This window comes from Mesoplodon bidens (assembly GCF_964165515.1).
Source record: "Mesoplodon bidens genome assembly, chromosome: 4".
Classification (NCBI taxonomy): Eukaryota; Metazoa; Chordata; class Mammalia; order Artiodactyla; family Ziphiidae; genus Mesoplodon; species Mesoplodon bidens.
Window position 1 is genome coordinate 41,228,860 of NC_138160.1, and position 72,089 is coordinate 41,300,948.

Genomic DNA, 72,089 nt, shown 5'->3' on the forward strand with positions numbered 1-72,089 from the left:
CAGTTTTCTCCAACTGTAAAATGGGTATAAGAACAGTTTTAACTTCACAGGATTGTTTTGTGGATTAAATTAGCCAATGTGTGTAAAATGTCTGGTGTGTATTTCTTCTCCATTCAACAATTTATTAAAAGCATGTACTGTAGACTAGGCAGCTAGGTCTGGTTGTGCAGGACTGTAATTATCTGTTACCTGAGAAGTAATTGTACAGATGATGTGATTTGAAAATCCAGAAAGGATATTTTGCTGCTGCTACCCACCACACTCCCAAAACCACCCAGTATATCTCCCATCTATTGATTAATTTTAAAATACCCTTCCTGATGGCAAGACTTTTAAACCACAATACAAAGTAGGTTTTAAGATGCAGAGTATGGGAAAAGTAACATAATAGCTTAAATTTACAGTAGAAGACTAAAAGACTAAACTCTGATACTGTCCTAAGAATGTATGTCGAAAACGGTGAGAAAAAAGTGATAAGGCACTGAGCACCAGAAATGGAGTGAGAGAACCAGGCAGGAACACAGGCTCTAGAAAGATGAGCCTGGAGGGAACCTTCAACTCCCTTATCTTGCACTGAACTAATTCCTCTTGACCTAAAAGTTCTGATGAGCAGTGCTTTTTTTGGGATAACAAGGAGACGTTCTACCACTGAACTACTGTTTTCTTTTTATGGGCTAAGTGATAAAATCCACATAGCATACTTAGCATAGTGCCTGTCATATAATATGTGGTCAATAAATGTTGTCTATGGCTATCTATGCTTCAGGCTGTACCAAACTCCGGCTGGCTCACGGGAATCCTATCCCATTCTCTCCCAGGGATGTGCCACAATTGTCAAGACACACTCTGAAGGAGATCTCTGCCTGGGAAAGAGATGATACTTATAAAGGAATAACAACAACATTAATAATGTTAATAAAAAGTGTTCAGAGTGTGCCAGATACTATGTTATCACATTCCACTCAATACTTAGTACATGAAATATTTAGTCTTTGGATCGTCTCTTTCATTAACAATTATTACTACCCAATTTGGCTAAGGACATAATTATCAATGAAAGATAAGATGTTCTAAAAATTTGTCAAATTTAAAAATTAACTCAATAATAGAAAGAGTTAATATGGAAGAAATGTTTCATTTCATCAACATTACCATGAACAGCTGCACAGGAGACCGTTGTAATGAAGAGAGTAAGCTTCCATACTCTCCCTTTTTCCTCTTTATTTCCTTCTGTCCCTCTTGAAAGCACTAGTTATTGACCATAAAATTCATGTTGCTTCTCAGAAAGTCAAGTAGACATTTTCAGATATTTTGTAGCTCTCCTCTTACTTCTCATGAGTTTCAACCCCAAGATTTGAAAGCTATCTAATTGCATGCTTGATATTTTTAAGATTAAACACTCTATAATAAGATGAAAGGAGAATTTTTCAAATGGCTAAAGGATAGAAATTCGAGTCAAAAAAAACGTGTGTAAGAAAAAATATGAAGGAAAAAGCAGTCAGCTGCTTCCTCTGTTGGTGCCAGTTCAGGACTGGATTTTTCTTTAAGGAGGAACTCAGCAAAATGAAGATGAACACACAGAAGCATACTTCAAATTATCACCATTACACCAGTTATTTAATGCACCTATACAAAGTTAGCCTAAAATCATATGTGATTTCTCAGTCAAAAGGTTTTCTCCATTTTTAGTGCCAAAATTTTGTTAAAAATTATATTCCTCTTTTAAATCATTTTATAGTAGAAGCATATTAATGCTTTATGTACAATTGGATGAAATTTTTTCAGTGACTACATATTCTAATAAAAGAAACATAGAATAAATGAAAGACAAAATCATTTTTTATTCTGGTTTTAATTGATAAGAGAGAGACAAGAAAACCATAGCAGTGGAGAGACTTTTCTCCTTTGATAAATTACCTGCTTCTGGTAAAATCATGGGTTTTTAAATTTTTCTTCTAAATATTTTTCACAATGAACTTGTTTTTATTTATCAGATATTTATTTTCATTTACTATTTTGAGTAGAGGAAAAGAATATCTGACTTTAAAATAAGAATGAATTACTCAAAAACAACCACTGACCAGGAGACATCAGCACACAGCAGAGGATTTATATAAAATAGACTTTTGCTGCCCTCTTTTGGAATAAATAAGTGAACAATGTCAATTTGAGTCTATGCATTTTACTATTGTCTGTTTTCTACCACTGCCACGTTGCTTAGGAAACAAAGAGCCAGGACTCAATTATCAAATGTCCTGTTATTAAAAAATTGGAGATTTATTTTAATTTTATGGATGCAAAAATGTTATTTAGCAGAGGATTATTTAACAGCATACTGAATAAAAGTGTAATTGTTTTGAATACAACAAATCCAGATTAGATGATAACTGCACAAGCTAAAATAGTAATCTTATAATCAATATTTGGGGTTTCACGTAGCCTTATGAATAGTTATAATAACTTAAGTGTTAATTTCTAGTGTAAAATTAAAAAGTAAAAAATTTAATTAGAAAAACATTAGAAAAGTTTTTAGTCTAGCATAATTAAGGAGAAGCACTGAGTATATCTTAGTTTCTAATACATTGATACCCATTTTGTCAATAATATTGAAACTTGCTGGTTACACTACTATCATGCAAAGGTAGTACTCAAATCTTTGATGAGCCTGTAGAGATTTTAAAAATTAGATAAGTTCAGACAAAGCTTAGGTGTGATCCTACTATTCATCACCCTTCCCTTCTTTCACCAGAAAAACTACCAATAAAAATGTATGATCTCAAATATTAAACTTCAATAATAACTGTAAATTATATCTGACACCAAACTGAACAAAACAAAATCAACAAAATTAAATATATGCATGTGCTTTTGTTGAGATGGACCAACAAAACATCAAGTACAGTGTGTGTCAAAAGTCATAAGAACGTTGAAATCTGGTTATGTTCTTTGGCAGCGTGAGCCCCTTGGGAGGGATGCACCTTGAAAATAGGACAAAACAAACATGATAAAATTACTGCATGTAATAATTCTAGGTAGGAAAAGCCTAATATTTCAGCATCCTATAATATAACACCAACACACAGAATGCAAAACAAAAGCAAACAAAATCATTTAGTGGACTTGGGACAAGACAAACATGTGGCCAAAATCCTCATGATAAAGAATTATTGTTTTCTTGAGAAAAACTTATTTTCGAGCATATAAAAACGTGGAGTTTTAGAAAATCTTATTCCTTAAAATTAAATTCTTCCACTACAGTGTACAAATTACTGATAGCAGTTTCGCGTGTGGATAAAACCTTGCTATAATCATTCCATCTAAAGAGAAAATTAGAAAATTCTTGGCTACGATATAACACATCAAGAGCTAGGGTCAACAGTTTCAGATGTTAGCCGGGATTAGTGCATTTTAGTATACTAATTTATTTTATGTACCTAAATTTTAATCAATAAAATATGTAATATATGGAATCATAATTAGTAATCTTCATTTCCTTTCAGGTATTTTTGCAACCCTACTCACAATTATTCCATATTTACATGCCTAAATCAAAATACTTATTAACTGAATTAATATTTTATAATTATAAACATGTATCACCATTCAATCCCCCATCTTATTTGAAAATTGCATATATTTCACTTCAGTTATTACTATTCAAAAGTGACAAGATATTTCAACACGGATGACAAAAAAAATCATCTACCGATTGACAAATATTACATTATTAGAAGTAAGTAAAACTTCTGGATAACCTTTGGGCTAGAAGGCCCCCTGGATATGAGGTATAAATGAAGCTAAACTGTAGGAGTCAAAACATCCAGGTGCAACTAACCATATTGGATATTGTAGAGTAAGCCTAGATCTATAGATAAGTAATTTGTTTGATTTGGGATAAGAAAATTAAATAGACTTTGTCTAGACAGAATGACCTCACTGCATACATTTGTTCCCACAGAAGCCAGAATCTAATGAAAATTCCAAATTACTTTATTAAATAAATGTCTTTAGCTATGCATGTATGTTGTTTTCTAGTGAGGCCCTGGCAATTCTACTGTGGCAGTAGCAAATTTTATACTGCATTAAAAATTGTAGAAAAGTCCTGACATGAACATAACAAATTGACCACACTCTTATTTATTACTTTTTTGTACTTACTGATTCCTGTTTAAATTCACTGTTATCAATGAATGATCATGCAGTCCCATAAGATTCTGCAGACTAAATTTGGTGATTTCAGGACATATTGTATAATTGTTAAATAAGAATTGGCAAAAGCAAGAACATAAGGAGAATCCTAATTTGCTTTTATTGTCTATTTCTAAAATGGTGTGTGAATGCCTGCCTGCGTGAGTGTGTGCACATGTGTGTGTTACTTCGTTTTAAATTTCATTTAGTTTTTTTGGTTGTTCTTTTGATTGCTGTTTGCTAAGTTGGGGAAATGGAATATTTAATTGAAGAAATATAGAAGAAGAGGTATGGATGGAGCTTTACAGTTAGGATTGAAACCCTTTCTTGATTGGCTTAAATTATTACTAACATAGCTGTCAGGAGAAGTTAGCAGTGGGAGGTATGTTGGCATCAAAGCTATATTTGGGCTACTCATATTATCTTTTTATATAACCAATATTTACTGATTCATGTCAAAATGGGGGGATGGGATGCTTACAAATCGTGCTGACAATTATTTGAGCTACTTTAAAATACAAACAAGCACAGCAATGAACAAATGGTCATGGTGAATAATTTAAGGACGAAACAATGATTAATGTTACTGTTGGAAGACTGAAAAAGATGTGCTGGTGTAAGTAAATGTCCTGTGATTTTACAGATTGTATAGATTAGCAGGTATCATGTTTATGAAGTGATTGCAGATTCTTAGAGCAACAGTAAATCAGTATCCATTGCTTCACAGTTTGTAAACTAAGGACAAAGGGTGAAATATAGCTGGTGAGATATAAGTACGTAGAAGGTGCCTTCATTTACAAAAAAAATTTCTGCTGATTTTGCTATTTCCAGCAGAGCTGAAAAATCTGTGGGTGGTCAGCATTTCAACATTCCTCAATACTATAGCTACTTAGTCTTTTTCCTTTCTTTCTTTCTTTTTTTTTTTTTTTTTTTTTTTGTTATTGGCTGCTGCCTACAATCAATTCCTATTGCCACTGGCAAATAAACTTCCAACACATCCGTCTTTCAAGGCTTGGCATAAAAACCCAAATCTGACTTGGCACAGAGTGATTTACCAAATCCTGTTCTTTGCTGGGTGTAGGGGGAGAAGTGCAGAGACAAGCACAGGGGACCAGAGGCAGGCGGGGGATGAGGCAGGAGAAGGCTGTCTCTTACAAGTTCATGTGCATGGTGCCACAGGAAATATCATGATCTACCCAAAGGAAAATATGTGAACAAATGAAATGGGATAAATATTATATACCTTGATTCCCACACCAATCCATACAGGAGGCTGCCACAATTTAACTCCTTTTCTGTGAGAGCTTGGGTTCCCTGTCTTGGGGCATCAGATTGATTACAGGAGTTCATGATGGAAGGTAGGGTTTTAGTGGGAAGAATGAGTGTTTAAAAGAGAGGGTATAATGCATGGAGGGCAGCAGCCATAGAGAAGAAGGTAGTAAAAGTCAAAAGGTGCTCATGGAGCCCACCATGTGAAGGAGTTAAGGCAAGAGTCCTCCTGGTCCCAGCATGTATCACTGGTGTCTTTGAGTCAGTCTTAACATTTAAATGCAGTTCGTGCACCTATCTTGATGTGGGCTGAGTTTCTTGGGTTTGTACTGCATGTCTAATTTCTGATGTTCTGAGCACTCAGTTACTTGGGTTACGTTTGAGAATATTGGACACTACCATTTTCTTGATGTACTCTTCTGTTTTCCATCTAGATGGAGGCAGTTTCTTGAATGACATGGTCTCCAAGAGAGGTCTTAAATGGGAAGTCCCCACTGCCTTAATGATGAATATTGTATAGCATGGACACTGGAGTCCATTGAGTGTGACTTTGTCATATTTATCATCAAATAATAATCAATTAACCTCTATTACTTATTAGTAGTTAATTATTAATTTTAATAGAAAAATGAAACACTATTAACGGTGACCAAGAATGCAATATTAATTATTGGTATGAAAAACACCAATAACTAATCATTATTAGCTACTTAATGTGAAATATGTTTAATATAATTGCTGACAAATGTTTCCTGGAACAATCATGCTGTCTTTGATTTCTTTACAGCAAAAATTACTTCCTTATGGCATAGTATACCTTCATAAAATTATCATTTTATTCTGAGGGAAAACTGTCCTAATCATCAAATAGTAATTAATCAGTCACTTTTTCACTGAGTGTACACTGTGTGTGCCCTGAGTTTACTTACTAGATTAGTGCTAGATTTTGGTCGACTTAAAGATTTTAGGCAGATTTTTATCTACAAAAAGACTGGTTGAAGCCCTCTTTGATTCAGAATTGCTGAGAATGGGAACTTCGATAACAATTTCCAGCTCCATAAAGTTATGAGGTGACCTGACCCATTTATTCGTCACGAGTTGAGGAATTACTCTTTTCTAATGGACTTGAATTCATGTAATAACACTGCTTGAGCAATCAGTAATGCTTTTATTCTAAATTGAACAATATTTATTAAGAACGTTCTATGTACCAGACACTGTATTAGATCCTGGATGTATAAGGACAAATCATGGAGCTTGATCTGGAGACAGAGGTCTGATGTTTAGCAGCAGATATTTTAAAGTAATTTTTTGAAATTAAGTATAAAGTACATATAAAAAATGTGAAACTCATATGTATAGCTCAATTAATTTTTACAAAGTGAACCTACTCATATAACCAGCACTGGGAACACAAAATGGATCACTACCAACATCAGACGCACCTTTCATGTTCCCTTTCACTCACTGTACCTTCAAGGGTGAATCCTATTCTGACTTTTCACACCCTAGGTTGATTTCACCTCATTTTAAACTTTTTGTAACTGAAATCATATATGTTTTTTTAACATCTTGTTTTTAAGATTCATCACGTTCTTGCGTGTAGTTGTAATTCAGTCATTCTTACTGCTGTATAGTATTTCACTAAATGAATACACCATAGTTTATTTATACACTTTACTATAGACAGAAATTTGGGTTGTTTCAATTTTGGGGTTATTATGATTATAAGGCTATGAACATTTTTGCTTGTGTCTTTTGAGAACATTATTATATATATTGGATATACATCTAAAAGTAGATTTACTAGATCATAAAGTCCACATATGTTTAGCTTTAGTAAATATCGCCAAACACTTTTCCAAAGTGATTGTATCAATTTACAATCCCACCGCTAGTTTATGGGAGTTGCACTAACTTCAGATCCTCAGTAATTGTTATTATTGATCATTTCCATTTTAGGCATTCTGGTATACAGTGGCATCTTAACCGAGGTTTTAATTTGCATTTTCCAGGTGATTGATGAGGTTGAACACTTTTTAATACGTTAATGGGTCATCTGGTTAGCCCCTTTTATAATACCTGTTCAAGTCCTTTGCCCATGTTTTTTCCTACTTTCTTCTCTGGCTTTATTCCTACTGATTTTTAGGAGTTCCTTATATTTTGTGGTTATGAGTTTTCCATCAAATATGTACTTTAGATACACCCTTAAACTCGGTTACTTGCTTTTTCACTCTCTTAATGGTGCCTTGTGATGAAAAATTATTAATTAAGAAATTCTTAATTTTATGATAGTTCGATTTTTCAAGCCTTCCTTTATGGTTAGCACTCTTTGAGTTTTATTTAATAAATATTTGTCTATACCCTAGGTCATGAAGATATTTTATTTATCTTCTAAAAGCTTTATTTAAAAATTTTTTATATTTATATCTGGAATGGATTTTGAATATAGTTTAAGGTCAGGTTTCATTTACTTATTATGGATAGTAAATCAGCAAATACCATTTGTTGAAAATACTATTCTTTCTCCTTTGCCCTGCAGTGTCACCTTTGGCATAAACTAGATGCCCAATTCCGTGGGTGTGTTTCTACACTCCATAATTGTTCCATTTGTCTATTCATTTAACCTTAGATCAATACCTCACTGTCTTAATCGCTATAAATTTGTAACAGCTTTTGATGTCTGCTGGTGTCAAGTATAGGAATTCAAGGTTTGTTAGTCTTCAAGATTTTCTCAGCAATTCTTGGCATATTATATAGCAGAGATTTCTTTGTAATACTCTGAGAGCAGAGTAGAGGGACTAATGAACTACCTTTAGGTAACATGAAGGTGACACAGAGGTGATATCTGAGATGGGACTTGAAGGCTGAGTAACATTTTGATAGGTGTGGATATATTTTTTAAAGTACAAATGCATGATTATGAATTTGAAGCAACTCAGGATTCAGAGAGAACTTCCATTCATTTTCAAATAACATTCCCTAACAGATTTTGCCCTGTAGGTCTCTTCTAATATTACTCAAACTAAAAAACTAGAATAAAAATGATCATTACAAATATGCAAAATGATACATCCTGCAAATGTTGAAGAGAAAATATTTCCTCTACCTTCTCCATTCTTCCTTGGAACTGATAGCCATTGAACATTCAGATTCACTAACTTCCTAAAACTGAGATAATCCAGAAAAATGTGGATGAAACAACAGTTTCTTAGGGACTAAGAGAACACATTTTATCCAGTCCTATACTTTCCTTGATTTGCTTAGAAATAAAGGAGGTGATTGATCACTGAGTGTAAAAGGTGCAGAGCCTAGATAGTTAGTGTTTGTTCCTACATACACAAAGAGTTTAACAAATGCATGTGAGATTACAAAAGCATCAAATCTGAGTTTTCACCTTATTTGTAGATGGGATGATAAATCAGGAGAGGTGTGATAAAGCCAAAAACAAAAGCTTTACTGGAAAATATGCTGTAAATATTATCTCATTGCCAAGACCTGCCTTATAATATTAACCAGTCTTCTCATATAGGTTCTATATGGAAAGAGTCATTAGATTTTGATTTGGGCTCTGAGTACAGCACCAACTGTCCTTTCAGATTATATGCCCAGGCCCTGATTTTCATCATAGCTCTTGTCCAAGACAGGTTCTAAGATTTGATGGGAAGATGATCAGTATATAATCTACCATTCAGTAGACACATTTCAATTATCTACAACTCTGGGATTGGAGGGTCACTCGAATACACATCAAATCCTGTACAATTTAGAAACTCTCAGAAAGTCTATTAAGAGCTTTGGAGAGGAAAGTTCAGATGTACGCATAAGTCTGAAAGCTGAAGTTGTTTGTAATACCAACACTATTTACAGAATGTATTAAACTTTTGTAAATTAAGTTTTAATTTTCTTCACCAACCTAATCATAAATTATACAATTCATTTATCTAAAGTTATTCCACTTTAAATATACTATCAAATGAGGGACTGGGGAAAGTGACTTAATATACTATATAATTAAAAATTGGAACAAGGTTGTTATAAACTTTTTATAAGTAAGAAGATGAAAACTTTCCATGTTATTTATTTACAAGAAGGCTCTTCAAATAGATAAATCACACAGCTTAGATAACAGGTGTGTTCACATGCAACAATAACACGTAGAACTGGTATTAACATTTTTGAGCGTAGGAATAGAAGTGTACTTTATTTATCACAAATTTAATCATCTTTAGAATTTGAATCCCATTTCCATGATAAAAATATTAATAAACAAGCATAAAATAGGTTCAAAGCCTAGAAAAGATATACATAAATAAGGAAAAGGTTGTCAGAATTATTTTCTACGTTGTGAAAATCCAGTATTTTAATGCTTTACTATAATCTTGCTGAAATGTCTTTCAAAAAGTTGATTGGTGGGTGTGAAGCAGTAATAATATCCCATTTACACTGTCCAATTAGAAGTTTAAATTTCCACATTGCAGATATATTTTAAAAGTAAAAGCATGCACACACACACACACACACACATATACTGCACTCTGCTAGAATTAGTAAGTAAATAGATTTACAGATATCCGTATGCTGAATAAGGTACACATAATTTCTAGAGATCAGAAAAATTATTTATATGGGCCCTGACTGTATAAAGCAGAAGTTTAAGGCCTGGGATTTTGAATATTCTTTTGTCATGGACTCACTTCATAGATATTATCCTAGCTGTGGTATTAAGCATTGAAGTATTTAGAAATGAATATAGCATCGTCTCTAACTTCAAAAACTCTCAAGTGAGTAAGCAAGAAAGATAAATAGAGATAAATCACCAGGCCAAGTGACAAGTGATTTAATGGAATATAAACCAAGTTTTGCAACGACAAAGATAGAACTACTAATTAAACTTGGAGAGGGAACACTTCACAGAAATGTCATGTGAGCCATAAAGGGTGAGTAGTATTTGCAAAATAAAAAAAGAGGTGATAATTCCTGGTTCATAACAGAGGTTTGAGGATATAAGTTTGCTGCACTTACCTCCCAATATCTTATCCAAATGACAGTAAAATTATTTTTTTAAATCAGCAGACCAGAAATTTTTACATATTTCTGAATGATGGAAAGTTACTCCACTTATATTTCAGAGCAACATAGAATAAAGGAAACAACATTAGGGACTATGCTTGGCAAAAGATTTCTCCATAAGTAGGTTCTACCCTGGACTGACCTAGAAAATATCCACATCTTGGGTTGGCAAGCATGGTGCAAAAAGTTGGTTGTCAGGCATCAGTGATGGTGGTTAATTAGAGAAGTGTTTAGAGAAGAGCTAGGTTGGATACTCTTCCTCTTCTGCTGACAGATAAATTGACTGCAGTATTTGTTCTTATTGGGAAATAGGAAGCAGGGATCTCTTTGGATAAGTGGCTGATGAGAGAGACAGAGTAGAGCCTAAGACAACTTTAGACTTCTACAATGTACCCAGGGGAACAAAAGGAAAAACATATCCAATTAGGAGTGGGAAACTCTTAGGTACTCTAACCCCAGAGCGAAGTCTTCCTTATTTTGAACTAGACTGCCTCTGTTTTATCATCAACAGTAACCATCCATGTCATAGATTCTACCTCCTCTTTGGAAGAATGGTATTTTTAGTAAGCAGATCTCCCAACTGCTACTAAGGCTAATTAGCAAAGCCCTCCTACATTATTTTCTTTTAGATTAAAAATAAGAAAAATAAATAAAGGAAAAGGAAAGAATTTTTAAAGGAAAAAATAAGACAATAAATTTACAAATCACATATGAGAAAAAATTGATAATGAAAGAAATTAACAACAAAAACTGCTGACACCAGAAGAAACAGATTTAATGCAAGAAGGAAACAATTAAAGATATTTTCAACTGATATCCTCAAAGAGTTGTAAAAGGATAATGTATACAAAAAGAATAATAAGCTCTATGGGAAAGAAAGCAATCAGAGAAAAAAATCAGAAAAAAGGAAGCATTCCTAGATAATTTAAAAAGCGCTTGCCATTTTTTTAAAAGTTGAATTGTAGCTTGTTCACTATTGGAAAATCCCTCTCAGAAAGTAAATCTAATTCTTGTTAAATGCCACTAAAAAGTTAGTGATGGGATTTTTTTTTAGACATAAACTCTCAAGAGACAATAAAAGAAAATATCAACAAAAAATATTAGAAGTTGGAAAAGTCTATAAATGGGTTGTGACAGATTTAAAAGATCTGATCCCTAAGCAAGCAATATGGGGAGCCCAGAAGTAACCGTTTTGTACTCCAGAACCCCCCCAGAAGCTTAAGAATGGGTAGCAGAGTGGGGTTGAAGGTGAGGCTGACATATGAGTATATGTTGTATATCTATTTAAAGAGCAGGTAATAGCTCAGATTTTCAATCCCATGCAGCTGTGAGATTGTCTTTACCTACTCAAAGTCTGAAAGTTTACTTCCTAGAGAGGGTGAAGCAGAGGAATTCTGAACTAGTGATACAGGGGCAACTGGTATCACTGCCCCAGGCAGCAGAGATGTTAACAATTGTCACTGATTATTTTCACCAAATTCCCTGGGCATATATTTCTTACTGAGGGAATTCTGAGTCTGGTCAGATAAGGACAATCCCAGAAAATGAGACTTTCCAGACTGCTACCAGATGGGTCAAATAGTGGCAATTGTCTCTGTATGGGGTTTTGAGGAGACCAAATCCATTTTGCCCTCTCCAGTGGCAGATAGGCTAAACGTAAGGGTTCCCAGTCAAACAAACAGAATGGGATACCTACTTTAACTGGTATGCAGACGCCTCTAAAAGGCTTCAACATTACAAAATAGATTCAATGAAAGATTCATTGCAAAAGGCTAATGAAAAATTAAAGATGCAAAAGGTACCCAAAACAAAAACTATAAGATTGACATGATTCCTACGACTCCCCTCTATCCTCATTTGCCTGACTACTCACAGCCTACTAATCCTCCATCTGAATTGCTTTTCCACTCTGAAGAGACCACGAGGAATGGTTATTGCCTTATTTGTCTCGTTGTATGCCCTGAGAACTTGTGTGGCTTTCTGTCTGCCAGGGCAGGCAAGTTGTAAGTTCTTGCATATTCAGGCAGCTCAGCTCTGGTTGGGGACACAAACATATGGTTACACAGAAACGTGGGTTTCACACCATTTGCAGCTAGGGCCCTAGGGACTATTGCCAGCTCTCAGGGGAATTCTCTTTCTTACTTTTGGCTATCTTTGGGAGTGCCTCCGGATCTTGGGAGGATAGTATCTTTTGCACCCTCTTTGGGGATGCCTCTCTTATCCATGGTGTCATTTAATACTGCCTACTTTAATGCAATCCAGTTCTCCTCCCTTGACAGTCATTTCTCAAACAACCTGCACTTAAGCAAGGTCACAAGACTAGGTCCAGGCAATAAGCTGTGGGTGGAAGTGACTTTGAATTCCAGGCTAAAGCATAGAAAAGCAGAGGCGAGACCATCAGCTGATTCTTCTGATATACATATATCTACAATGTGTCATCAAAACATTTAATGGTATTTTTATGCCAACATTTAACAGAGGAGCAAATGATCAGTATTTTTAACTTTCTAAATCATTTCTTATGTGGGAAATATTTCCTGCATAAAGAAAAGAATGCAGAATAAGAGTGATATTTGTCATGCTGAATAGCATTATAGGTCTTTTCTCTGGGCAGATTCCAAGTCTGGACTAGGACTTGTTTGGTGTCAGTGGCAAAGTGAAAGCAGAACATAAGCCTGTAACTTTCTGCACAGGGTTTCCAAAGCCTGCCACCTCGCCCCAGTGTGTGGGAATACGCTCCGTTTCTCTTCAATTACGCTCAAGGGCTCAAGGGGGTAGCATAATGGGAAGGTGAGAGTCAAAGGCCATGAGTTGGGGAAGTGATCCCTGGCCATCAGCTATTTTACTATCAATTCTAGTTTCCTTAAGGGGTTTAACTGTCACTCTGTTCAAAGGTTTAAGTACTTACGAAAGCCTTGGGCAGCAAAAAGGTAGTCGATTTTCCACTATAATATTATAATAGCACTTGTGCTGTACTAATTTGTACTCACATAAATTTCTGGGTCTAGTGGGATATAATTTCCAGTGCGGCAACTTTACAGTGACTGTTCCTAGCCTTACCAGACTTTTGACATGTGAGATTCAATGTTTAGAAATGGTCTTTTCCTCACCCATCACAGTGAAGGCCTTATTTTTTTTTTCTTTTCATTTTAAATAAAAGCAGGTAGAATACAGTTGCATTTCTGAAATGTTTTAACACTGCTTAAGAGAACTGGTGAATAATGAAGGTCTATTATCTTCATAATAAATCACAGGTCCTAAGATGCTGTGAAAGTTTATATATTCTGTAATTTTCTTTTTTGCTCTAAAAGTTATTCATTCTGAGTTTTCATTAAAATATAAGAATGTCTTTATGAATTGACTGAATAAAATATACCTATCTAAATATCTGCATTTGCATTCATGGAGTTTTATTACTGAAATACAAATTATTATATACTTAAAGCTTATAAGCAATAGGCATTATTAACAATAGGCATTATTATATACTTAAAGCTTATAAACAATAAATATAGATGAACACATCTATATATCCCTGATAAATATCAAAGTTAAAAAGGAAAACAGATATTTCTGGAATTAAATGTAGCTCATCTTAAAACAAAGGTGAAATATAATGCCACTTGGGAAAATTTAGCTTTCTCTAATAATTGGTGTAATCTGCATGAATAAAGCACTGTGATATTATAAAACTGTCTGATAGTCTATTATATATGTATGGTTTATAGTCACAGAAATGTTTGCAAGGCAAAACAAGAAACAAAAAGCATGTAAGAAATAATGATGTCATAAGAAGCTATAGCTTTCAGTTATAATATGAATAAATTCTGGGATCTAATGCACAGTGTGGTAATAGTTAATAATACTGCATTGTATACATGAAATTTGCTGAGAGTAAATCTTAAATGTTTTCACCACACACACATTCACAAATGGTAACTATGTGAGGTGATGAATGTGTTAATTAGTTTGATTGTGGTAATTATTTCACAGGGTATACGTATATTAAATCATCACTGTTTGTACACCTTAAAAGAATCCCGTTGTATAACCTAAACATATATGCTTTTTATTTGTCAATCATACCTTAATAAAGCTGAAAAAAACCATAATAAAAGAAGCTATATATAATAAACATTCATGAAGGTTCCTGTGTGTTTTGAAAAGTAAGACCTCCATATTAAAAAAAAACTTAGTTATTTACCCTGATTTGATAGCTACTAGAATAAAAAAAAAAAGCATACTAACTTTCCTTTGTCTAACTTTAGTCAACAATGCCTTCATTCTAATATACTTTTACAAGACCATATTTAAAAAAAACAAAAACTAGTTATCCTAAATATCCACATTTCATTTACGTAAGAGTGCAAATCTATGGAATAGGTAGGTGGGGTTTTTTGTCAAAACTTTTATTTCATAAACTTTTCCAAAATGCTTATCTATTTAGATCAGACTACTTGAAAGGACAGTCTCTGGGCAAGCTTTGTAAAGGCATTTACTAAAAGTAAATATATGTGAATAAATGCATACCACAACTATGCTTATCCAATCAGGGAAGTTGAAAGAAGGACTAAAAAGTGAACTGTGCCTCATAGAAAGTACAGAAATTATTATAGCTACTTTTTCGAGCACTTAATTAGTTCCCAGAAACCAGGCAAAGCCCTTTATTTTTATTTTTTGAATTTTATTTTATTTATTTTTTTATACAAGTTCTTAGTCATCAGTATTATCCACATCAGTGTATACATGTCAATCCCAATTGCCCAATTCATCACACCATCACCCACCCCCTGGCCACTTTCCCACCTTGGTGTCCATACATTTGTTCTCTACATCTTTGTCTCAATTTCTGCCCTGTAAACCAGTTCATCTGTACCATTTTACTACGTTCCACATATATGCATTAATATATGATATTTGTTGTTCTCTTGCTGACTTACTTCACTCTGTATGACAGCCTCTAGGTCCATCCACGTCTTTATAAATGACCCAGTTTCGTTCCTTTTTATGGCTGAGTAATATTCCATTGTATATATGTACCACTTCTTCTTAAACCATTCGTCTGTTGATGGGCATTTAGGTTGTTACCATAACCTGGCTATTGTAAATAGTGCTGCAATAAACATTGGGGTGCATGACTCTTTTTGAATTATGGTTTTCTTTGGGTATATGCCCAGAGAAATTGTAGAATTGCTGGGTCATATGTAATTCTATGTTTAGTTTTTTAAGGAACCTCCATAGTGTTCTCCATAGTGGCTGTATCAACTTACATTCCCACCAACAGTGCAAGAGGGTTCAGTTTTCTCCACACCCACTCCAGCATTTCTTGTTTGTACATTTTCTGATGATGCCCATTCTAACTGGTGTGAGGGGATACCTCATTGTATTTTGATTTGCATTTCTCTAATAATTAGTGATGTTGAGCAGCTTTTCATGGGCTTCTTGGCTATCTGTATGTCCTGTTTGGAGAAATGTCTGTTTAGGTCTTCTGCCTATTTTTTGATTGGGTTGTTTGCTTTTTTAATATTAAGCTGCATGAGCTGTTTATATATTTTGGAGATTAATCCTTTGTCCGTTGATTCATTTGCAAATATTTTCTCCCACTTTAAGGGTTGTCTTTTCGTCTTATTTATGGTTTCCTTTGCTTTGCAAAAGCTTTTAAGTTTCATTAGGTCCCATTTGTTTATTTTTGTTTTTATTTCCATTACTCTAGGAGATGGGTTAAAAAAGATCTTGCTGTGATTTATATTAAAGACTGTTCTACCTATGTTTTGCTCTAAGAGTTTTATAGTGTCCAGTCTTACGTTTAGGTCTCTAATCCATTTTGAGTTTATTTTTGTGTATGGTGTTAGGGACTGTTCTAATTTCATTCTTTTACATGTAGCTGTCCAGTTTTCCCATCACCACTTATTGAAGAGACTGTCTTTTCTCCATTGTATATCTTTGCCTCCTTTCTCATAGATTAGTTGACCATAGGAGCATGGGTTTATCTCTGGGCTTTCTATCCTGTTCCATTGATCTATATTTCTGTTTTTGTGCCAGTACCATACTGTCTTGATTATTGTAGCTTTGTAGTATAGCCTGAAGTCAGGGAGTCTGATTCCTCCAGCTCCGTTTTTTTCCATCAAGATTGCTTTGGCTATTTGGGGTCTTTTGTGTCTCCATAAAAATTTTAAGATTTTTTGTTCTAGTTTTGTAGAAAATGCCGTTGGTAATTTGATAGGGATTGCATTGAATCTGTACATTGCTTTGGGTAGTATAGTCATTTTCACAATATTGATTCTTCCAATCCAAGAACATATATCTCTCCATCTGTTGGTATCAACTTTAATTTCTTTCATCAGTGTCTTATAGTTTTCTGCGTACAGGTGTTTTGTCTCCCTAGGTAGGTTTATTCCTATGTATTTTATTCTTTTTGTTGCAGTGGTAAATGGGAGTGTTTCCTTAATTTCTCTTTCAGATTTTTCATCATTAGTGTATAGGAATGCAAGAGACTTCTGTGGATTAATTTTCTATCCTACAAATTTACCAAATTCATTGATTAGCTCTCATAGTTTTCTGGTGGCATCTTTAGGATTCTCTATGTATAGTATCATGTCATCTGCAAACAGTGGCAGTTTTATTTCTTCTTTTCCAATTTGTATTCCTTTTATTTATTTTTCTTCTCTGATTACCATGCCTAGGACTTCCAAAACTATGTTGAATTATAGTGGTGAGAGTGGACATCCTTGTCTTGTTCCTGATCTTAGAGGAAATGCTTTCAGTTTTTCACCATTGAGAAGATACTTGCTGTGGGTTTGTAGTATATGGCCCTTATTATGTTGAGGTAGGTTCCCTCTATGCCCACTTACTGGAGAGTTTTTATCATAAATGGGTGTTGAATTTTGTCAAAAGCTTTTTCTGCATCTATCAATATGATCATATGGTTTTTATTCTTCAATTTGTTAATATGGTGTATCACATTGATTATGTATATTGAAGAATCATTGCATCCCTGGGATAAATCCCACTTGATCATGGTGTATGATCATTTTAATGTGATGTTGGATTCTGTTTGCTAGCATTTTGTTGAGGATTTTTGCATCTATATTCATCAGTGATATTGGTCTGTAATTTTCTTTTTTTGTAGTATCTTTGTCCGGTTTTGGTATCAGGGTGATCGTGGCCTCATAGGATGAGTCTGGGAGTGTTCCTTCCTCTGCAATTTTTTGGAAGAGTTTGAGAAGGATGGCTGTTAGCTCTTCTCTAAATGTTTGATAGAATTCACCTGTGAAGTCATCTGGTCCTGGACTTTTGTTTGCTGGAAGATTTTTAATCACAGTTTCAATTTCATTACTTGTGTTTGGTCTGTTCATATTTTCTATTTCTTCCTGGTTCAGTCTTGGAAGATTATACCTTTCTAAGAATTTGTCCATTTCTTCCAGGTTGTCCATTTTCTTGGTATAGAGTTGCTTGTAGTAGTCTCTTAGGATGCTTTGTATTTCTGCAGTGTCTGTTGTAACTTCTCCCTTTTCATTTCTAATTTTATTGATTTGAGTCCTCTCCCTCTTTTTCTTGATGAGTCTGGCTAATGGTTTATCAATTTTATCTTCTCAAAGAACCAGCTTTTAATTTTATTTATCTTTGCTATGGTTTTCTTTGTTTCTATTTCACTTATTTCTGCTCTGTTATGATTTCCTTCCTTCTGCTAATTTTGGGTTTTGTTTGTTCTTCTTTCTCTAGTTCCTTTAGGTGTAAGGTTAGATTGTTTATTTGAGAAGTTCTGGTTTCTTGAGGTAGGCTTGTATTGCTATGAACTTCCCTCTTAGAACTGCTCTTGCTGCATCCCATATGTTTTGGATCATCGTGTTTTCATTGTCATTTGTCTCTAGGTATTTTTTGATTTCCTCTTTGATTTCTTCAGTGATCTCTTGGTTATTTAGTAACGTATTGTTTAGCCTCCGTGTGTGTGTGTTTTATGTTTTTTTCCCTGTAATTGATTTCTAATCTCATAGTGTCATTCAGAAAAGATGCTTGATATGATTTCAATTTTCTTAAATTTACTTAAGCTTGATTTGTGACCCAAGATGTTATCTATCCTGGAGAATGTTCCATGCACACTTGAGAAGAAAGTGTAATCTGCTGTTTTTGGATGGAATGTCCTATAAATATCAAATAAATCTATCTGGTCTATTGTGTCATTTAAAGTTTTTGTTTCCTTATTACTTTTCTGTTCGTATGATCTGTCCATTGGTGTAAGTGAGATGTTAAAGTCCCCCACTATTATTGTGTTACTATCAATTTCCTCTTTTATAGCTGTTAGCAGTTGCCTTATGTACTGAAGTGCTCCTATGTTGGGTGCATATATATTTATAACTGTTCTATCTTCTTCTTGGATTGATCCCTTGATCATTATGTAGTGTCCTTCCTTGTCTCTTGTAACATACTTTATTTTAAAGTCTATTTTATCTGATATGAGTATTGCTACTCCAGCTTTCTTTTGATTTCCATTTGCATGTAATATCTTTTTCCATCCCCTCATTTTCAGTCTGTATGTGTCCCTAGGTCTGAAGTGGGTCTCTTGTAGACAGCATATATATGGGTCTTGTTTTTGTGTCCATTCAGCGAGCCTGTGTCTTTTGGTTGGAGCATTTAATCCATTCACGTTTAAGGTAATTATCAATATGTATGTTCCTATTACCATTTTCTTAATTGTTATGGGTTTGTTTTTGTAGGTCCTTTTCTTCTTTTGTGTTTCCCACGTAGAGAAGTCCCTTTAGCATTTGTTGTAGAGCTGGTTTGGTGGTGCTGAATTCTCTTAACTTTTGATTGTCTGTAAAGCTTTTGATGTCTCTGTCAAATCTGAATGAGATCCTTGCCGGGTAGAGTAATCTTGGTTGTAGGTTCTTCCCTTTCACCACTTTAAATATATCATGCCACTCCCTTTTGGCTTGTAGAGTTTCTGCTGAGAAATCAGCTGTTAACCTTATGGGAGTTCCCTTGTATTTCATTTATCATTTTTCCCTTGTTGCTTTCAATAATTTTTCTTTGTCTTTAATTTTTGTCAATTTGATTATGATGTGTCTCGTTGTTTCTTCTTGGGCTTATCCTTCCTGGGACTCTCTGCACTTCCTGTACTTGGGTGACTATTTCCTTTCCCATGTTAGGGAAGTTTTTGACTAAAATATCTTCAAAGATTTTCTTGGGTCTTTCTCTCTTCTCCTTCTGGGACCCTTATGATGCGAATGTTGTTGCATTTAATGTTGTCCCAGAGGTCTCTTAGGCTGTATTCATTTCTTTTCATTCTTTTTTCTTTATTCTGTTCTGCAGCAGTGAATTCCTCCATTCTGTCTTCCAGGTTACTTATCCGTTCTTCTGCCTCAGTTATTCTGCTATTGATTCCTTCTAGTGTATTTTTCATTTCAGTTATTGTATTGTTCATCTCTGATTTTTTGTTCTTTAATTCTTCTAGGTGTTTGTTCTTTAATTCTTCTAGGTCTTTGTTCAACATTTCTTGCATCTTCTCGATCTTTGCCTCCATTCTTTTTTTGAGGTCCTGGATCATCTTCACTCTTATTATTTTGAATTCTTTTTTCTGGAAGGTTGCTTATCTCCACTTCATTTAGTTGTTTTTCTGGGGTTTTATCTTGTTCCTTCATCTGGTACATAGCCCTCTGCCTTTTTATCTTATCTTTCTGTGAATGTGGTTTTTGTTCCACAGGCTGCAGGATTGTAGTTCTTCTTGCTTCTGCTGTCTGCCCTCTGGTGGATGAGGCTATCTAAGAGGCTTGTGCCAGTGTCCTGATGGCAGGGACTGGTGGTGGGTAGAGCTGGGTGTTGCTCTGGTGGGCAGAGCTCAGTAAAACTTTAATCCACTTGTCTGCTGATGGGTGGGGCTGGGTTCCCTCCCTGTTGGTTGTTTGGTCTGAGGCGACCCAACACTGGAACCTTCCCTGGCTCTTTGGTGGGGCTAATGGCGGACTGTGGTAGGGCTGACACCAAGGAGTACTTCCCAGAACATCTGCTGCCAGTGTCCTTGTCCTCACAGTGAGCCACAGCCAACCCCCGCCTCTGCAGGAGACCCTCCAACACTGTCATGTAGGTCTGGTTCAGTTTCCTATGAGGTCACTGCTCCTTCCCCTGGGTCCTGGTGCACACACTACTTAGTGTGTGCCCTCCACGTGTGGAGTCTCTATTTCCCCCAGTCCTAAGTCCTGCAATCAAATCCCACTAGGCTTCAAAGTCTGATTCTCTAGGGATTCGTCCTCCCATTTCCGGACCCCCAGGTTGGGAAGGCTGACGTGGGGCTCAGAACCTTCACTCTAGTGGGTGGACTTCTGTGGTATAAGTGTTCTCCAGTCTGTGAGTCACCCACCCAGCAGTTATGGGATTTGATTTTATTGCGATTGTGTCCCTCCTAGCATCTCATTGTGGCTTCTCCTTTGTCTTTGGATGTGGGGTATCTTTTTTGGTGAGTTCCAGTGTCTTCCTGTTGATGACTGTTCAGCAGTTAGTTGTGACTCCATTGCTCTCACAAGAGGGAGTCCAAAGCTGTTTACATAAACCATCTCATTTAATCCTTACCTGATAATAACATACTATTAATCATATTTTACAGCTGATATTTATTAAGCATGATACATTTTTATTAACATCTTTTACTTATTTCTCAAAATCATACTATGGAACAGGTTCAATCACTTCATGAGGAATCAGAGAGCCATTTAGCCATGTTCACTTACCCATGACTGCTGCTCTCCAAAAGAAGAACTTTGCTCCAACATTTCACGTTGTTATTGCCAACAAAGAAAAAATGATCTGAAAGCTGAAACCCTGGTGACCAAACAGGTCCTTGTACTTACTCACCACTTTGAATTTAGTGGTAATTCAATTTCTGGTTCTAATTCCCACAAGACTGAAATTTTATTTTATTATTTTGAGTCTGAAGACTATATGATAATATAAAAAAATTCATTAGTAAATAAGCAGAAAAGTACATATTTTTCATGCTCTGATTCTAATGATCTCCAGGGAAATATACTAATTAAGGGCAGAGCGGCATGGGGATCCAAGGCCTGGGCCAGAGTCAGGATCCCAGTCCTCCTACTTTCCCCATGTGACCTTGGGAGTAAGTTGCTTTACTGAACTTTAGTATCTATATCATAGGACTTCTGTAAGGAATAAGGGATTAATCCATTCAAAGAACTTGGAATGGTGCTTAACCCAAGTGGGCCCTCAGTAATTCTTCATGAGCATTGTGCAAGCAGGTAGACATGTGCCCAGCTTCTGGTCTCAAAAATATTGGGTTGGCCAACGAGTTCATTTGGGTTTTTCCATAAGATGTTATGGAACTTTCCAAACTTTCTGGTCAACCCAGTATTAGCAGGAATGATTGACTTATGAAACAACTTTTTTCTTTTAAACAATGTGATTAAATTTTAGTGCTTCAAAAGACACCATAAAGAAAATACGGGCTTCCCTGGTGGTGCAGTGGTTAAGAATCTGCCTGCCAATGCAGGGGACCAGGGTTTGAACTCTGGTCTGGGAAGATCCCACATGCCTCGGAGCAACTAAGCCCATGAGCTACAGCTACGGAGCCCGCTTACCACAACTACTGAAGCTCATGTGCCTAGAGCCCATGCTCCACAACAAGAGAAGCCACTGAAAATGAGAAGCCTGTGAACCACAACAAAGATTTACCGCTGCTCACCACAACTGGAGAAAGCCCACGGGCAGCAACAAAGACCCAACACAGCCAAAAGTAAATAATTAATTAATTAATTTTTATAAAAAGATAATAAAAATATAATCCACAGACTGGGGAAAAATATTTCAAATTATATATCTGATGAATAATTTGTATTTGGAATATATAAAGAATCCTTGCAATTCTATAATAAGACAAACTCAAGACAAATAACTCAAGACAAGCAACTCAAAAAATGAGCAAATGATATAAACAGCCATTTTACCAAGAATGCCTAAGAAGAACATTAAAATCATGTTCAACAACATTAGTCATTAGGGAAATGCATATTTAAAACACAATGAGACCACTTCACACCCACTAGGATGGTTATACTGAAAAGACAAACAATAGCAAATGTCGAGGATACAAAGAAACTGGAACCCTCCTGCCTTGCTTGTGGGAATGTAAAATGATACAGCCACTGTGCAAAATAGTTTGACAGTTTCTTACAAAGTTAAATATAAATTTACCACACAACTCAGCACTTCCACTCCTAGGTATCCACCCAAAGATTTTATGTGAATATTCATAGCAGCATTTTCACAATAGCCCCAAAGTAAAATCAAACGTCCATTATCTGGTGAATTTATAAACAAAATGTGGTATATTTATACAATGGGACACTCTACAACAATAAAAATGAATAGATTACTGATACTTACTAGAGTGTAAGTGAACATGCAAAAAATGCTAAGTGAAAGAAGACAGATGCAAAAGGCTTCATATTGTATGGTTTCATGTATATGAAATGCAGGGGGGAAAAGAGTCAAATCTATGGAGACAGAAAGAGATCAATCTAGGCCTGGGTGTGGGAGCAGAAATTGACAGATGAGACAAAGGAACTTTATGGGGTGATAGAAATGTTCTAAACTGGGTGATGGTGAGAGTTGTACAACTCTATAATCTACTAAAATCATTGAACTATATACTTACAATGGGTGAATTTTACAGAATGTAAAAAAAAAAATCTGTAAGAAATGTGGTAAGTGCAAAGTTATACAAGGATGTTATGAAAACACTGACGCATATCATCTCACTGTATCCGGCTTCTGCACCAGATGGTGCCTGAAGTGACTATGAGTGAACAAAAATCAGCAGCTGAATTGGAAGAAGGAAATCTAGGCAAGGAGGCAGGCTGAGCCATGGCACGAGGGTGAGAAATGCACATGCTGAGACACATAGAGGAGATTGGAGGAATTGCCAGGGCATTGTGTGAACGCTGCCTATTGGGACTTTGCATCAGTTTGTTAGGTGAATGGAGGGATGAGGAAGAGTTATTTTTCTCTGTCTTATATTCCATTTTGAAAGTAGATATATTAATAATGGGATGAAAAAAAGAAGACTGCTTTCAGATGGCCTCATGTTAGAAAGCTTAGTACTACCCAGCTTAGGGTACTGAGGAGTCACAGGCATGCTGTTTGTAGCCGTGATACTTGTGGAATCCTAATCACAAATTAATAAAGAGCCAAGGCCCTCTCCTTGGCTTTTATGACTTTATTTTCTGTGTTGCAAGAATAACCCAATCAAAATGGCCTTATTTATATACTAAAGAGTGAGAAATGACTAGCAACATGTTGACAGTATAGGAATTAAGTTCTTGGTTTTTAATAGGAGTTTGGAATCTCTCAAGGAATACATTAATGGTCTTTCAAATAATACTGTCTTGATGCATATATCACCTGAAATAATAATTCAAAAATATTTAGAGATATGCCAAAAAGAACTTTCTATGGAGAAGCCTAGAGCACATTTTCCTTGGATCTAACCTGCCCTGCAATGTTTTGATCACTATTATTTCACCAAAAACCTCATGAGAACTGGCAGACCACCAAGAACCTTGGAGAATATTTGTTTTTACTTTTGTTGCTAACTGTGTGTCTAGTTCACCAGACTATATCTGTCAAACAAATACGGTCCACTCAATGAAGTGGGTTTTTATTAGAAACATGCTTAAATTAGAATGTATAGGAAATATCCTGCCTTCTTTTTAATAAGATATAAGTATTTTGAAAAGGTATAAGACAACTGAAAAATTTATTTCAATAATACAGTAAACAAGTCTCAGGCATCTTTTGTGTCACTTCTCAAGCCTTAGTTTAGGCTCCAGTATGGTAAATTAAAAAGATCTAGGGCTTCCCTGGTGGCACAGTGGTTGAGAGTCCACCTGCTGATGCAGGGGACACGGGTTCCTGCCCCGGTCCGGGAAGATCCCACATGCCGCGGAGGGGCTAGGCCCATGAGCCATGGCCGCTGAGCCTGCGCATCCGGAGCCTGTGCGTCCAGAGCCTGTGCTCCGCAACAGGAGAGGCCACAACAGTGAGAGGCCCGCGTACCACACACACACACACACACAAAAAAAAAGAGGAGGGGGTCAAGGGATAGGCAGACTGACACTAAACTATGGCAACATGTGATAAGGCACTCAGTGCTTTAGACACATTTTAGAGTATCACGGATTACATGGACTAATTTTGCTTAGAGAGGTCAAAGAAAGTATCTAGGGATATATGCTACCTGAGTTGGGCCTTGAGTAATTAAGTCCCTAGGAGTGGGGAATAAAAATGAATACACATGCCTGCAATCATTTCTATATTTGGCAGAAAAATCAGGCTCAAGAAGCAACAGGGGTATCCCTTCCCTAAAACTGCTTTTGAAGACTATACGTGCTGTAGAAGACTCTGCCAGTCCCACCCTTCCCCTTGGTACGCAGCAAGCCCTCTGCTTCTTGCTGCACCCACTGGACTCTTGTCTGAAGGCTTTCTCTAGGCTCAGGGGCATATTAGGCCTGCAAGCAGAACAGGCTGGAATGTTGAGTCTTAGCCCAGCAACAGCCCTCAACCCTGAGCTTCATTCCACTTGGCTTCCAGAGGTCCCTGGGGAACAGAGGCTGACTTACCCACAGCACCTGTGCATTAATGGAGTCTATATATTAACTCCTTCCTCTTCCTGTCCCACTTCCCCACTCTCCCACCGGTACTTCCTTTCATCACCACCTATGAGTTACCCATCACTGTGTAACAACTAGCCTAAAATATAGTGGCTTGAAATGACACCCATTTTATTTCACTCACTATTTTGTAAATCAAGAATTCAAGCAGATCCCATTGGGTGATTCTTCTGTTCAGCACTGACTGAGGACAGGAGGTAGTATAGTCAATTGGTGGACTGCCTGCTCTATAGGGTACAGGACTGTTCCACTTTCATGCTAGATGACTTAGCAAGAATGGCTAAAAGGCTGCACTCAGCTGGGACCATCAATCAAAATATCTAATTTTGGCCTCTCCAGCACGGTGGTCTCAGGGTAGTCTGGCTTCTTACCTGTCATTGTAGGACCTCCAGAGGGAGTGCTCTGAATGTCGGCTAGTGGAAACTGCCATTCTCTTAAGGCCCAGAAATTGCACAGTTACATCTGCAGTACTGATTGGACACAGAAAACACCCTGACAGAGAAAACACTATAGACCCCACCTAGGAATGACAGGAATAGCAGAGTCAAGATCACCTCTAGAGAAATCAACCTAAAACACGTGTTTCAGATTAAGCACCGTAATGAAGCACTATACCTCAGGGGCCACAATTCACCTAGCTATTAGAAAAGCATGTGGGGAGGCATGGAGACAGAAATTCCAGCCCTTCCTGAGGAGTCCAGCTCAGTGGGGGACACCCTGCTCCTATATAACCCCACCCAACTCTCGAGAAGAGCAAGCACACCTGTTTCCTAGTACACCCATTTGCATACTAGTGCTTCCCCAGCCACGGCCGGGGATGTCCTGATGTCACTTCTCTCATTAGCCTACTGGTGGCTCTGAGAAACTCAATTCCCACTCCTAACGCAACTCTAAAGCTGGCATTGTCACCTCATTTGAGGAGGCCCTTTAGTACTGCTGGTGATTGCTGTTGATGTGGGTGATCTGGGGTGTGTGGAAGGGGACAGAGTGCAGGCACCAGTGTTCACAGCTCATCCAGGCAGAGCTCAGCTGAGTATGGTCATTGAGGATGGGTAATAATGTTTTAGCTTAATTTTTCTTTTCTTTTTCTCTACTTCCTGTGTTTTTATGTGAACAAAGAGTGATTTCCCACAAAGGGATCTAATGGCTGGCAAAGACTGACATGCTATATCATTTTAGGGGTATTGTATATATCACCTGAGCAAAACTTGTCAGTAGTTTCAAGCCAGATTCTTTTTTTTTATTCCCTACATAACATTTTATTTATTTATTTTTTAACATCCTTATTGGAGTATAATTGCTTTACGATGGTGTGTTAGTTTCTGTTTTATAATAAAGTGGATCACCTATACCTATCCATATATCCCCATATCTCCTCATCCCCTCCCTCTTGCGTCTCCCTCTCACCCTCTCTCTCCCACCCCTCTAGGTGGTCACAAAGCATCGAGCTGATCTCCCTGTGCTATATGGCTGCTTCCCACTAGCTTTCTATTTTACATTTGGTAGTGTATATATGTCCATGCCACTCTCTCCCTTCGTCGCAGCTTACCCTTCCCCCTCCCTGTGTCCTCAAGTCCATTCTCTACGTCTGCATCTTTATTCCTGTCCTGCCCTTAGGTTATTCAGAACCATTTTTTTTTTTAGATTCCACATATATATATTAGCATATGGTATTTGTTTTTCTCTTTCTGACTTACTGAACTCTGTATGACAGTCTCTAGGTCCATCCACCTCACTACAAATAACTCAGTTTCATTTCCTTTTATCGCTGAGTAATATTCCATTGTATATATATGGCACATCTTCTTTATCCATTCATCTGTTGATGGACACTTAGGTTGCTTCCATGTCTTGGCTATTGTAAATAGAGCTGCAATGAACATTGTGGTACATGACTCTTTTTGAATTATGGTTTTCTCAGGGTATATGCCCAGTAGTGGGATTGCTGGGTCATATGGTAGTTCTATTTTTAGTTTTTTAATGAACCTCCATACTGTCCTCCATAGTGGCTGTATCAATTTACATTCACACCAATAGTGCAAGAGGGTTCCCTTTTCTCCACACCCTCTCCAGCATGTATTGTTTGTAGATATTTTGATGATGGCCATTCTGACTAGTATGAGGTGATACCTCGTTGTAGTTTTGATTTGCATTTCTCTAATGATTAGTGATGTTCAGCAACCTTTCATGTGTTTGTTGGCAATCTGTATATCTTCTTTGGAGAAATGTCTATTTAGGTCTTCTGCCCATTTTTCTATTGGGTTGTTTGTGTTTTTGATATTGGCTGCATGAGCTGCTTATATATTTTGGAAATTAATCCTTTGTCAGTTGCTTTGTTTGCAAATATTTTCTCCCATTCTGAGGGTTGTCTTTTTGTCTTCTTTATGGTTTCCTTTGCTGTGCAAAAGTTTTTAAGTTTCATTAGGTCCCATTTGTTTATTTTTGTTTTTATTTCCATTTCTCTAGGAGATGGGTCAAAAAGGATCTTGCTGTGATTTATTTCATAGAGTGTTCTGCCTATGTTTTCCTCTAAGAGTTTTATAGTATCTGGCCTTACATTTAGGTCTTTAATCCATTTTGAGTTTATTTTTGTGTATGGTGTTAGGGAGTGTTCTAATTTCATTCTTTTACATGTTGCTGTCCAGTTTTCCCAGCACCACTTATTGAAGAGGCTGTCTTTTCTCCATTGTATATTCTTGCCTCCTTTATCAAAGATAAGGTGACCATACGTGTGTGGGTTTATCTCTGGGCTTTCTATCCTGTTCCATTGATCTATCTTTCTGTTTTTGTGCCAGTACCATACTGTCTTGATTACTGTTCAAGCTAGATTCTTAAGACCTAGAAATTCTGTATTCTGTTTCCAAGTTATTTGCTAAATGAGTGGCCTCTGAAAGAAATAAGCCTTACATGATTTAGTTTCTCCTAACTGACACATTGCAGTAATAATCCTTCTCTGACTCACTTCACAGGGTGTGAAAGCATTAAATAGAGAAAGAGACGTACAAGTGATATGAAAACCAGAATAAACCAAAATCTTGATTAAATGTCTCAGTTCCTTGATAGCAAAGATTGTTACTATGCCTGGGTCACACTAAACATGTAATAATTACTGAAATGAATAAAAGCATTATCGTTAGTTCTGCAAACAATAGTAGTTTGTAAATTATACAGAAAAGATGCTTTGATCCCACAGAATAAGAACCAGCAAATAATTAGAACCAGTCAGTAATTAACCTCTAGCAAGAAGTATTATGAATTGTCCCAAACCCACAAGTTCAAGGAAACTGCAACTTTTGCAACTTTGAAAAATACAAAGAATCCTGGCCTAGTGCAATTCTAAGAAGAAAAATTTTGGTTGCATTGGAAAGAGAAAATAGTGAGGAGACAGAATTTTTCTATGAACCAGATGGATTATTTTTTAGCTCTTAGGAAATATTGTAACCAGCCACCATAAAAGCCTCCAGCTGAGATGTTTAAAGGTGAGCAGTTCCAGCCTTCAACCAGGCAGTCTGGGGGAGTGGTGAGTCGCTGTGCAAAAGAACAGGGAGTCATGTGGTCCAACTGTAAAATAGAAAAATTGCATGTAATTATTTTACAAGCAGAGTGCGACGATGTGAAAGGAAGAACTAATGATGGTGCTCTCAGCTTGTTAGAGGCTTTTCCTTCTGGGGAGCTCAAGGTTACAAGAAGTATTGCTCACTGGAATTTTTTTCTTCCTTTTCCCTGAATACAAAATGTTACAATAAACCCTGCACCAAGGGGGTTAATGCTGCAAAGGATGTTTTTAAATAATTTCTGTGACTAAAGCCGGAGATACAAGCCTGGCAATAATTCTCCCTGACTTCAAGCATCCTGTATTGATTGATTAATTATTCCACCAATGAACTAACAGGTATTGACCTTATCTGGTTGAGTAGCATTTAGCCAAAAGTCAGTAATCTAAATCGATCACTTAATGGAACATCAAAGCTCAGCATTCTGACAGGTTTATGTCATTCAGCAAAAATCTGTCTATGTTTTGCTGATACCTTGACCTTTTGTATCAAGCAGTCTTTACAGAAAACGAAAAGCAATGAGAAAATTAAATCTTGGAAATAATGCTTTGTTATGTAAAAGGAAGTTCTTCTTGGACTATTACAAATAGCTTCTAAGATTCCATTGAGGGGTTTCTTTGCAAACTGAAAAGAAGTTTTCTGCATGCTTGCAATTCATGATATTCTGCTAAAGCAAGAAATTATCAAAACAATGAATCCTGGACTAATTAACACTTCAGCAGATAACACTGAACAAACTGGATTCTCTAGGGAGGGATCCATATAAGGAGGACTTGGGCCAATGATTCAGAATGGGCAGGACTAGCTGCTGTCTTTGCCCATTCTAAGTTCCAGAATCCTGATTCAAATATTGAGACAAATCCATTGATCCAATCCAATAACTATCTACCTATCTCAAAAACTGGAAGAGTTTTTCACAACAGAAGGCTCAGCTGACAATACCTAAGCCCACCTTTACAGTGATCATTACATACTTTGGTATCAGATTTACGGACAGTGAATATGAAAAATACACAGTAGATTCTTACTATCTATCTCCTCCTCATTAAGGAATCAGTGATGAAACGCTTAACAAACATGGCTCAAGCAATGGTCTCTAGAGTAGTCCCTCCAGAATACTCTTCTGTGGCTCCAGTACGACTGTTGTCCCATGAGGTCTGGCTGCATAAGGATGCTCACTTCTTACTTGAGAACTCTTATTTTTACGTTTTAATTATTTCTCATGCACTTGACTCAAGTACAGTTACCGAGGACAAAGGCTTGCCTTCTAGGAAGATTCTGCTACCTTCCATCATGTGAGGATGGTGGTTCTACCCGTGCAGTGCTGTGTCACAGTGCAATATGCTCTCTCTCTGTATCTCTGCTCCTAAAGGCTGCTTTTGGTCTGGAGGATGCACCTTCTAATACGCTAGAGTGCTAAGTGGTAAGTCTATTCAGTTTAAAGCTCTTTTAGTTTGAAGCAGCTATTTCTGCTTGGAGCCTTACTTAAAATGCTTCTAAGAATTGCCAAGCACCATTTCAGTTCATCACATGCAGTGCTCTCCATTTGAAGACAAGCCATGAGCTGTGTCCCCCTTACATTTTGATAAGCTTGTACACTCCATGTCACTCTAAAATCTAGGTCTATGTCTATGACTTGTTTATTAATTAAAACTAAAATTTATCTTTACCAACAATGCTTTCCAATAAATGTTGAGTATTTTCCACAACTAATCTAATAATCACTGTTTAGAATAAAAATGGTAAACAGATTTCAGCCTGGATTCTACTCCTTCTTTGCTTATTAATTATTTCTGTGGCTCTGGGTAAGTCACGTGTCATCAGTTTCCTTACCTGCAAAATATGGGTGTTGATCTTGGAGAAACTTAAGATCAGCTCTATCACTTACATTCTGTTATGCTCTACTGAGTATCAGTTATTTCAGAATATGTTGACAGGAAAGCTCACACACACAAAAAATAATAACAATATGCTGGGGTAACTTTTCCTCCAAGCTAAAATGAAATCAGAAAAGGCATGAAATAGGAAAAATACATTAACCTTAAATGACCACATGGGGCAATTTGACTGATTAGTAGATAAAGTTCAATGCTTTTGAACTGAAAGTTGGTTTCATTAAGAACCTGACGGGCTTCCCTGGTGGCGCAGTGGTTGAGAGTCTGCCTGCCGATGCAGGGGACACATCGGTTCGTGCCCCGGTCCGGGAAGATCCCACATGCCGTGGAGTGGCTGGGCCCGTGAGCCATGGCCGCTGAGCCTGCACATCCGGAGCCTGTGCTCCACAACGGGAGAGGCCACAGCAGTGAGAGGCCCGCGTATCGCAAAAAAAAAAAAAAAAAAAAAGAACCTGACCTAACAGGCACAGCTCATATGGTATTACAGTCACCAAACAAAAAAATGCTGTAAAACATTTAGGATCTCTGAGGAAGGAAGGAGAACTCAGACTCTCATCTGGGCCTTCTGTGCTCTTGTGGTTCATTAACAATAATGAGAAAATCTTAAGAAAATCTTAAATGGATAGTTTTCACATTAGAATTATTTTCCCTTTAACTATAGAGTGATTAAATTCAATCAAGGTGGCTAGAAAAAAATGTACATCTTTTATTATGATTCTGTAGAATGCATGATGTATTTTGTCTAAAAATAGTCCTTACTTTTGGTCAAAACATACATATTAATACTGACTGTGACTGACATATTAGTCACTTGTTTAGATTTTGTGTTCATTTTGTATAAACTGTAGAATTTTGTCTCCTTATACATTGTGCTCCATGATATAAACTAGTCAACTGAATTTACATTAATGCTTATTTATCTTCATAATATGCACATAGATCCTATATACGAAGTAGAAGATACATCGTCCTTCTGGAATAAAAATAAGATTTACTTTTCCAAAAGCACTAACCTTTGGGTTTCATAATTTGAAGAAGGATACACATATCTTCTTGGTAGAAAAAGTTAGCAGAATAAACAGCCATACAATTGGACAGAACTTATTCCAGGCAGCTTGGGAAACAAGTGTATAAAACATTGGTGAGTATAACTAAATTAGGCAAACTAATACCAACTGTTAAATTTCTAGAAGTCCAAGTCATTGAGAGAATGAGGAACCAGGAATCTAGATATATGAAGTCCAGTGATTAAAATACAGACTCTGATTCATATAAGAGGCCTTACTCACTCTACTGCAGTTCAGGGTTCCCAAATGTTTTGGCCTCAGGACACTTTTATACTCTTAACAACTATTGAGGACCTCAAAGAGCTTTGGTTTATGTGGGTTCTACCAACTGATATTTAACCACATTAAAAATTAATTTATTTTTAAAAGACAATAACAAACATTTTACATGTAAAACAAATAACAGTTTTAAGAAAAATAGCTACACTTTTCAAAAAAATTAATGGAAAGAATGACATGTTTTACTTTATTTTTTTCAAATTTAACATGCGTCTTATATGAAGGTAGCTAGACTCTCACATCTGCACTTATATTTAATCTGTTGCAATATGTTATTTTGGTTGAAGTAATAAAGAAAATCAGACCTCACACAGATCTGTTGTTGTAAAAATATTTTAATAAATTTTTCATATAACTGTGGATATTCTTTTTGCTACTACAACAAAACTCATTAAGTGGTAGTTTCCTAAAAATCAGTTGCAATGCAGAATCTATAACCATATCAAGGAATTTTTGCATCTTAATTCATTGAAATTCTTTATTCTATCTTTTGTATGCAATTTTTTATTATGTATGCCATTTTGTATGGAATTTTCACCCATAAGTGATTTTTAATAGATTTTATTTGGGGGGAGAGTTTTAGGTTCACAGCAGAATTGAGCAGAAAGTACAGAGAGTCCCTATATACCACCTGCTCCCACACATGCATACCTTCCCCCAACAATCAATATCCTGCACCACAATGGTACATTCATTACAATCGATGAACCTACATTGACACATCATTATCACCCAAAGTCCATTGTTTACATTAGGGTTCATTCTTGGTGTTGTACATTGTATGGATTTTGACAAATGTATAATGACATGTAGCTATTATTATAGTGTCATACAGAATAATTTTACTGTCCTAAAAGTTCTCTGTGCTTCACCTATTTATCCCTACCTCCCTCCAACCCCTGACAAACACTGATCTTTTTACTGTCTCCATAGTTTTATCTTTTCCAGAATGTCATAAAGTCGGAATTACATAGTATGTAGCTTTTTCAGGTTGGTTTCTTTCATTTAGTAATATGCATTTAAGATTCCTTCATGTCTTCTCATGGCTTCATAGATCATTTCTTTCTAGCGATGAATAATATTCCATCATCTAGATGTACCACAGTTTATCCATTCAGCTACTGAAGGACATCTTGGTTGCTTTCATATTTTGACAATTGAATAAAGCTTATATAAACACACATGTGCAGGTTTTTGTGTGGATATAAGTTTTCAACTCCTTTGGGTAAATACTAAAAGGCACGACTGCTGGATCATATGGTAAGAGTATGTCTAGTTTTGTAAAAAATCTGCCAACCTGTCTTCCAAACTGGCTGCACCATTTTGCATTTCCACAGCAATGAATGAGAGTTCCTGTTGCTCCCCATCCTCACCAGAATTTGGTGCTGTCAGTATTTTGGATTTTCACCATTCTAATAGGTGTGTAGTAGTATCTCATTGTTTTAATTTGCAGTTCCTCAATGACATATGATTTTGAGCATCTTTCTATATGCTCAAATTTTATCACTGGCTACATATACTTCCAGTTGGTTTTTTTTGACTGGATCATTTCATTCACTTTTCAGAAAGTATGTCTCAAATACCAAAATCTGAATAACTATAAGTTTGTCATCCATTCTTTAAAGAAAAAAATGGTGCTTTTTTGGGGGGAAAGGGCATCTAATTAAGCTCCTTTCTATTTTCAAATAACTGCACAAATGTTTTTCTTTGAGACAGCCATCATACTTCCATATCACCACAAATGATACCTTCTTCTCATTGTATTGCACAGAATATTAAGAAGACATATACTCAATGGTCAAGATTCAATAAAATTAATTTTTATGCTTCATAATTTGTAAGTTGAATTAGCTTTTTTTTAAAACTGTGAGTGCATGGCAGTGAAAAATACGAGGACTATAGTATAATTTCATGTAAGTGGTTTGATTTTGTGCTAAGGGGCCATTAGTTTTACCCACCCTCAATCTTGCACCATGCCACAGTGAAAGGCAAACAATGACTTAGTATTATTACATAAACAGTTTTGAACTTTGGACTCCTTAGGAGGGTCTTAAGGATCCCCAGGATTTCATGAACCAGCCTTAAAATCTGTGGCGGCTGTGCAGTTTTACCCACCAGTTACAGAAGTCTTGAGGAATTGTGGAAACTTGTACACCCCCATTCTAGACAAAGGCACACATGCAAAAAAGCTTTACACATGATTTTAGGAGTTCATAGACAACCAAGAGGCCACCCCTGGATAACCAGACAATAGGTAATGAACTCTACTTAAGAGCCATGGGCTTTACTAGTTACCCATGTACAATTTTCTACCACAAAATTCTGAGAAGGCTTAATGTTTAAGTGTCTATTTTCAAATAAAAATACACCATGTTTGCTACACACAATGTCATAAATAATTTAGAATAGAGTCACTTAAATAATAACAATGATGTTTCTATAACCAAGGTTTAGAAATGTGATTTCTGAGAATCCCTAGCTCTGTCCCTTTAATGTCTTCCCTATTAAGGAAACTAAAATAAATTATCTATAAAGATTGTTTAAATTTTGATGTAGTTGACCTTAAACGAACTGGTTAGATGTTTACTTTCTGATTATTTCAGTTTTGTTTTGTTTTTCCCACCATTTGAACCTCTTGCTGCCAATGAACTCAGGAGAGTATCCCCTTTAATAGCCAGCCTCAAGTCAGTTTCAAAGGTATTCACAGAAGAGTAGCCATGCTGATGCTATACCCCTGGACCAGTGATATAGGAGACCATTACTGGTATCTGCAATTTTTAAAAACTATCAGTTTGGCACTATTTTACTCACACAAATAGAAACATACACCTTAATAGAAGCATTTTCTGGGAAAAGAGAAAGTAGCCTTTTAGTACCTCATTGCCTATAAGCTGGGCTTTATGTACAGAAAGTTATTTTACATGGATAATAAACCTAACAAAAAACAGTTACTTCTGGCAGCTAATTTACCTTTATAGTTTATAGAGGTGTCTTCTTCATAATGGTACCTTCTGATTCTACTTTCCCTGAGTTCAGCAATCAGTGTATATTACTGCCGGTTTCCACAGAAATGAGACAACTAACGGTTTTTAAATCTTCATTCGTGGACTAGTTTTAGAAATAATGTAGAGTTTGGAATGACTTCTTACTAAAGACATCATGATTGAAACAGATGCCAAAAATTTTAACCCTTCAAATGATGTTTAAAGTTTTCCTGGTGTAGTTTTTGCTAACAATAGACCCACATATTTAAACACAATGATCTATAGATCCAACACTAAGGGGATTAAGTGACCCTCCCCTAAAGGGGTTTTGAATGAATTGTATAATATGGAAGCAGCTGTTGAGCAGTCGTGAAATTTGAGTTGTTAGTACACATTGGCTACAATTTGTCAGGAGCTTATTGTTCTTATCAATATTAAGGAATATCCAGATTTTCCTTAAAAAAATTTTTTTGACGTTTAGAAAAACTTTCTACACCCCTCCAAAAATTGAGAAAGAAATGCTAATCAGGTTAATATTGTTAAATTACTCAGCATTAAAATGCATTCATGTTCTTAAGTAGTGATGCCAATTGTTGGTCCTTGATAAGTAATTGCTTATTATGCTGTCTTTGAACTTTCTGTATTTGTAATATAAATTTAATGTGTGTACCTTTTTTAGTAGTCATTTTCTTTATGCATGCTATTGTGGATAATGCATTTGTAATCCATTTGTAGTACTTATCAATTAATTTAGTAATTAAAATACAATTACTAAAAGCAACACAAATCAGAGTTCCATTAATTAGTGTGGCTCATTAAAGCTGGGATCTTTTTCCAGCTCTGTAACTCCCCTCAAACCATTTGCCGGGTTCTAATTTTGTTTTGTTAGCATTGTGGAGATTACAGCTATAATGTTAGGCTTCCTGTCACCTCTCCCATTAATAAGATACAAAGCACTAAACTTCATCTCAAACTGTCCAAGGGAATATGGGATAAAGTATTATCTGGTCTTAAAGAGCACTAGAAAGGTGAAAGAGTACTAGGTTTCTGAGTCTTTGAACTCCATATCCATTTTGACTTGAGTTAACAATCAAGCTTCATATTCTTCCTTTTTTCTTAAGCACACTGTGTTACCTTTCCCATTTCTGAACCAAATCTGCTGGGGGCCCTCTAATATGGTGGCACCTCACACTTCGTGGCAGGATATAACTTACATCATCATCAAGGGTGCTTTATCTGTGACATTAAAGTTAATTGAAACCTCACTTACCCTCAGAGCAGATTATGCCTCCATTTGCAGGTTTGGTCTTAAGCATAGAGTTTGCATGACTGTTATGTGCCTCGGTGGGGTACTTGTCCCACATTTGTTGATGTCTGAAGTCTGCCATAGCTGGAGCTCACTTTTATCTAGCATTTCAAAGGCAAGTTAAAAAAACCCAGCAGAGCCCAGCTGAAATATTTTCTCTCAATACAGCCAAGCTGCAGGCATAAAACACAATAGCAAAATATACAATGGAACAAAGTAAAAGGCCTTTATAACAGATCTTTGTCATGCCACAGTGCGTACTTCATAACATCAGCTACTGTTTTTCTCAATTGACATCATATAGGTCTCAGTTAATGAAAAGAGACATGGAGCATATTGCATCAAATAGATGCTGGACAGGAAACAGAAAATGGATCATGAATCCAGGCCCCCTAGCTAAAGCAGTCAAACCTCTGAATAGCGAAACGAGTAATGTGTTTTAGCTGTTCTCCCTTCCAGCCATAAACTCAAGAGCAACATTGAAAGTATTTTTTTTTTCTAGGTTGCTCACCAACCCCCTAGCCACCACACCTCACCGTGAAAGCCAGTCAGCAAGGATGAAAAACATTTCCTTTTAAATGAATCATGGCAATCCAATAAAGATGCAACATGCAGATTATGTTCAAATCAATGACAGAACCATAGCCAGTATCAGCAGGCCTCAAGGAACAAAAATTGCTCACAGTCAGGGGGTGTCTGTCCAATAATGAGCTGTGGGGTTAAACACAGAGTCCATGCTATGCTCTGGGCACAATCTCTTGAGCGTCTACTGTTCTGGCTTTTTTAAGCAACACTGGACTGTTGTAGTATTGTCCTCCTTTGTACCTCCCCAGATGGGCCATGATGGCTTAGCTTAGCTTTCCAAAGAGGGCCTTCAGTGACCCAGTTACATCCAAGAAACAGGCAAGCAACGGTAATGCTAATATCTAGAAATAAATGTTCACGTAAATAGGGGACAGGATGGATTTAAGAGAGTCAGTTACTATGCATGATTATTCAAGAAACCTGAAAAATGAATACAAAGAAGATTCTTAAGTGTTCAGTGAACTTGCCAACAACTGCCTGTCAACTGTTTTTTGATTGCTGGAGATATTTTCTATTTGAAAAGCAAAGGGAATAAACACATATTGCTATGTGTCTACCACACTTTCATTTTTTAAAAGTATTTAGTAGCAACAACCAATTTGCAGACCTCTCTAATCTCCTTATACCTCTCTTCCCTGATACTCGCTATTGTTCTTTTCATGTAACACTGGAAGTTCATTTTCACATTGGCACAAGGAAAGCATGATGACACTGAGTTCAATAGGCTAAGGTATGAATGAAAAGAGAAAAAGGTAATCAAGGATCAAACAGCAAAAACACAGAATATGTTTCAGAGACCCAGGTTTTCACTCCAGAGTAATACCAATGAGGTATAAGACTTCAGACAGGCCATTCACTCTCCCAGAGCTTTAGTTTCTTCATCAGCCACATCTTCTCAGCTTTAAATTTTCATTTTAAGATCTAAGAGTGTGCTTCCAATTAAGAGAAAAGCAACTCAGAGTCTTTCACATTTAATCAAAAGAAAGTTGATGGCCTTCAGTCTCTTTCAAGAGCATTTCATGTACTACATAGAGATTTGACAACAGTTGATCTACCATAGGCAATTTTTCTTCTTTCATATTAAAGAAACTATTAATATGAGTCACCTTATTTAATCCATTACCTGCTAATAGCCCCCTCTAGGATTAGCCCAAAGGTCTAAAATAATAACTAATAATCATCTGCTCATTAAAAAACTATCTCCTTCGAGGACACTTCTACTTCCTCTAAATTCAACAGCCCATTGTATTTCACATTCATATTCTCAGGGTTTACTGATCTCTGAGATCAGTCAGAGCATATGGCACAGTTATCCTCTCTGGGAGGAGAGAATCAATTTATTCCAAACAGAAAGAATTTATCAGATCTAGACAGATTTCTAAAACACCTGTAAGGTAATTTGGAATCATAGCAGTAATAAAATAACAAACAAATTTCCCTCTCCTGAAAATGATAAATTACTGTATTTCACTGAGCAGACTTCTCTTTATCTGATTTGTTTTAAAAATGATAAATATGCCTCCATAAATCTGAAGGCAACCCAGGAGTCACCATCTAGCTAATTGAATCAGAGCTTATATGATTCAAAGAGATAAGAACACATTAAACAAATGAGGATATTTCACATTGCAAAGGTGGATATAAAATTCACCTTTGAAGAATACAAGGTGAAACATAAATATTAAAAACAGATGAAATTTCAGAACTGAAGTATAATTAGTGGGAGCTGCCTCCATTCATAAATGGAGGCAGCTTGAAATCTCAATTTTACTTTTGCAAATATTCTGACCAGTCTTATTATGATTTCCTTGTACATTTACTCATTGATTACCCAGTTCCTTGCAGTTTATAATGAAATCTTTTGTCAGTAAATTTTCCTTCCTGTTCATGACCTTAGTGTTTCCATTATCAATAATTAAATATTCTGTGGTTTTGGTTTTCGTCTTTTCAGGAGAAAAATCTTCTTTCCGATACACATTTCTTTTGCAATTCTTGCTGTCAGCATTTAGCTTGCTTCCTGTCTCATTTTGCTCTTCTCTTGGGCTCTGCCTTCTTCCACCTTCCGGCTACCCTCTAACTGAGACCTCTGCTTCATTTCCTTTTAATTCTTTGTCATTATTTTTGATTTTCTACTTTCTCTTCAATGCTTCTCAAAGTAAGGCTCTAGCTCCTTCTCTGACTACTTCTGGGCAAATGTTTGGCTTTGGAACTCTGCTTCAGGGTCATTATTTCTGCCACACAGCAGGAGGATATCTGAAAACTCATGGTGACTTAAAGGAGAAGAGCTTGGTCTCCCTAGACAAGTAAAGAATGAGTTTCCCGTTGATTTTTATGAACTACGACACTAATACCATTTAGAATCAGGAATCCTTACACAGTCTCTTAAGATAGAAAAATAAAATCTGTCTTTGACATGAGAGTGGTAGGTAATTGTTTCATTTCATAACCGGAGACCTTTCAAAACACAAAAAAATTCTTTCTTTTCAGATGGCTTAAGTGAATACTAGATGAAATCAGTGAATCCTTTCCAGTTTATAAACATATGCATATATCTCTTTATTTTAATGTAAGTAAGAGAAAGACAAGAAAAAATAATGGGGTGAAGAAGTGCATGTCTGGACAAACTAAGGCATATGGGATACTGGAAAGGGGAGTTAGCCAGAGAAGGCTTTTGAGATCACAATACTCCCCAGATCAAAATCTCCAAGGCCTTCCTATCATATTTTAAATAAAATACAAACTTCTTGATATCATCTACAAGACCCTACCTTGTCTGGTCCTTGACAATATCTCCAGCCTTACACTTTATCACTCTCTCCACCCCCTAACCCAAACCCTGCCCCCAAATGATCCACAGGAGCTTCATATGGATTCTCTCAGTTTCTGGAGCAAAACAAGCTCATTTCCACCTCAGTATGGTAGTACTTCTTGTTCCTCTTTCTGGAATACTCTACCTCCAAATCTACTCAAGGGTCACTCTCTCACTCCTGCTGGTATATGACTTCCCCAGAGACACCTTCCCCAATTCTTCTGTTAAAAAAAAGATCACTTTTGGGCTTCCGTGGTGGCGCAGTGGTTGAGAGTCCGCCTGCCGATGCAGGGGATGCGGGTTCGTGCCCCGGTCTGGGAAGATCCCACATGCAACGGAGCGGCTGGGCCCGTGAGCCATGGCTGCTGAGCCTGTGCGTCCGGAGCCTGTGCTCCGCAACGGGAGAGGCCACAACAGTGAGAGGCCTGCGTACTGAAAAAAAAAAAAGATCACTTTCCCTTACCGTTATTCCCTAGATTCTTTTATGCTATATATTTTTTCTAAAACACTATGGAAAATAGTGCCTAGCACAAAATAATAAAAAAGTATTTGTTAAATAAATGAATGGAACTATTAAGTTTAAGAGTAAAATGAAATAATGTATGAAGAGTACTTAGTACAGTGCCTGCCACCTAATAAGTGTTCAAAAATTATTTTCTACTATTATAACTTATTATTTCTACCTTTTCCCACCAGATTATCAAGTTCCTCAGAGCAATGACCATGTCTTTTTTTTCCCCTTACGACTCTATTCTCAGGACCTAGGACAGTTCCCGGCTCATAAGAAGTGACCACTGAATCTTTTTCTTTGAATGGATGGAAGAAAGAATATTATATGCTGGGCAACACTTTCTAACGTAGTTAACTAATCAAACCAACAGTAATTCTCCCAACTCAATAACCTAAAGTATTAAGTTAAGCAAACATTTAAATTCCCTTTGTTCAATTATATTTATTGAGAACCTACTATACACAAAACTTGATGCTAAATGCAGCAGAAGAAGCAAAGATAAACAACAATATATATGGAATCTAAAAAAAAAATTGTTCTGATGAACGTAGGGGCAAGACAGGAATAAAGACGCAGACATAGAGAATAGACTTGAGGACACGGGGAGGGGGATGGGTAAGCTAGGACGAAGTGAGAGAGTGTCATGGACATATATATACTACCAGATGTAAAATAGATAGCTAGTGGGGGGCAGCTGCATGGTGCAGGGAGATCAGCTAGGTGCTTTGTGACCACCTAGAGGGGTGGGATAGGGAAGGTGGGAGGGAGACGCAGGAGGGCTATACGTATATGTATACATATAGCTAATTCACTTTGTTATACAGCAGAAGCTAACACAACATTGTAAAGCAATTATACTCCAATAAAGATGTTAAAAAAAAAAAAGATGCAGCCCCCACGAAGCTAAAGATAAGACTAAGAACAACTTACTTGATGTGGAAATGAGGGAGTTCAGTTAGACAATGATGTCACAACTTTAAATTTGGATACCTTGGAAAATTATGTATCAATAATTGAATGGAGAAAGAAAAATGAAGCAAGTGAATATTGAGCTATAATGTAAATAAGGGAGAAATGATTCACAGTCCATAGATCACATTTAATCTCATGTTTTTTTTTAATCTCAGGTTTTAATGGAGACATATCTACAGTTTTAACAATTTCTTGATGAATTACTACCACATAGCAAGGAAAATATACTCATGGCATTTTCTCTAAACTATTGTCTCTAAGAGGGTAACACTTTCATGAAAGTCTTATAAATAATTAAGTTTAAGTACAAATTGCCAGATAATAAAAAAATTGAGAGATAAAATATTTTCACTAAAAAATCTAAAGCTACAATTCACAATGTAAGAGACACAAATATATGAAAAATAATGATGATTTTTAGGGCACCAGGAATAAAATCTTCATACAGATATTATAACCTACTTAAAGCCAGAGAGAAGAATTTTAAAACATTTTGTATGTTTCATTTTTAAAAGGTTGCCACATCAGTTTATAGCACAATAATGAATCCTAGTTCTCAAAATGTATGTGCTGAACTCCTGGTTTTGAAGCAGGCTACAGCTGCAAAATTATATCAGAAGCATGCACAAAATTTCCCTTCAACTACAATAAAAACAAATAATTTTTGTCTTATACTCATCAATCTTTTCTAAATGTGCAAAAGCTTGAGGGAGCCTTTTCACAATAATTATCAACTCTTAAACACAAGAATCATTTTCTCATAAAATCAAGATAAATTAACTTTTAAACTGCTTTTATAAAATATGCCTCCCAGCTGATTACTACAATAGTTTCTTTTCAACTAGTTCTCTTTGAATTATTATATTAAATTATGTTCACTTGGTAAATATAATGTAACTTTTAAATGTATTCACTGGACCTAAATTAAAGAAAAGCTTCTTTAATTAGCTTGGAATTGGTATCTTTCTGCAGACAAGCAGCTAACTTGCAGCACTCCACTCCCTATAGTTCTAGTTTAGTAATGATTTAAAGTCGTTAATATAAAACAGCTCTTTAAAAAAAAAAAAAGAATTGCATACTTCTGCTTCTATAGAGTTCACTTACTTTATGGATGGCTCTTACATCTGATATTATGCTCCTGTAATCAATTCCACCAAAAATGTATTAGATAAACTAAAAAGAGAGAAAACATCTTATTCTAGTGTGATTAGGCCCATGTTTCACGCTAACTTTAAAGTATACAAAAGTCTTACTCCTTTGTCATGCTGATCATGATAGTGAAACAAGCAGAGTGCAGGTTACGGCGGCGGGGGTGGGGTGGGGGGGTGCTGTTCAGATGCACAAGGGCTGCCACGTACTGCTAGTTTCATTCTCACAGAGTATACCACTAGTTAAAGTACTTGAACTTGAATAAATCATTTCTCTTTTCATTATCTGAACTTCACCAAGACTTCACTGTACTAAAATAAAGAGGAAGGTATCTTAATGGGAATAATTCATTTTTATATGTAAATTGAACTTTTTTATTGAAGTATAGTTGATTTACAATGTTGTGTTCATTTCTGCTGTACAGCAAAGCGATTCAGTTATACATACATATATATATATATATGTATATATATATATATATATATATATACACACACACACATTTTTTTCATATCCTTTTTCACTACGTTTTATCACAGGATATTGAATATAGTTCCCTGGGCTATACAGTAGGACCTTGTTGTTTATCCATTCTATATATAATAGTTTGCATCTGATTCACCTTTTTTTAAAAGAAACAAAACTCCTGCAGACCCACTTAAGGAACCAATACTCATATTAATAAAAATTAAAGATTTACAAATATGCCAGCTGGTGAAAATAATTGGCATGTCCCAAACGAGAGAATCACCTTCTAAACAGATACGGCTGATATGTGCAAATACAGGCTAGTCCCTCATGGTGGACCATGTCATTAACCTGCAATTCCTCTTTGACAATGGTCCTTCTGGCCTCATAAATGACATAGAACAGAAAGAACTTGAGTATAAATACTGTACATATTAGCATATATTTTATGACTCATTTGAAGATTTATATTGTCAGAATACTAAAACACTTCATTTAACGTTATGTATTAATGAGATTACTGTATGATCTTATTATTTCTCAAAAAAATTTTTTTACTTGAATGTCACAAAGAATTAAAGAAAATGAATTTACAATGATTCAAATCCCAGAATTCTATCTATGGAAAATATTTCAATAATGAAGTGTACCAATATGTTAAGTAAGTATGACATGGACCTGTGATCAAAATGCATCTCTAATTCTCTCTCCAAGCATCACTTTCAACTTTTCTACTCTTCCTCTGTCCCTGTATGAAAACTTGTGAAGGTCTGTGAATCTTCCACTCAGTCTCAGGTAACAGACAATTCTACAGTCGCTATGGATTGCCAGCAGCCTCAAGTCAAAATTTAGGTTTTTCACTTCTCTGCAATAATGAAAAATCTAATCTCAATCTAAACCTTCTCTTCTGCTGAGGTTTGAAACCTGAAGTGGGAAAAGAATGCTTGCTTGTCTTCTCTCATCTCCCTGCTTGCTGTCTCCCCCTGCCTCTAAATGCTCTTGCATTCTCCCTAGAATGAACAGTAGGAAAATTGGGAAAGATAAGGATAGAACAGGTCTTGCTGAGCTTGATAAGTTCTTCCCTTCTGGTTCTGAAGATGTTACAGCTGAGTATATTTAATGGGGTGCTCTTGAGTCTCCTTGGAGATTCCTCTCTGCATTTCCCTGGACTAAGATAGATGTTTTCTCAGATCCCGGGCATCCAGGAAATCCAGCCTCTTTCTGCTGAGACTTTCTTGCTTTTTGCAGACTTTATGGAAGAGAATCCAAGTTGATCCCTTTCTGGCTACCTCTGCAGTGTGGTCCACATCTGTATGGGAAATACTCATGCATCGTTTGACACAACAAACTCTTGGACTGTTCTCAACACTACATCACTGACTGTCCTGGCTCTTCCAACAAAGCAGCTAAGTCAACCCTGCCCTTGCTTTTGGGTTTTTCAAGAAGATAGCATCCTCTCTGCCTCCCAGTGCTCCCCAAGAGGCCTCTGAAAGCCCTTCTCACTGCAGTGGGAGTTAATGTAACTCCACCCTACCCTTTCCCAAAGATGGGTCAGGAGGCTCACAGTAGCACAACTATTCTCACCAAAAAAATCTACTTATCAGTCTCCCTTTCAATCCTGTTTGACCCTCTTTTTAAATTTTTTGATCTTGTAAAGAGTTTAAGAGTGATGGAACAGAGTCTTTCTCCTTTCCTGTTGTAAACTCTGCATATTGGGCCAGCAGGGGTGGGGAGGAGATCTTGTCTCACAATACTTTGGTTTCTTAACATGTGTCACACTGTCACCTCAAATGAAACTGAAGCTAGTGCATATTGTGAGTTATGGTAATAGCTTACTTACTCCACATATGGGCAAATGGAAAAAAATAAGCAAGAAAATAATGAACTCTGATATCTGTATATAAATTGTTTTTACTCCTGAGCTTTTGTGCTATCTTAGCTTTTTAACATGAAATAAGTCTCCATGGTATTAACACCTCTGTACAGTCCATATAACATTGAATCAATTTTTCAGCTCTTTCCTTAGTGATTTGCATTAGAAGGGAAAGGATATTAAGCTTTCTGACATCTAAGCTTTGGGGCTGCCACTGAGGTTATTTTCATTTATGTATCAAGTAACAGCAACAATGCTGTGTTGCCAATTAAATGGCTTTGATTCCCCATTTAGTGTGAATTCAAAGCTCAAATACAGATATAACCAGGCATGATAGAGCTGAAACCCAACAGGGGTCCTGCGAATCATGGGATTTAGCTTAAATAGCTATGTTTTGAACTCTCCCTTCATTTTATTCAGCAATTAGTGACCATTAAAACCAAGAATCAAAATGTGCTAATACCAGGGAGTACAGGAGAATAAATGGAGATGTCACCAACATTTATTACAGCCTGGAATTATTTACTTGTTTGATTAATTGTTTATTTCCTGCCTAGATCACCAAAATGTATATGCAAAGAGGGCAGACACCTTGTCTTTCTTATTCATCATGTATTTCCAAGTAATTAGAAGAATAATGTCTAGCACAGAGTAGGCATGTGGTAAATATTTCATTTGATTGAAATGGGTTGAAGAATGAATAAATTAATGAAAAATAATTTTTTGAGTGAATACTGCAGTTAATTCTAGAATGGAGATTTAATTTTTTATGTTTTCCAGTTAATGACCAACTCTAAATCACCTAGACACTGATTTCTTTTTTTACTATAACCATAGAACTTTAATTTTTAATTCATTCCCAGAGCTTAAAAAAATAGATTTTACTGTGAATAAAAGAGGAAAGAGAAATGAAAGGTGATTAAAACAAATACTTCTTTCACATTAGCTGGAAAACAACATCTAGAGAATAATAATGTCAGAGGTCAGGCATGGTAGCTGTATTAGTTTCCTAGGGCTACTGTAACAAAGTACTACAAACCATCTGGCTTAAAACAACAGATTCTTATTGTCTCACACTTCTGGAGACTACAAATCCAAAATCAAGGTATTGGCACGGTTGGTTCCCTCTGGAGGCTCTGAATCTGTTCCATGCCTCTCTCCTAGGTTCTGTTGTGTAAGTAGCTCCTGGTGTTCCTTGGCTTGAAGCTACTTAACTCTAATCTCTGCCTCCATCTTCATGTGTCTTTCTTTTCTCTGTGTCTCAAATTTCCTTTCCTTTCTCTTATAAGGACATCAGTCATTGTATTTGGAGCCCACTCTAAATCCAGGATCATCTTATTCGAGATCCTTAACTTAATAACATCTACAAAAAACCTTATTTCCAAACAAGGTCATAATCATAGTTACCGGGATTTAAGAAGAACATCTCTCTTGGGAAGACACAATTCAATCCTCTACAGTAACTTTCAGGTATTGGCCAATGGAAGCCAATACGAATCCTCTTCAGAACTATAAATCCAGTTAAGTTCACCTTTCTTCCCAGTCTTGGTCTCTGAACCAAGTGCTCCGATTTCTCCATATATAGGTTCAGATGCATTCCAAATCCCTGACTAATCTAGGCATGATTTGGTCCTTCCTGTGAGACCGAATCCTGCCTGTGAATTCCTGACACACTGGGACAATGACCACTTGCCTTTCCAGCCCCCAAGTGTCAATTCCTGCCCTCTGGGCACCATACCACTTCCTTTAGCATCCTGTCTAAATCATGACAGAGGTACACTGAGCTTTGCTCACCTGTAGATTTTTTCCCTGCTCACCATCCCAGCCTGTGGTTCAACATAGAGGACACATTTCCTATGAGGTATGCAAACCCCATCTGCCCTGTGTTGTCAGGAAAAACCATGATGTCTTGTATATTCAACTGCCCTTAAAGCAACACACTGCCCTGATGTTTCTTCTTCATTGAGCTAAGAAGTTGCCTGAAATTCAACATTAAAGTGTTTGAGCCTCGGGCTTACCTGGTGGCGCAGTGGTCGAGAGTCCACCTGCCGATGGAAGGGACACGGGTTCGTGCCCCGGTCCGGGAAGATCCCACATGTCACGGGGCGGCTGGGCCCGTGAGCCATGGCCGCTGAGCCTGCACGTCCGGAGCCTGTGCTCCGCAACGGGAGGGGCCACAACAGTGAGAGGCCTGCTTATCACAAAAAAAAAAAAAGTGTTTGAGCCTCAAATGTGTTCTTAGAGAATATGTCTGCCAGAAGAGAGAGAAGAGTGCCGTGAGGAATCAGGGACAACACGAACCTGGGAACTAACTACTGGGCTCTAGAGGAGGATCTGCCTTTCTCAAATGTTTTCCTACACCTGACCCGCCTTCAGTCCAGCCATTATCGCTAGTAATTTTTAATGCCTTTTCCCTCAGTTACCTCAATGTGATGGTGAGCATGGAAGAGGGAGAATGTCAGTTTCCCCAAAGTTCAATTAGCATTATTTTAATTCATGTATAATATTGCAGGCCCTATAGAAATTTTAGGATGATAAATTGATCTAGCACATGTTCTTTGAGGTTTGTGGAAAAAGAGCCTAACAGATGTGAAATTCAGCTGGATGTGGATAGGCACCATGTTCTTCTGGTTAACACGCTGACCTGGGCAGGGGAGACTGGTCACTCTGTTCCGAGTAAGACACTAAACAGTTTTGTGAGTTCAGACTATTGGAAACTTAGCTTCCTCCATCAATATAAAGCAGCACAGAGATTAGATTCCTCTGACTCTAAAAGGTATAGTTATAATTGTTAGACAGGATTCAACACAACAGAAAGATTCATCACAAAAAGAAAAGAGGATTGAAGTAGAGATTTGCTGACTCTACACAGTAGCAGTCATTAGTTACACTTTCCAATATGTTGACACTTGATGCTGGAATGGCCATTCTGTCACCAAACTGAAACTAGACCCTGTATTCATTAAAGTGAGAGCTGAGATCCCAAATGCTGGTAGTCTGTCAGATCTTAAAAATTAATAATTTCAAATCAAATTCCAGCTGTTCTTGAAAAATTAGGAACTCCCCATTACTGGGCATGCAGTTTCATGAGGCATTAAACCACTGAGGCTGAATGCAGCTGCCCGCATTAGACAGAGCACAGGATTTCTAGTTTGCCACAGTCCTCACCACTCCCTCTTATTTCCCTGAGGCTGTAGCTGAAAATCAATTGCTATGCCTGTGCTATTTTTCCCACACTAGGCCTGTTTCAGGCATTTATAATACAAACCTGGCCCCTAGAAGTTTGCAAATTTGAAATTTGCAGCTGTGGTGTAGCATCCCCAGAGTCCCCCTAAATGAAGGTATGTCTGTATTGGTCCTCAAGCATTTTCTGTGGAAGGATGGATCCTTTAGAACCTAGACTTCTAGAGGGAGGATAGACCTTGATTGTAAGCCTCTGCTCACGGCTCTAGATACTGAATTGTGGACTTTCACTCAGCAAGCACTTAACCCATGTATGGAGCACTTCCAAGGTGCTAGGAACTGTGTGAATCCAGAATTTCTGTGTCAAAAAATTCCATCCATGAAGACTTTGATAGTGCTCTGGAAACAACAATATGGGGCTGGGTAACAACAGGAATTTAGGCTTACCTTCCTCATACAGCTTCCTCTTCAACCTGAGCCTCTCCCCCATTTTTTGCTCAAGACTGCCACAAGAGTAGAGGGCCTCTAAAGCACTTTGGAAATACACTTTGTTGCATATACTTACTTTTGTCTCAACTTAAGATTGGATCTCTTCTTCTGTGTTGTAGACGACGAAGCCCATGTCCTTTGGGCAGACTGCATAACAGGTCACTTAGGCTTTTGCAGACTTTGAAAGATCAGGCAGGATTGATTGGTTTGCAGTGCAATACCTCAAGCTGACCAAGGATAAAGTTTCACCTATGAAACAAATATCAAATCAATTTTTAGATGTTCCTTAGCTAAATCTTGCTGATAGCAGGCTTTTCATATTCTTTCAGCTCCCTCAGTTGCTTTTGAGATTTTTCCATACCAGGGCAGAAGAGAAGTAAAAACAATTCCAAAATCATGACTCAGAATGAAACCCAGTTCTGCCCCGACATGAGGGGAGAAAGAAGGGAGGGGGCAATGAAGATGCAACATGTTGGGATAACTGGATACAATATAATCCGTTTTTTAAGAATTTACCAAGTTATTATCCAAGGAATGATGTTCCCCTTCCCTCGTGTGAACATTTCCCTTCCCTTGTGGGATGTTTCCCTTCCCTTGTGTGTCTACCATTAGTAGACACTTAAAATGGTGTACATGTTGTATAAGTTATGAAGTTTTTGAGGTGGGAGCAATAGTTAGAACCACAAGACTGTTTGCACAGACAAATTATATGATGAAGTAAGACAGTTGTCTAAATGTACCATTTTAATGATGTGTACAGCTTGTTCAACTGATGGAGAGAATATTAGCTGCATAACCTGATAGAAGCATAGGTCAAAAAACTGAGAGTTTTAAAACAGCTGAAATGATCTCTGACTTCATCAATATTCCTTTAACCTTTTCTGGGAAAGCTATATGATTCATCACAATCTAGAGAGTTTCCATTAGAATCAGCCTTTACCTTGAGACCTCAGACTCCTGGAATGTATCTTTCTCTCCTATTTATTTTAAATAAATTTTGCTGATAAGAGAGATTATAAAGAGACCTCTATTTGCTATTGTAATCAAAATTTCATCTTGGTCTACAAATTCCTAACTCAGCTATCAACTGTTCACAGTAGCCTTCTATTGGTCAAGCTATCATTGTGTTAATCTTAATTACCCCATGTGTCAAACTCCAAATACAAAATATATATTCAGCCTGGGTCTTGTTTAAAAAAAAAAAACAAGCAGTAAACAAATATCCAACTCTAAATCAATTGTGCATGTGCAGAGGTGCTTACAGGTGAAGTCTGAAACCTACTTTTAAGAACATCAAAAAAAATAATAAGATGGACTGATGGATGGCTAGAGGAATGATGGACATATGTGTGATAAAGCAAATATAGCAAAAGATGAACTGCAGAATCTAGGTAGTGAGGATATGCAATGCACAATTCTTTCAACTCTTCTGTATGTTAAAAAATATTATAATAAAATGTGAAAGGAAAAATTCACTTGAGGTATGATATTAGAGACCAACCAGAACAAATGTTGGCAGGAACAGGCCAGTTATCTGCATTGAATCACCCCTATCATTTGTGCTGAAATCTAGGAATTCTGGGGAATACAAGAGATATAATTATAAGATACTAGGCCCCGATCTCTGAGAACTGACACTTTTATGGGGGATAAAGGTGTATACAGTAGCACAGTCAAAAATAAAATTCACATAACATGACTGCATTAGTCAGGGTTCTCCACAGAAACAGAACCAATAGGATATATACAGATATATTCATGAGAGGAGTTTTTTTTTACAGGAATTGGCTCACGTGGTTATGGAGGCCAGGAAGTCCCACAATCTGTCATCTGCAAGCTGGAGAGCCAGGAAAGCTAGTGGTGTAATTCAGTCCGAGTTCAAAGGCCTGAGAATTGAGAAGCTGATGGTGTTAAGTCTGGTATGAGTCCAAAAGCCAAGAATCAGGAGCACTGATGTCCAAGAACAGGGAAAGATGGATGCCCCAGTTCAAGCAAAGAGAGCAAATTCACCCTTCCTCCACATTTTTGCTCTAATCAGGCCCTCAGCCAATTGGATGATGCCCACCTGCACTGGTGAGGGTGGATCTTCCTTACTCAGTCTATGGATTCCATTGCTAATCTCTTCCTGAGACATCCTCACAGACACACCCAGAAATATTTTATCCACTATCTGGGCATCTTGTAAACCAGTCAGGTTGACACATCCATCATCATGAGAAAATGAAATTCTTTTGTTTTTAATTAATTCGTCTTTCTTCCTGAGCCCCTAAAATCGGTAGCAGAATAGAAACAACTTTCGTCAGGTTTTTAACTTTATTGTCATCTGATTATCTTAATGCTTCCTTTATGATGGTAAAGCTCTTTCTTAGAAAAATAATAAGTTTTGTCCCAGACTTCTTGGTCTTCTCTCCATCTCTCTGGCTCCTCTACAAAATTATGTTTGAATGTATGTGCCAGTGGAAGGGAGCTGTGTGTCTCCCACCACCTCACAGTGGAGAGAATGAGCCAGTCTCTCTCCGGGCACTGCATCTCTGGCCCTCTGGTCTCCAAGGCAATGCTGTTATTTTACTGCTGCCTGCTTTATTTGCATTTACAACTGAATCCAACAACTATGACAGCTTAGAAAATCTGCTCTACTTAGGGCTCCAAAGAGTTCCCTGTGCCAGTGGACCTCACACAGGCTTTCAGCTTCCCCTCAAACCCTGCGGTGGAGCCTGCAGTGACTACTTGGTTTCACCTATGCACAATGGAACCAACTGCTGCCCAGGAAAGTTCAACTTCAAGGCCTCCTCTCGCCTAAGCAAATGACGCTGCCGAGTTGCCTTTACCAAGAGATAATGCACTGGCACCCAGGTAGGTAGAACATCCTGTGCAGAAACCTCCTTCGGGAGGCCCACCCTTTTCCAGCACGTGTGCCCTTCTGCCATCTGCAGCCTCTGAGGATCTGGAAGAGTGAGGAGACCAGGTATTGGAGCCACATTATTACCTCCCTCAAGCTTTTTTTTTTCTCCTAGCAATGAGGGTGTATTAGTTTCCTATTACTGCTGTAACAAATTACCACAGACATAGTAACTTTAAACAACATCCACTAATCATTTCATAGTTCTATAGATCAGAAGTCTGGGCACAGTGTGGCTTAGTAAAGACTTCCACTTAGAGTCTTACAAGGACTACGTACAGGTATCATCATACTGTGTTCTGTTCTGGAGGCTCTAGGGAAAAACCACCTTCCAAGCTCTTTCAGGTCATTGGTTAAATGCAGTTCCTGCTGTTGTAGGACTGAGGTCCTGGCTAGCTGTCAGCAGGGATGGTTCTTTGCTTCCACATGCTGCCTGCATTCCTTCTCATGGGTTCCACGTGACTTCCCTCCAGCAAAAGCAGACGGAGAGTTGCTCTCACACTTCAGATCTCTCCCCTTCTGCTGCATCTCTCTGCCTTCCTCTTCTGCTTCTAGACAGGGAAAAGTTCTCTGCTTTTACAGACTCGTGTGATGAAACTGAACCACCTAGATAATCCTGGATAATCTCCCAATTTAAGATCTATAACATATCCACATTTCCAGGGATTAGTGGTTGGACATCTTTGGCAGGGGGAGGGTATTCTGCCTACTATGGTGGGGGGTTATTAATGATTTCCTCTTCCTGGATGAACCTCTGTTAGGTAAAACACTTTGATCTAATTACCTAGCCTATTATTGATATATTACATGAAAGCCCAAAAAAATATTGGTATAACAGTTTTGACCTATTGCACATATAAGAAAAATGAGGCTCACAGAATTTAATTGTCTTGCTTTCACAATCTGAATATTCAGTGTCTGTCTGTGATGAGTCACATAAACAATATTCAGATCATTGTTTTTCCACATTCTCCCTCTTTTGGTATGTGGAGTCATTTTTTCAGTTCTGATGACATCCTGAAGACAGCCCCTAGGAACTAATGATGTCTATTTTTAACACCATGGTACAAGATCAATCCAGTTAAGCAATATGGGCCTCTGGCAGGCACTGGCTTCTTAGGTTCCAACTTTACCTGTGGTGCTGAAGTACTTGGGGACCTGGACGATCTCTATCTATGATGAACATAAACATCAAAAAGTAAAGAGAAGAAAAAGAAGTCATTTTAGCCAAGGCAGGAAAGTTTGTCACAAATCCAACTGTTTTCTTCCTGAGTTTCCTCTCATTTTAATAGAGAGGCATGCTATCCACAAGAGGCTGAATTCTAGAGCATGAGTCCTGGTTTACATAATTTATCTCTTATTTTATAATTTTAGAGGAGTCAGGCAATATACAGAAAAATGTGACCAATTTAGACAATATGGCAAAACATGCCATTTGGTCTCATTTTTCATAATAGGAATTTAAAAGGATACTCATGAGCCACTTAGAACCCATAAGTTAGCTAAGCAGAACAAATGGTTTTGAATACGATCTACCCTTAAATCATTTAGTGCCTTGCTGCATCATGAAAAGCAAATACTGAAAAAAAGAAAAACCTCTGAGAGTCATAACAATCAACTTCTCAGAAAAAACAATTTCACCCCTGCTTAAAGGGCTTGCAAGGTCAAGAGGACCACCTTTATTCTAAGTTCCAAACCCTCTGCGATACGTAGGTGCATTTCTCCCCTGGCTCTATGATGGGGAATGGAACCTGCTTGGCCACCTTCATCATCCCATGTAACAGTCTCCAGCTAGTGTGTTAACTAACTCGGCACTCTGTCCAGCAGAAGAAAGAAGCTGTCCACAGCCAATTTTGAGGCAAGAACACTGAACACAGAGCAAGAGCAAAAGGAGAGGGTCAGGTTTGTGCAGTGGGCGGGTCTGCACATTCGGACACATTCAAGCCCGATCTAGCCTTCTGCCCACGGGCTTCAAGCCCCTTTCATGGAAGAATACAGTGGAAAGGGAGTCACATCCCCCAACACGCCCCTCAGAGTAGACAATGGAACTACAGACCGGGATCTCTTAATGGTTTATGAATCACTGTTCTTCTGTGAACACCGGAGACTGAGACCTATGGTGAAGAGACTGTTTTGAACACCAAACACAGCCGGCAGAACCTCTCCTAAGAGACAGAGACTCTACTAATGGAATCTCTCAAAACCACTAAAGACACTGCCAGCATCCTACTTCAGGATCCATGTGCTCACATTATGAGCCAAGGGTACAGAAGGTATCAGTGGTACATGTGATTTCCACTGCACCACATCATCACAGCTACCATAACATCATTTTTGCTGACCACTGATACAGCTCTTGTCACAATACATCAAAATTATTCATTTAAATAATAATTATAATAAGTTAAACTTTATATATGTTATCTCAGTTGATCCATACAGTAACCTGAAGAAGTAGACACCATGATTGTCCTATGTTATAGGTGAGGAAACTGAGCAGCGGTGAGGTTAAGTCATTCCCCTCAGATCACACAGCATCTGCTAATCCAGATCCACCTCCAGAGCCCAGCCCTTGAATTCTGTGCTAATAATACCTGCAGTGGCATGCTTTTCCTGCCAGGCAGCAAGCTCACTGAGGGCGTAGGCTGCATACTACACATCTCTGCATCCTCCATGACTGAAATATAATAGCTGCCTAGAAAATGATAAATAAATGTCACATGAATAGTCCCACGTCTTGTCCAACACAGTTCACTGATCCTTTGGGCTAAAACATACTTTCTTTAAGGTCATGGAAAAAGACTCATTCATAGGAAGAACAGACTGAGGAGATGGTAAGTGGAATCTGGTCAAGTGGCCAATAACATTCTTTGAATTGGCTATATTATGGGTTACTTGCCCTTATAAGCTATTGGAGGTCAGGGTGACAAACTCATTTGGCAAAGTTTCCTTGACTCAGTATTATTTTATTATATATAACATACGAGTTATTAATCAATCTATAATTTACTTACATTTATACTGAATCAGGTAAGACCTACATAATCATTGTCTAACAAGTATTACTGTTTTCTTCATTACTCAATTGGGAGATGAATTTTGGGGGAAAAATTCAAATACAGAAGTACACACAGGAAAAGATTAAATCCTCTACATTCTCTGTGTTTTCCTCCCAGACATAATGACTATAAACAACTGACTATGTATCTTGCTTTGTATTTGTATACAACTTTTCTCCCAAATAAATGAGATTAAACTGTTGCACTGAAACTAGATTAAGTTCTGTAACAAAGTAAGAAAGAGGATGGAAGTATAACACTGTGTCTCAGCAAAGGCTGCTTGTAGAGTAGGTGGGGCTCACACTCCCACCCTCCACTCCCACCTGTTCTGAGGGATTCCCCACTTCTCATAGACTTGGGGGACCTCCAAGGTTTGTGAGTCTTTGTAAGTCTCTTATTAGGAAATTTGGAGCAGATTCTTTTGCTAATAAGCTCAAAATCTGGTGCATCCTTCATACTGATCAGTTATTGCTTAAGTAGTGAAAGTGACAGTAATTTTAATTGAGTGAGTCCTCATTTTCCGTTTTCAGACCAAGCCTTAAAGACTGGTCTTGCTTGGGATTGCTTGTTGGTTTTTATTCAAAATAAATCTTGGACATCTTTCTATTCTTCTTAAACATTGAGTAATATTCTCAAATATGACTGTTCCATACTATAATTAGTATTTCCCTTTTGATGAAGGAGATTTAGGCTCTTCCAAGATTTTTGCTATTAGAAACACTACTGTGATACATTTCCTATAAAAGTAGTAGGACTTACTGTAGAAAAAAAGTTCAAAATGTGTATTAAATTACCTTAAAAAGGTATCTGTTATGTATGGACAGCGTGGTTGCATCCCCCCAAAATTCATATGTTGAAACACCTCAAATGAGATGGTGTGTTAGTAGGTGGAGCCTTTGGAGATAATTAGATTTAGATGAGGTTGGAAGGGTGAAGCCCCCACAAGGAATTAGTGTCCTTATTAGAAGAGAAAGACTAGAGCTCCCATGCTTTCTCTGCCATGTGAGAATACAGCAAGAAGGCATTGTCTGCAAACCAGGAAGAGTGATTTTACTGGGAATAGAATGGATTGGCACCTGGATCTTTGCCTCCCCAGTCTCTAGAACTGTGAGAAATACATTTCTGTTGTTTAAGTCACCTAGTCAATGGTATTTTTGTTTTAGCAACCTGAAATAAGAGAGAAATCCCATCTGAAAAATATAATTGCTGATACTATCTTAAAATATTTACTTATTTTGAATCATTTTCCCAAGTATATAAAATATTAGTTTATATGTTTGGCTAATGCTGTATATTTGATTGTGTATCATGCTTTGTATCACACTTAACATTCTATCATAACATTATCTCAATCTATTATTTATTAAAAACATGATTTTTAAAGGTTGCCCACTGCATCCCATGTATGTAACAAAATTTATTTACCCGTTCTTCTATTTTGGCCATTTACACTGTTTCCAATTTTCAGTTATAAACAATGGTCAAGTGAATATTGTAGTAAGTCAACCTGTAAGGTAGATAATGTTATAATGAACATTTTATAGATAGAGACCATGAGCCACAGGAAAGCTAAGAAGCTTGCTAAATAGAACAAGTATATGGAATAGAGAAAAAGAGGAAAGAATGATAACTGTTGTTTCACACTATTTACCCTCTCTACCTCAATTATTTTACTACCTCACAACAGGATTATTAGGATCAAATGAAAAAATGTTGAAATTACTTTGAAAGAGAATATTATCATGGAGCACTTATAATGTCCAGATGTAATAGGGAATAACAAATCTGACTCCATATTAGATCTGATTCTTTTACCTTAACCTTTGTTTTCTATTGCTTTCGTTACAAGTTAATCACTAAAGGGATGTTGTCTATAGCTTAAAGTACACATAAGCCTGTCTCCAATCCCCATGCCTGAATGTAAAACTAATATACCTTTGTTCAGCTCACAGGAAACATCCTGACCCAGCCCACCTGTGAATGGCTGCAGGAAAGGAGAAATTAACATATCCCCTCCTGGAGGCGGGCCAAAACCAGGAGATATTTGCAACAACTTATGGCCTTTTTACTTTACCTCCTCACCTTCCCCTTTCTTTGTTCTATAAAAGAAACTAGCATTCAGACCTCAGGAAGATGGTTCTCTAGGACATTAGTCCACCATCTTCTTGGACTCCCAGCTTTTCAAATAAAGTCGTTATTCTTTGCTCCAACACCTCATCTCCTGATTTATTGGCCTGTCATGTGGCAAGCAGGATGAGCTTGGACTCAGTAACACAGATATTAAGTTAAAAATGAACGTGAAGCTCTACTCGGGGAAAAGAGTCAAATATAATGTAACTATTACTTAATAGTTACATAAACAAATTTGCATTGGATAGTTAGAAAATTGTGTGAAAATAAACAAATTTGCATTGGATAGTTAGAAAATTGACTGTTCTTACTCTTATTTTATGCTTCCTTGGTAATTCCTTTTTACATGTGAGTTGATTCCCTAGGGGGAAAAAATGTGTGCTAGAGCTCTTATCTGATTTATTAACAGTTTACTTTTTAAAGTGGAATTCATATTTGTATAATTGTGAATGACCTTTATGATTTTTAAATCTTTTTGCATCATTCATGAAAGATAAGTCTAAGGCTGCATATGGTTTTGGTGGCTTAGGTTCAATAAGCTGTTGAACCTCATGAAAGTATTTCTTGTAAATAAAAATATATATATCATGGAATTAATATAGAGTTCAATTTATTAACTATTAATACTAGGGGTAATACCAGGTAATACCTTTGGACTGCTACCTAGGGGCAATATTGTCTCATAAATTCAAAGAAACAGAACAAAAGGGAAAGGGAAGGAGAAAAACATAAGTTGAATAGAAAAAAAAACCCAGAATGAACAGTAAGGAGGATTAAAGAGGTAGACATGAATGAGACATTGCCAAAAACTTGAAGCAACTTACACTTAATGTAGCAAGGTTTATATGTTACCTATGTTTTTCAGTAAAGATTTCAAGAAAAATGTAAGTTTGGGGTTGGATATTATAAAGCTGTACACTCAATACAAGCTGTATATTATATCTCTTCAACAAGTAAATCATGATCAATAGAAGATCTTACACGTTTTTTTTTTTTTTTGCAGTACACGGGCCTCTCACTGTTGTGGCCTCTCCCGTTGCGGAGCACAGGCTCTGGACGTGCAGGCTCAGCAGCCATGGCTCACGGGCCTAGCCGCTCCACGGTATGTGGGATCTTCCCAGACCGGGGCACGAACCCGTGTCCCCTGCATCGGCAGGCGGACTCTCAACCACTGCGCCACCAGGGAAGCCCTTACACATGTTTTATAATCAATATCTCAGCCCCACCTACCATAGCCATGAAAGCTATCTTTTCTCAATTCTAAGGAGAGGAACTTTAGCAGAAAAGTGATTCTGTTTAGAAGTGGTAACACCACCTATTCCCCCAAATCGTGCTAGAGTCAGTTCTTCTGAGGCTGAATATTCCACCTACCATAACTTGATTCTAACTCCTTATTCCAATTTCCACCCCCTTCCAACCATCACTGTCCTAATCAGAAATATCATAAGAAATCAAAGCATTGCTGATGCCTTCAGAAATCCTGACATATCAAGTGGATTTTCTTCAGTTCCAAGGTGTAGAAATCCCTGCTCAAACTAGCTTAAAACTGTAAAAGAAATCATTGTCCCATATTACTGAAGATCCAAAGGAAGTTCTGAATCCAGGAGAGGCTTGATCCAGGAGCTCCAAGGAGGCAAAAAAACTCAGTTCTCTGCACCTTTGCTCTACTATCAACGGTACCCACTTCATCCCTTAACTCTCCAAAGAGGCCTAGCAGTTTCTCTGGGCTCTGCTCTGGTGATAGCAAGTTTCCAGAGTTCCAAACCATGCATCCTCACATTATAACCAACCATGGGGAGAGAGAAAACATCTATGTTCCAGAAATATCAGTAAACATCTCCTTGTGTCTCATGAACTCCGACTGGGTTGTTGCCAACTTCAGAAATCGCCAGAAGAATGAGATTTGTTGATTGCATTTAGTCACTTAGGACTCAAAGCCATAATTTGGAGTGGAGTGGACACTAGTCAAACACGTGACTGTTATTGGGACGTATTTGGTTATCCCAAATGAAAGTTGAGCTTTTCTTATATAAAAGGGGGATTGGATACTAGGCAATAAGAGCAACAACACTCCCACAATAGCTGCTGTACATAATGGTTTAGAAGAGGGAAGACAGTAAAGGGAAAAAGAGTAATGATATCATGATAGCACATAAGATCTAGAAGTTGTTCTAAGGTCTGTACAACAGAACAGATCGAGAAAGAGTTAAATCATACAACCTCACACATCAACAAATACAATCTTAGAAAAAGCACCCTAACTTTCACTTACCTGGGTTGCATATACCCATGAGAAATGTGTAATGCCATTTTCATCATCATTACTGAAGTTAATCAATTTTGAAAGAGCATTGATTAAAAGTTACAAAAATTGGAAGAAAGATATGATCTTCAGAAAACATTTCAAACATACATTAATATAGCAACAAACTTCCTAAAAAGCAGATAGTGATACATAATGCAGACATTCTTAGTCCTATGAAACATGAGAGGAAAAAAATTCAGGCCCACTCTAAATGGAATACAAATTTATTGTAGGAGGCAGATTTTACTACTACTTTGAGAGAGCTGTTATTGTCTATCATGTCAGCTCACAACACATCTTTGTCACTGCACTGTCACTCAAAATATGAAAAATCATCAACCTCAAAATATTTAGAAATCTGTAGTTTGTTGGCAGTGCATTAGAAGACAACATATTTAATAAGATCAGAAAATCCAACAAAAGTCAGTACTTCTCCGAATCAGAAAGCGGCAATGTTTTCTCTGCAGGTACTGAGAGAGAGGTTGGCATCACACCAATCAACCCTTAGGCTCAGGTTCCCCCAAGAATCGACCTTTGACAATTCCAATCTATTACACTTTTCAGCTTCTTTCCTACCTTAGAAATCCACCATCTAACCCAAGGGCCTGAAGGGTTCATGATACAAGTGCATAGGACTTAACCTGCTGCCTCAGGGCACATTGACACAAGAAATTATGGACTAAAAAATATGTGACATTGACTGCAAAAGATATTTCAACTCATTTATTTATTTAATAGACAATTACTGAGTATATTTTTGTGCCAGGTATTATGATATGCAATAGAAATATAAACCATGAGTAATAAAGTTTAGTGAAGGATAGTGACAAAACTACTGTGTGATACAGTCTAGATTTGTGATTGAGAATTGAGACAGGAGCTAGGTTTATGGGATCAGAGAGAAAGAGAAGCCAATCCAGAATGGCCAGGTCTATGGTCAAAGGAAGGAAGGAATGCAAAGAATGGGGGAGGCTGGAAAAATACATTTTGATGAGCATGAACTTAAGATGAGTACTTCAAGCAGGTGTATTCAAGGGTCTTTGCAGTGTGGGTGGGGGTGTGGGATAAGTTAGGGGTTTGGGATTAACACATCCACACTACTAGATAAAAAAATGGATAACCAACAAGGACCTACTGCATAGCACAGGGAACTCCACTCAGTACTCTGTAATGACCTATATGGGAAAAGAATCTGAAAAAGAATGGATATATGTATATGTAGAACTGAATCACTTTGCTGTACACCTGAAACTAACACAACATTGTAAATCAACTATACTCCAATACAGAATAAAAATTATAATAATTTTTTTAAAAAAAGAGTCTTTGTAACTAGCTAGTGTAAATAGGTATTTCCTAAAAGTGCACTTTCAAATCTTTATGCCAATAATCGGAAACTATTAAGTACGATACCTAGGGCAATCATTTGTCAGCACTGATATATACCTGCTGTTACAACAATATTTATTAAAGGTACCCCCTTTCATCCTCAGAGCATCCTGGTTTAGATGATAACTTGTATAGTTACCTTACTTTAACAAAATATCAGTGGGACCTTTTGTCACTCCATGATTTAAGTAAATTTGCCTAGAAGCCTCTCCCTTCCCTCACACTGTCTTGGCCTTTGGAAGCCCAAATCTCTCCCTGAGATTTTGATAAATTCCCAGGGTCTTACATTAACCCAGACTTCTGGGCTCCCATGACCCTGCATTCTCCCTGTGGGCTGCCCTCGTGGCCCAAAGTAGAAAACGCATCCCTACACATTCCACACAAAAATACACTCCCACAATTAGCATCGAAATTCTTTTTTAGTGACGACAAGTGGAAAACAGAGGAAAGGTGTGCAACACTCATCACCGAGAAAACTAATTTCATCTGTAAAGTATGTATCTGTCTTCTAATGGCAGTTGTTCAGCAGTTTCCGTCTTACCTCTTCTCCCAGGCCATGTCCAGTCTCACGTTTGTTATTTTTAAAATAATTTTATTTATTTATTTTATTTTTGGCTGCCTTGGGTCTTCGTTGCTGCCGGTGGGCTTTCTCTAGTTGCGGAGAGCAGGAGCCACTCTTCTGGTGGTGCGTGGGCTTCTCATTGTGGTGGCTTCTCTTGTTGCAGAGCATGGGCTCTAGGCGCGCAGGCTTCAGTAATTGTGGCTCGCGGGCTCTAGCGCACAGGCTCAGTAGTTATGGTGCACGGGCTTAGTTGCTCCACAGCATGTGGGGCCTTCCCAGACCAGGGCATGAACCCATGTCCCCTACATTGGCAGGCGGATTCTTTTCTTTTCTTTTCTTCTCTTTTCTCATCTCGGCAGGCAGACTCTTAACCACTGCGCCACCAGGGTAGCCCCCAGTCTCACATTTTTCCAAATCCTCTCTCTCCGCATTTTCTTTTCTCCCCCCTTCTTTATCTTTTTCCCCTATCTCAAGGAGTCAATTTAACCATTTCTCCCTTTATCTGATATACGTTCAACATGAGATCTTGGGATCTGCTAACATCTGTTCTAACCCCCTGTGAGGGGACAGAGGCAAGTTCTCTCTCTAGTTATAGTTCAAGTGCCAGTGGAAGCAGAGCTGGGAGTGTGGGGGGAAAGGAATGGAGAATTAGAAGTAGTATGTCTTGGGGAAGAGTGGGACAAGAAAGATCACAGAGATCCAGACAAATATGCAGGTGACTATTCTTATAGGTACTTTAAAAAAATAATTATCCTAAATACACCTAAAAGTCTCCTGCGCTTGATTTTCCTTTGATGGAAATTTATTATTCTGGGGAAAAAATCCATGACTTCTTCTCAAAATACAAACAGTAAGATAAAGTACATAGAAGGGAAATATAGAGGAAGGAGGAAAATTTGGTTAGTACATTTTTTAAAAACGCATTTCACGTGTGCTAGGAACAGGCTGCAAATTTGACTCAGTGCTTCCTAGAAATAAAAGCAAAGACCGAGAGAAAACCAGTAAAAAGATTCTTGATAGCTATGAGAATTCAAAAAAAAAAAAAAACAAACCTCAGAAAGAGATGACTTTCTTATTACTAAGACCCGAGAAGAACTTCTCCCATGAGTTTTCGTTAAAAGTGTACTCTGAGATGTAATGAACCTCTTCCTCGGCCATGTTCCCTTAAGAACTTCAAGTTTCCTTCACATGGCTGCTTCTTCTTCCCTGCAAGTTAATGGCATATGCCCAATGTAATTGATTAAAAACATTTTTAGAAGAGGCTAAAACTACAAGGTAAAAATTTGTAACATGGTAAAGATTTGTAACATTTTGATGGCTTGATATATATTTTTTAAAACCATCTACAGCATTTGAGGGTTTACCTAGCTTTCAGTCAATCCTCCTTGATTATAATTTCTCAAAACCAAGATTTTCATAGGAATTGAAAAGCAAAGAGTTCAAAATTGTATTCTTTGGTGAGAACTTATAGTGTTGATACTGTGTGCTGCTGATTAAGGGCAAATCCATATTCCTTGACAATCAGCTGAGCAGGTTTCCTATAGCAATTAAACAGCCTAATCAAGACTTGCTGCTGAATAGATGGCTACCCCATCTACACATGAGGTGGGTCAAGAAACTCCTATTGGCAGAGCAAAGGATTCCTCAGAACATAGTTCTGGGTCTGCTCCAACACTTGGACAAATAAGCAATCAACACCCAAGAATTCTTTGCCATAGAGCATGGGCATAATACAGCACCAAGAGAAGTCTTACTTTGAGCAATATAACTTCCCACTGCAATCCAGTTCTAGTTTGCAGAATGCACTATATGATATTTGATCTGCTAAATAGAATTTGGTGGTCTCAAGCTATTAAATATTGGGTGACATTTCCTGAAAATAGCAATTTAGGTTTTGAATCAGATTATCTTGAACCATTCTCTATAATCATCATTAGCTGACAGAACTTGCTTTAAGCCATTCATTACTTAGGACAGAAGAATAAGTTCCTATTTTCTCATAATGAGATGAAAGAAAACAAGATGTTCTTCCATGGGCTGAAGAAGAAGTGGGAGAGCCATGCTTGAAACACAGAGAGGTAGTGGCCTAATTCCACTGTAGACAGTGCAAGGCCTGGCTGGGGAAGCACAGCCACAACCTGGAGGCCGGGATCTGGGTTCTAGTTGGAGTTCTACTACTTACATGGTGTGACCTGAGTCCATCACTTAACCTCTTTGGATCTTTGTCCTTCTTTTATTATGAGGAAAAGGGAAGGCCCAGAACAGATTATGGTTCTTAAGTATTTAAAGATATAGAATTTCTTCAAATAATAAAAAATTTGTTTCTACATAGTGTAGAATAGGTGATTGCACTGTTGACCTGAAGTAAATAGACTGCCAGGTATTTCTCCAGCAAAGACGAGTTTATTCAGGATCAGCAGAGAATTGCCATTTGAGGTCTGCAACCAGGGCGAGCCACATGCAAGTCCCTGCACAGCAAGGGAAGGAGAATGCTTTTATAGAGGGGAAAAGGAAATTGAGAGGGCTAGAGTAAACAAAGAGTTCATGGCTCTTCATTGGCTGAGTCCTTGCCAGGAAAGGAGAGGAATCTTTCTTCTTCCTGCTGGGCTCTACTATCATCAAAGGGTGTGAAAGTGTCCCCTCCTGGTTTTCCAACTCTATTTAACTGAGGTTTCTGTTTATCAAATGTTTTTGCAGCATCAGTATGCCTTCATCAGAGTGTTAAAGCAATTTTTCTGCTCCAAAATTAATGTCTTCCAATTTAGAATAATATGCATAATATACCTTCATCAAAAGAGGGCAATGAGGAGCTATAGATAAAATATACAGTATCCTTACCTTTATACATGATACTCCAACAAAGGTATATGTTTTGACTTTTCTTGTATATAGATTCTGTGGAATACAAATATGAGGAAAACTACCAAAATGGAGTTTCTAAGTTCTCAATAGGGGAAAATGTCAATCCAGAGTTTCTTCATTTATATATCCTTATTTTAATGAAAACCACTTTCTTTAATGTTATCTATGAATAAACTTAATTGTAAAACATCTGCATTGTTTTAGTTCCACACAGATCAATTTATACAAATAGCCTTCACAGGAAACAAAAGTTGAGCTCATTTTTTCACCAAAGTGGACATCTGCTAACCAGTAAGGCTATAGGGCTTCCCTGGTGGCGCAGTGGTTGAGAGTCTGCCTGCCGATGCAGGGGACACGGGTTCGTGCCCCGGTCCGGGAAGATCCCACATGCCGCGGAGCGGCTGGGCCCGTGAGCCATGGCCGCTGAGCCTGCGCGTCCGGAGCCTGTGCTCCGCAATGGGAGAGGCCACAACAGTGAGAGGCCCGCGTACCGCAAAAAAAAAAAAAAATAATAAGGCTATATATGCATGTGGCTTTCACATATTTCACTGGCAAATGTTTCCCTCTGAACGAAAGTGGATCCTTCAAATGCAAAGGAATCCGCCATAGATAAGGAGTCTATTTAAATAATGTAGGAATGAATGTGTGAGTTCCAATTTTCTTAGTAAGACCGGACACTCCCATGTTAATATTCTTGAACAAAGTACGTCCAATATTCCAATATGCACAATGACAGGAAAAACACAATGATGATGATCATTTATAGATCTTAAATAACTTTAATCTTTTAAGTAGAGTTCCTCTTTCACAACTCTTTGAGTATATTTTCCAGCTAGTTAGCCTTCAATTCATAAAAAAAAGATAATTATTTAAAAAGTCAACATAAGTCTTAGATTTGATCATATACAATTCAAATCATGCCCAGTATTTTACCGGCCAAAGTGCAAATTTTAAACTATAATTTCTTCTTGCTTTTATCCTCATAGATAAATATGGAGACTAAAGAGGAAATCCATCACCTAGAGAAGCATCATGACCACATAGAAGAGGATCAAAACTGATTCTGAATTTTTCAGAAGAAAACATAGTTAGATTACAAATTCCCCAAGACATGTAACATTTAGCATCATTAAAACTGATGTTTATTAAACCAATATGTGGTAAAACCACTCTGGTTACAGGTGAACACTTCTTATATGTTCTACAAGGAAGTAGCTAAGGCAAAATACCCAATTCCTTCAGCAATGTAATTAGAAAAGAAAAAAGAAAAAACTTGACTATAAAGGTAAATACTCCCATCTTGTGGCTGCTGTTGAAATAACATGTTTTAAATGAAGATTGTTTGCTGTAGAAAATTTAATTCAAGAAATCATCACAAACATCACTGCTATTTGTTGATCCTTCCTAAGTGCCAGGCACCATATTAGGTACTCTATGTACACCATCTTATTAAATGCTCACAGCAACACAAAATTTGAATGTGCCGTTTACATTTTTCAGTAAGTCATGTCATTTTATATTATGAAAGTTACTTTTTGCTACTATAATTTCACTTTTTTATTTGGTTGTTGAGAACAACTGAAATCCTGGCTGGACTCATATTCATTGATTAGTCATCTTTTCTAACAGAGCTTGGACCTCTTGGTTCTCAGTCTCATGCTAAAATATCCCCTTCCCTCTTGTAGTATATTATTCTCAGTCATATGTGAATGGCTCACATTCCATTCATACAGACCTAAAATTTTAAACTATAGTCATTATGATTGTCAAGTAGTTTTTTTAATCAAAATAAAGAATATTAATTTCTTTTTTTTTGGCAACTGAATACACTGTTACAATTGATCTCTTACAGGAAAGGGATTTTACTTTTAATGACCTAATGTTGGATCAGGTCAAAATACTACTTCTGATTGGTCAAAGGCCACGGAAAAACTTCCAGAAGAAAGAACAAGTACAATTAGTCTTCAAGTGCCAATTCACAAGAGAACATGACAAGAAATTTCATGCCTAGAAATATATATTATTAACAAACTAATTTTATAAAAAGGAATTCTCAAACCTCCATGCCATGGAGCCCATTTTACGGTATCATCTAATTCTAGCAAAACTGATGAGAGGCAGAGAGAGAAACAAAGAGAGACACAGATAGAGTTTCAGAGATAGAGACAAAAAGAGATACCCATTACAGTCACACCTCTTTTCAAAATTAAGTCACATTTTTCTGGAATATTTGTTAAGTTTACTCTAAAGACTTCCTGGCAGATGCAGGAGACAGAAAACACAACATTACTGTAAGAAGTTATCCACTTCAGAGACCCTAGTTGTTGGTTACTGGTTTCGAGGCCTCTGCAATTAAATCATGGCAGTGAGCTAAGCTTAAATAAAGATTTCCAGTTTTTAAAAGCTTGTTTAAGCTTGAAAAAGATAAGATTGGCCAGATAAAAGCTATCTTCTTAATCACTGTTGTTTGGTTATTTCCAGCCTGTTAACAATGTGTAAATTCTATTTTATGCCAGGAGTGGGAAACGGTTGCTACCTTACCCCCTGGCTCCACCCCACACTCTTTTATCATAAATTATTGGATCTATGGAAACTGAAGAGAACTTTCTCCCATAAACTTTATAGGCAAGAAGGATGAAGTTTTCTGGTCTATTTTTATATTATTGTTGGGAATATATACCTTTCCTTAGTTTAACTAATTTGAATAAGGTAAAACAAACATTTAAGTTAATTAAGAAACTAGTAGGACTACATGTTCTTACTCAAAAGAGACAAGAACTATACAAATGGCACATACTAAGTCTTAGGTGATAAAATTTAGTTTTTGAGTAAGAGTAGTGTTATAAAAAAGTATACCTGAATCAAAGTTTTAAAATTATTTTTAAAAACTAATCTAAATAAAGTTTAATCTTTTTATATTAAAAAACTTTAAACATTAGGGCAGAGTTTCCAGTTCAGCAAAATATGGTCCCATTCTCCAAATACATGTAATACCATATACCATACCAAAATAAATAACCTGTTTTCATATTTTTTAAGTAAGCCCAATTTTTAAAGTGAGCTCTCATTCTTGCATATTCCAAATGTGTAACTGAATCTGCCACTATTCATACAATATGAACGTAGTTTTATCCCCATGTTATACCCATGTTATAGCCCCCCAAATTGCCATAATAAGTTATATCCGGTGACTAGTACTGCAAGTTAAAAGCTTGCCTTAGAAATTGTGTGTATTCTGTCCGGTTGGCCAATAAGCAGAAGATGATGAGTGCTGTATAAATTAGCTGCCTACTAGAGGGAGGAGCATATCAGTAACAAAGTACAGATGGTATAATGGTCTTCACAGCCTGAAGGAGCCCCTGAGGTCATGCTTCAACATCTGTATGCATGACTTAGCACTTGAGCTACTGTTAAAATTGAGATACCAAGCTGGGATATGTACAATGACCAAATTAGCGCACCACTGCTTCTTGCTAATGTCAAATTCCACGAGGCTTTCTTTCTCCTGAATTATGTCATTAACTCCTTCCAATAAGAACAGCAACCGAATAAAATGGAAACACAAGCAGATGGTATCAAATCCTAAAGTACCATTTAGATAAAGTTCTCTAAAATAATAGGATGTCTATAGGACAGTTTGAAAACAATATGGAGAGTAGTCAGGATTAGACCTAGAAAGGGTATATCCATTAATAAAACCTGTGAATTCTTGCTCACCTCAGGGGAGAGACAGAATTCCCCTAGTTCTCCATTGCCCCCACACTTTGGAAGAAGAATGAAAGTAGCTAAGATATAACAGCTCTCTTACTCATCCCTCAGGGCCCTTCCTCTGAGAAAAGAACCTTCTTCTTCCCAGTGGAAATATAAACTCTACAACCTAGCCTCTGTAAACTTGACGGTGCTTGGGGCAAGCTGGAGGCAAAGAGAGAAGAGACATCACAGCATACATAGGACAAGAATGGTCTAGATAAAATATGTGGTCACACATATAATCTGATTCGAGGAACACCAAAGTGTCCTCAGAAGGATCAGCCTTTCTCTTTGAAGACACTGAATTGCCAGCATTCTAGATTCATTTCTTTCATTTTAAAGCCAGAGAACTTTTTGACTTTCAGGAATTCTTTATTCAATGGCAATTATCCGTGTGCAGGGTAGAAACCCTCTGCAGTTAACATTTAAGTGAGGATTAGTTGACTTTTTGCTGAAAAGCAGTTGAAGGAGAAGATAGCTGCTGGTTACCTACCAGCACAGAAACAGCAAAAGAAGAAAGCATGGTTCTTATAAAAACATACTTTGTCTAGCATCTAACTTTTCCCAGTGCTGATACTCTGCTCAAAATATCTGCTTTTGGTGGCTCCTCTAAGCATAAATAGCTATGAATTGTGCCTCTCAAAATAAATACGAAGGCTGTGGGAACATCTCACAGCCTCTCTAATTCACAGGCATAGGTTGTATTTTGCATTTGGCAAACCTATATTCTGATTTCTATCACTGAGATGTCTACTAATCTGGTTCTCAAGAATATCACATAGGGACTTCCCTGGTGGTCCAGTGGTTAAGACTTCACCTTCCAATGCAGGGGGTGCGGGTTCTGTCCCTAAGATCCCACATGCCTTGAGGCCAAAAAACCAAAACATAAAACAGAAGCAATATTGTAACAAATTCAATAAAAACTTTAAAAATAGTCTACATCAAAAAAAATCTCTAAAAAAAAAAGTCATACCGCTGAGTTGTTTTACTATAAAAGGGAAGTGCATCAAAAAGCAAGGGAGAAGTTACTGACAGGTCTGGATCTCTTGGTTCCTACTGTAAGCTCCTGCTTCCGTTTTATCAATATATTTCTTAAATATGCATATTTTCATTCATCAGTAAACCTTTGTTCTCGGGGATTAATATGTAACGTCTCCTAGTTGGCTGCATTCTAATTAACTTCTCTGTCTTCTACAAATGTGGGAAGAGGCCATTTGAAGTAATAGAAGGAAAGTCAAATCTGGAGAAATGCACATGAAAGGAGAAACTAAGCCATCACTGGAGACTCCCTGTCTCCAAGGCCCCAAGTCTTCTAGGTTTGCCCCAGTTTCCAGGGATAACATAGTGTCACTATCCTTAAAACCTTTCCCTCTAGGAAAAACCTGACACTTACTGAGCCAGTTTCGAGGAGATAATCTACCAGACCTAACCAGGGCCCCAAAGTGAGAACAACCATTGGTGAAGCAAGTACTTTTTTTTTTTTTTAGTATAAAGTTATTTATTTATTTATGACTGTGTTGGGTCTTCACTGCTGCACGTGGGCTTTCTCTAGCTGTGGCAGCGGGCTCGGTAGTTGTGGCACACGGGCTTAGTTGCTCCGCGGCATGTGGGATCTTCCCGGACCAGGGCTCGAACCCGTGTCCCCTGCATTGGCAGGCGAATTTCTTAACCACTGCGCCACCTGGGAAGTCCAAGCAAGTACTTTTAATAAAAAGAAGAACAACTGCTCTCATCTGATTGGTATTAGCACCTCTGTACCAAATTACATTTAATATCTTACTGTTCTCTTTGGGGAGTAGGTGTCATTGAACAAGTTTCTCTCTTCTCATAAAACTCCTAAATTTGATTTTAACATATCAACTTCCTTCATCTAATCCAAGTAAGAAAAAAAAGGGAAATATATATATATATATCTCTCAAACTCCTGAAGTTCAGTTAATATTTCTTTCTTTTCCACTTTAGGTTAAAATATTTCCACTCTCTTTCAAACAGACTAAACCAGTTTCTTGCTGTGCCTTTTGGTGGCAGATAAATCCTGGACTGTATTCTTCAGGTTAAGAATGAAGGCCATAAACATTAGTGTGCCATGTGTTAAATTTATAGAACTTTTTAAATAGGATGCTATTCAGATTAAGGAAAAATGCTGGACACTTCAAAGTTTGAAGTGTTTTGTAGATCCTTGCCGAAAGATAAACAAGAAACAGACAGTGAACGTTAGACTGAGTTGATAAACATTTCTTCAAATAATGTAAAATGTATTTATCAAATTAATTTCACTCTGGCTGTGTGATGCTAAATTTGCAACGTTTTAAATTGTGGGTTCCTAGTTACAAAAGCACCCCACATACACCTTTGGTGCTCACTTTTGTTTACATTTGGCAAATGGTGTCTTCCTGCTTTTAGCAAAGGAAGGCTTAAGGAGGTTTATGACCACCTACACATCAAATAGCAGCTACAGACATCTTCCTTCTTAAACACAAGTTAGATACGTATGTAATAATTATAAAGTTGAACTAAAATGGTCAGAACAAAATGCAGGAGACCAGTTCAATAAACTCTTAGCTATTTGAAAGCTCTCTTGAAGTATTCATGAAATCAGAACTACAGCTGAATTCCCGCTTCCTTCACATAAAACCGTCTTGGCTATAAAAACTTGGCTTACCTCCAGGAGAGGATATTCAGTGGACCAACCCCAGAAATACATAGTGAACAAGCCCTGAACTTCATTCTCAAGGATTTTTGAAAGCCAGAGAGCATGCAAATGAGACTTCCTAAAACTTAAAATGATTTTAGTTGTTAAAAATGTATATACAAATCCATATAAACATTTAAATTATAATTATATGTACATATAAGCATTATATGGGAGTAATTTCTTATAAAGCTTGATAACAATTAACTCTATGCTTAAAATACGTGAAAACCTTTCATCTTTAACCCCTTTTTTTCCTTTAAAGTCTTTATTGAATTTGTTACAATATTGCTTCTATGTTTTAGTTTTTTGGCTGCGAGGCATGTGGGATCTAGCTCCCAGACCAGGGATCGAACCCTCACCCCCTGCACTGGAAGGCAAAGTCTTAACCACTGGGCCACCAGGGAATTCCCTCATCTTTAACCCTTTAAACTTCTGTCCTTCGGTTCAATATGCTTTTTAAACATCTCACAACGTATAGGTGGTTTCTGAAGTAAAAAATCCAAGACCTAACACCTATTCACTTAGGCCCACTTGGCTTTCCGCAGGCAAGTGTCCTATAAAAAAGAAAAAAAAAATTAAATCAGATACTGTTAAGAACCAATAAAGCAACTAAGTCTCAGGAATAAGATTGTCACCTCTCCTACAGACAGTAAGATTGCCATCATCCAAATCCTGCACCAAGATGCTTTTAAAAATTAAACCAGGGCTTCCCTGGTGGCTCAGTGGTTAGGAATCTGCCTACCAATGCAGGGGACATGGGTTCGAGCCCTGGTCCGGGAAGATCCCACATGCCGCGGAGCAACTGAGCCCGTGCGCCACAACTACTGAGCCTGAACTCTAGAGCTCACGAGCCACAACTACTGAGCCCAAGCACCAAATTACTGAAGCCTGCACACCTAGAGCCCGTGCTCTGCAACAAGAGAAACCACTGCAGTGAGAAGCCCGCTCACCACAATGGAGACACAACACAGCCAAGAAAAATTTTTTTAATAAATAAATAAATAAAAATTTAAAAAATTAAACCAGGAAATTATGTCTGTGGGAATTGCAAACATTTCCATCAATCCCAACAGAAATGCAGAGGTCTGAGAAAATCTGAATAAATGAAAAAATTCAATTAAGCATGAGTTCAAGAAGCTCTGAGCATAGTGGGAGAGAAATTAATTCCAGGAAGGTCAATAGCAAAATCTAAAATCTCTCTATTCTCAACCAAAGAATTCATCCTACATCAATGTAATGAATTCTAGAACCTACAGTCATTTGGATTCAGCCTCAAGATGAAAAACTACCATGCATCCAAAAAGGTGTTTTTCTCATTAATCTCATAACAGAACATCAAACACAGCAATCTAAAATGGACCAGCTCCAATCCATCTGCAGCAATCAGACTGTGGGAAAGGTTTCCAATCATACAGTGAAAATCAGAAATGAAAGCTTTATCAAAAAATATAGTCATCTCACAAGAGGAAGGAAGCCTCCCTCCCCCCCGCTCCCTTCCACCCACTATCTCACCCCATGACTTCAAATAATCCCCAAATCTGGGCAACATTAGTAGAGTTTCTCCAGCTGATTCCCACCACTGTCTGCAGTAGATGAAGGTAGTCTCTGTGGTAGCAAATGTTAAGGTTTAGTGTAAAGTGTAACGTTCATTTCAGTCACAGAGATACTCCCTATGAAATAAAGAGGCCATTGATAGAGAACTGCATAAATGTCTTACATAGAACAATAGCATAGAACAAAACAAGCATAAAACAATATCCTGGGTGAGGAAGTGATAAATAATAAGGCAGTCTGACCACACCTGCTACTCGTTAAGAGACAGAAGCCTCTTAGACACCATTAATACTTTCAGCATCTGCCAGAGGAAATAGAGGGCTTTATAAAGGACAAGATGTTTTTTAAAGGTGGTGTTAGGACTGAGCAGATGTGTGTCTATTCGTTGATTACACTATAGTGGGATTTACTGAATAAAGATTTAATAAGTAAAGCTGAGGCATAAACAACATAGATCAAAACAATTTATCTAAGGAAGTGAGGAGATTCAATTCAACTCAGAAAGACTTGGTTCCAGTACCGACTTTGCAGTTAACACTGTGTAATTAAAAGTTG